Source organism: Arvicola amphibius, chromosome 10 (genome assembly GCF_903992535.2).
Source record: "Arvicola amphibius chromosome 10, mArvAmp1.2, whole genome shotgun sequence".
Taxonomy (NCBI): Eukaryota; Metazoa; Chordata; class Mammalia; order Rodentia; family Cricetidae; genus Arvicola; species Arvicola amphibius.
In genome coordinates this window covers 5782604-5843551 of record NC_052056.1, presented here as the reverse complement: position 1 = coordinate 5843551, position 60948 = coordinate 5782604, and the positions used below count along the sequence as shown (strand labels likewise).

Genomic DNA, 60948 nt, shown 5'->3' with positions numbered 1-60948 from the left:
CCAAGTCTATGGAGTAGTTTTTGAGAAGAATTGGTGGTTTTCCTTTTAGACATTAACTTGTTTCTCTTTATGGGGAGGTTTTCTGATGGATAATCCTGGGAGATTCAAAATTCCTTAACTCTTCTTTATTTTACATCCTCAGTTTTCTTTCCCCACCTTCAGTCCAAAACCCCTTCCCACAATATTGAGGCCCAAGCACTGGCATGACTGAGAAAAGCTCACTGGGCAGATGCAACTTCTTAGCGACTTCCGGGAAGTGAGAGACATAAGCTTCCCCTGGTAAGAGCTCTTTCCCCTGGTAAGAGCTCAGCCTGGTTCCCTTGGCTCCCGTCCTTAGGCTTCCAGAACCCGTGGGAATGGGAAGGCAGCAGGCCCACCTCCTTGATTCTTCCTTCGGGTTTATACCTTTCTGTTTTGTTTTGTTTTTGCTTTTTAGAGACAGAGTTTCTTTGTGAAACAGTCCTGAATGTTCTGGAACTCACTCTGTAGACCAGGCTGGCCTCGAACTTACAGAGATCCGCCTGCCTCTGGCTCCCGAGTGCTGCGTGCCTCCACCGCCCGCTCTAGGGTTTATTCCTTTGCCTGAGAATCAGAGGTACAGGTGGGTCTGTTCCACTCAGTACCAGGTGAGTTTAAGTCTCCTCCAGGGCGAGGTAAGGGGGTAAGGATAGGTAAGGTGAGAATTAGGTGCTGACGTATGTGATTGTGATTTAAAGGGCACTGAAACTTGAAGCTGTTCCAGAAAACGCCAAAGTGGTCAGGAAACTCAGTCTTTTCATTAAAATCCACAAAAGCCACAGGAAAGGCTATCATTGGCTAGGTTCCCAGGTCACCCGTACACGCTGGGAGGTGGGGAAGACAAACCCCGCCCAAGCCCTGGGAGGGTAGAGTTGCCTCTGAGGACTACTGGTCAACTTCCAAGACAATAGAGAACCAGTCCATTTCTTCTAAGGGTTCAAGAGGCAAGTTGCGTTCTTTAGCCTTACATCCTGGCCTGCGCATCAGGATCGGGGTCTGGGTGCGAATCTAGCAGAAGCACGAAAGCTGGAGGAAGAGACCAAAGATCTTAAGTCAGGGGATAGGGACATAGCTCCTGGGGCCGGTTGGATTTCGCATCAAGCGAAACCTTCGCCTCCAGAACCGGGGGGTGGAGTGTCCTCTCGGAGGGGGCTTGGCAGCCCCTGTCATTCGTCCCTGAGAAGTGTCGAGGAAGGGTGTTTCACCATGGCTGAGGCCACGGAGCCCAAGGAGGTCGCTCTTGGTTCCCAGGGGCAACCTGAAGCTGCGAGGATTGAGGGTCTAGGAGAACCTGGGACTGCAGACCTGGAGGGGCGGGAAGCGAGCAAGGGAACTGCAGAGGAGCCCAGGGAGCAGGGAGCGGGCGCCGAAGGGACTGCCTCGGGGAAGGAAGCAGGAGGCTGTGGGCCGGACGGAGGGATCGGGGGAGCGCAGGCGCAGGACCCGCAGACTGGCCCCTGGACAGAGACTCCAGGCGCGACCGGAGAGCAGGGTGAAGCTGAGGCTGCAGAACGAGACCCAGAGGGCGCCGGGGTCCTGCAGGGAGCGGAGGAGGAGCCGGTCGCCCAGCAGGTGCGAGTGCCGAGCCCTGGGCTCGGCGAGCAGGGCGAGGCCCGGGAAATCCCTGGGGCCGATCGCCAGCAGCTTGAGGACCCTACGACCTCAGAGGCGTGGAAGGAGGTAGAGTCCAGTCTGGAAGAGCAGGGAGGCAGTGCACCAGGGTCGCAGATCAAAACAGAAGTCCAGGGACCTGCAGGGGACAGCATGGACACAGATGCACCAGTAGGAGAGGCACAGGAGTCAGGGGGTGAGCCCCAGGGTGGAGGAGAAAGCAGCTCAGAGCCCCAGGATGAGGCGACTGAGGTCGCAGCCGCAAAAGTCGAAGAGCACGACCCCAGGGAGCTGGCGGGAACTCCCACCGCAGATCCCGCGGGGGAAGCGGGAGCCCCGGGGAAAGACGGGTCGGAAGAAGCAGCTCCAGAGGAGGCCAGGGTAGACTCTGGAGAGAATGGGAAGCAGGGTGGGCTCCAGGAGGAGACTGGGGAGGAAGAAGCTAGGCCAGAACCAGGGTTGGAGGGACGCTATGAGGAGGGCATCCGGGAGAAGCTCCCCGACGGCAGCCCTGATGAGGAGGAGGCCAAATCCACCGGGCACGACCAGTCCCAGGCGGAGCTCAGCAACCACCTCGCTGAGGAGCCCAGCGCTCAGGGCGGAGAAGAATTGGAACAAGTGAATGGCGGCAGGCAGAACGGCCCAGCGTCCGAGGTGGGGGAGCCTGGACAGGAGCATGACATCACTCTCTTTGTCAAGGTAAATCCCGGGCATCCCCAGGCCTAGGACTACCCTGTCTTTCTAATTTAGACCGGTGCAGAGCCAAAACTGCACAGGCGCTTCCATCACCAGCCAGAAGGGACAGCTAAGATTTTGGAAAAGTTAGGGCTGTGGATGCAGTTCAGTGGTAAGCCTGAGCGTCTGCCTAGCGTGTGTGAGGTGCCAAGTTTTAACACCGTAAAAAAGTCTGCAGCACGAACCTGCAGTGTAAGGTTTGGGAGTCAGGTGTTCGAGGGTAGAAATGTTTGGAAGTTCAGTCTGGTGGTGTTCCTAGTCCCTTGTCCTGGACATCCTAACTGGCCCTTCTAGTCCCAAGGTTATTAAAGAATTAAGAGGAAAACAAAAAGTGACCCACCTTATTGTTCTTCAAAAGATTTCTGCCAAAGGAGCCTTTAGTCCTTGAAGTGGAAAAAAATGTGAACAGGTAGGTCCAACTCCAGACTTAACTCCCAGAGGCCCAGGGTTGCCCAACATTTTCAGCTGCAAAAAACATGCTTCGTTTTGGCAGAGCAGATATGTGCGTTCAGGGGGTCAGTGGAAAGTCCCTTATGCTGTCCGGTTTATTGAACATTTTAAGATTTGCTTTGGAAGAATTAAAGATGCTGGAGATGACACCATGGTCTGTGTAGTGCGCTCTCTCTTTGTTCAGGAAGAAAACCATGATTTCATTTTTGATGGAGCCTGTAGACACATGAGGAGGAAGTTTTGAGTGTAAACAGGCATTTTTTTTTAACAAGGTTTCAAAAAAATGGGCAAAGTTCAGCAGTGGCTCACACCAAAAGCTTTGTTTAAAAAAAAAAAAAATCCCAAAGTTCTTCCTGGGACCTTTGGTCAGACCCCAGGACGCGAGAGATAATAGGACGAAGAATGCGGTCCGTGTAGAACTCTAATCCTCCAGAAAATCTTTCAAGCTTATGGAACCCCACTCAGGTCTAAACCTCCTTGACTGAGACTTTAATAAGTAAAAAGGAAAATGTTCCCAGGAGATCAACATCAGGATTTAGCCAAGCGTCTGGGTGGCTAGGATCTGCCTGCGGTTTCTAAATGGTGAGATGGTTCTCACACTCCGCACTATCTTAAAGACCCTAGGAGACCGAGACGCATGATGGAGTCCAACTACATGCTGCAGGGACCAACCGCAGGAGTGGGGTGACTGCAGTCTGCTGGGGAGGGGGGCTGTGTGATTCCAGCCAACCTGCTCGGGTTGCAGTTAGGAAGTGAACTGCAGCTCCGACTGCTTCCTCTGCTTCGCTGCCTGACCCTCTTTAATCTGTTCATTTTAGAGTTTCAAGTAAATCCAACACAAGCCCTTCGTGCCCAGTTTCTGCCCTCCTTGCTCTCCGGCCTTCCGTTAGCACTGTGTGTGGGGGTCCCAGGTCACCAATGGCACCGCAGTGCTGGACCCCAGGGGAGAACCATATTCCTGGTCCTCTCGGCCTTGAACGTTTGCACGTATTTCACCCTCTGCCCCAGTGGGGTCTCCCCCAAGAGTGCCCTGACCTTGCCTCCACTTAGCTGTCAGCTGCATGCAGGAGACCCACTGCAGTCTTGATGTCCCTTTCCCTGGACAGATTAAATGCATCATTAATTACATCTCTAGTGCAGACTGCAGGTATGGAATCGAGGAACTGGCCAAATCTCACCTCTGTTACTTTCTTGATGCTAGTTGTTTAATTTAGCAATAGTACGGTACCTAGCCTCGGAGGGAATTAAGAAGTCTCAGGAAGAGATCGTGTAAAGCCTTGGAGTTGTGTAAGGCTCTGCATTAGCATGGTGTCAGTGCGCATGCGCACTGCTGCCCTTTTTCTCTCTCTCCCCTCCAGCTTTCTTTGATAAGGTGCTTTCCGCTCCTGCCTTTTTTTTTTTTTTTTTTTTTTTTTTACGGGAGACTCCCTCTAGGTACTGAATTTTTATTTGCTAGAGATTAGAATGTTATGAAAACTCAAACAATGTATCTTTGTAGATATTGTGGTTGGTATAGGCAAAGGATTGGGTAGCACTGAGGGAGCTGGTCCATGGTCGGTGTACATAGGATGTGGGTTGGCTGAGGGAGCTTGCCCGTAGTTGGTGTTCGTAGGATATGGGTTGCCCTGAGGGAACTTGCTCATGGTCTGTGTACGTAGGATATGGGTTGGACGATGGAGCTCATCCATGCTTGGTGTACATAGGATATGGGTTGGCTGACTCCAAACTCCCTGTTTGTCTTTACTCTTCTTTAAGAAAACGAACAGGCTTCCGAACAGTGAGGTTGGGTAGCTTCTGAGGGTCACTTGAGATCCGCCTCACGTTGATAAGGCCTCTTGGTTTCTGCTGATCCTTCCAATCGTTCTCCCTGAGGAACAAAGAAGGAACAAAGAAACCCAAAGCAGCAACAACAAAACCCTTTGTGTCACAACGTCTTCTAGATTTGTCACATTGTATTGGAAACCCTGCCTTTAGGTCAGAATTACAACTTGTTACCAATTCAGGCTTGTCTAGTTCTTGCCGGGCCTCCTGCATGTGGACTCCACAGTCCATAGTGGCAGGCTGACCGCTTTGTCCCTTCCTTAAGGCCTGTGCTAGTGGTGCTTTTTCTGGGGCTGACCCGCTGCTGAGTTCCCAGAGATGTTCTTTGAGGTCTGGCTTTAGGTGCCAGTGGAATTCTTCCCTGCACTGCACTTTGTCTGCATCCTGTCCATGACTTTTCCCCTTTTAGTGTTTTTCTTATTTTTCAAATATACTAGCTATAACATTTTATATGTTATTATACATAAATTTACTTAAATATAATTTATTATACTATGTACTAGATGGTATCCTAATGACCCGGACTACTAAACACAACTTTAAGTGGGCTTATAATTTTGGTCATCTGATAGATTGTATTGCTCATGTTATGAGAGTTATCATGTTAATAACTTGTCATTTATTTTATTCTATTAATATACAATGATGTATTCTTGTAAAGGAGCTATGGCCATGTGCAGGATGTCAAGGAAGACTCCCTTGAGTTTTTGCTTGTCAAATAAATGGATAATCATTAATTGCTAATCGTTTTTTCTTGCCTTAAAGAAGAGTTAACTAGGTTACCAAATTATAGGGTGATTCCCCAAAATTATTTAGTAAGAGAGATATTTTTCGTCGTCACTCAGGACTAGGAAAGAACTTCATAACAGCACATGCTGGGGCTGGGGGTGGGGGTGGGGCAGTGATCAACAAACTGCATAACCACAGTGGTTTAATCCTCAGGGAAGTCTGGTTCACAACATTGTTTCCTCAAATCCAGCCTGTGTTCTCTGAAGCCGTGTTAGGGCTGGGGGAGTCTGAGATATGGCTTTCCTGGCAAATTCTACATGACTTAAAAATCTTCCATATGATCAGTGAATGACCCTGAACTAGAGTCTAAGCATTCCCAAGTTGTATTTTCTTCAATCACATTTAACTAGAACATGCAGGTGTAACAGAACCTGTGGACTTGCCTGGACCATCAGATGTGGACTTCAAAAACAAACAAAAAACAAAACAAAAAACCCAAAGAAACTGAAATCTCATGAAAGTAAAGTAAAACTCAAGGAAGATGTGGCTCTTGGCTATGTCATCAGAAGTGCCAAAAATAAATAAACTAGTTAAGAGACTGTCAAGCACTTTAACACTACACAGCTGGACGGGATTATACCAGGACCTGCTGCTTAGAGACTACTGGTCGACCAGTAGGCTACCGCTCCCTGTGAACATTCCGGAGAGAACATGTTGAGACCTGTCCTGTGGACCTTGGTCTCTAGGGAACCGCCAGGGGAGGTTATTTTCCTTCACAGTGTGAGTACTATGTGTTTGGAAAGGAAAGGAGCAACAAAGCACCCCTACAACTCTGGTCTTTTCACTCTGTGTTTTCTGAGTGTCTTCTAAAACTGCTTTGAGAAGGACGTACATGAAATGAGCAATGTTGCTTAGCGGAGTGATATGGAGGATGAGAAATTCTGCTTCCCTCCTCCAACAGGACACAGTAAACATCCACATGCTGCGGTGGGTGGGGTGGGGGGGATGGGTGACCACGCCCCCACTAATCTGAATGAGATAGGGCCTACTTGATTTGACCCTCCAGCTTGGCCCTGACACTGGCTCATGCTCCTCCTTCAGTGCCTGCTTTCTGTGATGATAGGTGGGCACCCAGACTGATGGTTTCAAGGTGACTAAGGTTTTCAAGGTGAGAGAAGCAAGTTCTATATACAATCCTAGGTCCCCTCGACCACTGCCCAGCATGTCCTTTGGAAGAGGAATAGGCTGTATTCCCTCTGAGGACATCTTGGTTGTAGGGCTAGGGATGCCGCATTATCCCACAGCATCGAGCAATTGCATCTACCCAGCAAAGCTTTTCTTCCAGTAGAGCTAACCCGGGTGACTGATGTTGGGAAGGGCACCAGGAACTGTGTGCTCAGCAGCAGTTATAGGGGGCTGAAACAGCTTCTTTTTTCTTATACATGCAACAGGATGCAGCAGTTGGTAGTGTTAACAAGAGCAGGGTTAACAAGAGCAGGATCTGACAATCTGGGTGCCTTCTCCCTTTGTCACGGAAAGATGACCCCTTCCACCTGCATCAGACCTTCACTGGAGAGTTCTGACACAGGCCAGCAGGCCTCTCCTCAGGCCCACTCCTTACTCCTTTTACAGGGAAGTGTGTTTGCCCTCTGTCCCTTTGGCTAGAGCTGCCTGACGACCCCTACCCATCCAGACCTTTCCAAGACACCTCCAGTGAGGAGACAAGTTGGTCCAGTGTCTGTACATCTGAAACCCAAGATGAGCTAGTCACTTCTACGTTGTTGAAGATATCAAAAGAAAGAAGAATATTTTAGGGCTATGAAAAGTAGATGAATTAAGAATTCATCAGCTCCCATAGAGGTTTTCAGAGCCAGCCATGATTATCCCCAAATGACCTGTTTATGACCGCTCCTACTCAGTGACACCAGAACTGAGTCGTTGTGATGAACACTGTTGAACTCAAAGCCTAAAATAGTTACTGCTGGATCCTCTAAGAAAAAGTTTGCTGGCCCCTAAGGATACCAACTCTGGGCTGGTGCCTGAGGTAGATACGTCGCCACGTCCACAAAGCTGCGGTTGGTTTAGATGCAGAAAAGGGAGCAGACTGTGGAGAATAAAGGACCCTCAGGTTCTACTAGAGTAGCAGGAATTATTTATGACAGTAAGCATCTCACATAGTGCTAGAAATGCATTTTCTGCACAAAGTTTAGAGTTTTGACTTCAGTAAGGTCAAAATAAAACACAGATTAAGTGTGTTCATCCACAAACCGGAGCAGGGGGTGTATGTAGTCCATGCAGCACTTCCGTGAAACAGATTCTGCTTTTTTTTTTTTAAAGACAAAAGATAAAAATTAGCATAAGGGGGAAAAGGAACATAAAATCTATAATACAATGAAAAACAAGTCTTCTTCCATCTCTGAGTAAGAGCTTTCCAGCTTGTCTCCCTAGAGATAACTATTAAAGGTCTTTTCAGAGACATCTGCTGTGCATACCAAACTCGTATGCAAATCCCCTCAGACTTGCTCTTAAGTGCTTTGGAGAATTATGCCAATCCTTGATTTCCAAATACTTTTTGTTCAGAGTCACTTGGGCACAGGAATTTTGAAGCTGCTTGGGTGGGATGTAGTCAGGATACTGGCTGGGGTGAAGGACTGACAGAGGCGGAGAAGCTCCTTCCAAGATGGCAGACTCACTTGCTTCTTTGTAGGAGGTTCAACTCCTCATCACGTGGTACATTGTTGTGCAGTGTTTGTGGCTGTCTCTAGAACAGGAATCCACGGAAAATCAAAGAAAAGGCTGTAATACCTTTTATGGTTTCATTTCAAAAGTTACACAGTACTGTGGGCTGAGGACATAGCTCAGTTAGCGGAATATCTGCCTGGCACGCTCAAAGTCCTGGGTTTGATCTCTACCACCGCATAAATTGAGCCTGGGAGGTGGAGGCAGAGAATAGAAGTTCAAGCTCATCCTCCACTATATACCAAATTTGAGTTCTGCTGGCTACATACAAGACTCTGTCTCAAAAAAAGAAGAGTGACTTGTAAGTTATTTTACTCATCAGACTGGAGTTACCAAGTCCACTCTTCCAAGAGAGCAGCTCCAGGTACCACCTTTTCAAGGGAAATTCAAAGTCTTTGTGGATATATATTACAAACTCAATTCTAGTTGTATTGTCTTTTATGAAACATATCGCTTTATTTCAGTTTGTTAGCGGGTTCTTAGAAATCATCCTTTATGCTTGTTAAAAGTACCCTAGTGTTGTCATGATAGATGTACTCTGATCAATCCTTCATGCATATGCAGGTGTTTCCCTTTTGTGATACACTAACCAGCACTGTACTGAAATCCTTCCAGTCAGGTAGCAACACCTGGAAGTTAAGTTTTTAGGAATGGCATTGCCAGGAGAAAAGGGATGCATGTGTAGCCTGTGCTACCCTTTACTGATTTTCCTCCTCCAAGATGAGCTATGTAAGTTCCTCTGATGTAGGTCCTGCTGGCACTCTGCTTTTCCCATGGCCTTCCCCACTCAGGTCCTGAGTTATCAAACACGTCGACTCCAGAAGATAGAAATTATGGTGCCATTTAATTCAGGTTTCTGTTTATGATGCAGCCGGTGAGGCTGCTTTCCTGTGTCTGAATCTCCTGCCTCCCGCTTCCTGGGGCTGATTGTGTAGGTCCTTTGTCCGATTTCAAACGGGCATTGGTCTGATTCTTCCTGATTTTTGACCTAAAGGAATCAGATGTTTGTCTGTCTTCACATGTGCTCTGCTTCCTTTCATGGGATGTATTGGCTGTGGATTGGAGTGACCTGTTCTCTGGCCATGGCTTACCATTGGTGCTTGGGAATCAATGTAGGCTACTCTGGCCTGGACGTCTCTTATTTTATTTGCTGCCATGTTTAAGTGCTCCCTGGTGTGTTATACTCTGTAACTTCTTAAATGCCTAGGGGTTCCCTCTTTCACCCTCCATGTCTCATTTTGGTTTTAATCAGCAGGAACGTTTGGCAAGCAGAGGGGTGAGGGTTTTGGACGGGCACCTGGAGCCAACCTGTTGCGTGCTTGTTTGTGTTTTGTTCTCTCTTTTTGGATGTGGGATGCAGCAGCCCAGCAGGGAGAAATTCACTGTATATCTTTACCCGGTATTCTCAGCCTCGTTCCCTGCAGGACCCCTATTGCTTCTCAAGTCATAGTAGGATGAAGGGATGAGACAAGGGATCAGAGCAGGGCAACTGTTGCTCCCATCCCCGAGGTTGAGGCACACACAGTGTTCCGATGTGGCACTGGAGCAATGGCCAAGGTACTGGGTGCATCACCGCCATCGTGTGCGTTGGAACAAAGGCATTCTTGGTCTGGATATGCAGAAAATTAACACTTTTTCTGATGCCTTTGGTGTCAGGACCTTGGAGGCCAGTTCAGAAAAAGCTGGGAAGATGCAATCTTTCCCCCACCTTTGCTTTCTTTGTTTGAGCTCCAAGCCGAAAGCCTTCTACCCTGCTCCCATGGACAATCAGGCTGCACGAAGTTTTAGGTTGCACTCAATGGCTTCTCGGCATCATTGAATTCTCCAAACAGAATTCAATACTTAAGAAAGCTCAAAGGTGGCAGCGATCGGATATGACGGGCCGGCCTCCGTTCACTGACATTTTAACCGATGTATTATGACTCTGAGTTGTAAGTGGCAGCCCTGATGGAAGAGTCACTGCAGAGGCTGGGGTTGCTAAGGTGAGGACGTTGTTCGTAGCTCTTCCTGTCACTAAGTGTAAGAGCACAGCTCCACGGCTCCCGGGCGTCACCGAAGCTTTCTAGTGTGTTCAAGTTAGTCAAGGGCTGAGTGGATGGATTCTCATAGTGTGGTGGGTTAGATACGACTCTGTACCGGGTGTTTAGGCCACCACGCAGCTCCCAAGTCATGCCACAGAGACTCATCAGCTTTGAACGCCCGGCCTAGCTTAGGCTCCTTTCTGGCTAGCTAGCTCTTTTAACTTAGACTAACCTTTTTCTCTTTATCTACTTTTTGCCTCAGGGATTCTTACCTTTATTTCCTTCAGTATATCTTACGTTCATTGTTTCTCCTGTCTGTCTCTCTGTCTGATGGCTGCCTGGCTTCTGGCCCCAGGCATCTCCCCTGTTCCTTCCTTTCTTCTTTTCTTGTTCTTTTTCTACTGGAGCCTAGATTTCTTCTCCTACTGTTTCTTTCTGCCTGCCAGTCCCCCCTACCCTTTCTCTGCCTAGCTATTGACCATTCAGCTTTTTATTAGACCAATCTGGTGCCTTAGGCAGGCAAGGTGGAACAAAAGCAACACATATTTACATAATTAGACAAAGGCAGCATAAACAAATGTAACACATCTTTACCACAACATGACTCTGTATTCTGTAACATGCTGGCCACTGAGAAATAGGATTTGGTTTTCCTCCCTCTGAATCTGATTTGACTTTTTTTGACCCCCATGCAGACTGGTAGACTATGACATCTATATTCTGTTGTTGGTGCTGTTGTTGGCGATCCAGGTCAGGTCTGGGTGCTTCAGGTTTTTTATTTTTTAAAATTCTTTTATTATTATTATTATTATTTGCTTCTTATTCAAGGAATTGAAACAAATGCTCTAACAGATTGCAAAAAGTAGCCATGAAGTGTCACTACAGTGAACCACATGAACAGGAGGACTCAAGGGCCATGATTAATGTTGGGGTTTTCTTTTCTGAGGTTCAGAAAGAGCCAGAGTTTGGCTTCTAAGAGCTGTATCATAGGTGGTTCTCTGTTTTGATAGATGGTCTTAGGTTATGCAGACCTTTGCTCACAACACCTGTCCCTTCCCAGAGGAGTCTGATTTCAGTACTATGCAATCCAGTTATGCATAAGCACAAGATAAATAAGCATGGGGCAGATAGGATATTCTCCTAAAAGCTCACTCAGGTGACACAGTTTGTCTCATATACACACCCCGGAACCAGTCTAGGCTGGACTGGCCCATTGCCTGTAGTTCCCATGTTTGTTTTAGGGTGCTTTGAGTAGAAATGGGGCATTATCATGGAGCTGTCAAGGAGAACAACTGAGTACTGACCAGCATATCAGTGCCATGTGGGGTGTAAACATTGTTTGGACGGCTGTGTCTAAACATCCCGGCAAGACTTTCGAGGCGGCTCAGAGGGCAAAAAGCACTTACTGTGCAGGTTGGAAGGCTGAGCTGGATGCCTGGGACCCACAAGGTAGCAGGAGAGAACCAGCTCCCGTGGAACTGTCTCCAGACTTCCAGTGCATACTGAGGCACGTGTGCAGCTGAACACGTAGGCCCACGTACTGTTTCTAAAAACATCACAAGAGCTAACAAAGCCATCACTTGAGATTCCCAACTCTGGGACAGTCAGTCATGCGGCAGCTGGTGATGGGTATGTGTAAGCTCATATCTTTTCTAGGCTGGTCAAATAGGAGCAGATAAGAAGGAAGGGCCCAGATGGGAGGAATGGAAGGGGCCAGGGCAGTAGCAGGCAGTGTGCAGAGGAGGTGGCTCCCGTCACTCTCAGTCTTTCTGTTCCGTTTCTGCATTTCCCCCCTCCCAGTCAGTCTGGGGACTGAAATAGGCTGTCACTCAAGAGCCTAGCACGCAGGGTGTGTATCAGTGGGCTGCGTTAGCAAGCAGGCTTTCAGGACAAGGTGTTCCTTTGTTGTCATAATTCCTTGTGAGAATTTTACAAGGAAATAAGCTTTTCATCTCCATGTAAAAGCTCCGACTGGTATTTGGCCATATTATTAACTCAGGATTAAAAATAGCCCTGCATTTTCTGAGCTTTATTCACACAAGGAAAAAAAAATGTCAAGGGACATTTTATTTGTTCGCTTACTTTTCATGACTTGATTTTACTGCTGTGACAAGGGGCACCGGCATCACTAAGCGTTTGAAAGCCGAAAGCTATGTGGTTAGGCAATTAAGCTATGTGGGTCAACTCCTTGGACTCTCTAATAATAAATTAATCATTGCAACAGTTGACAAGAATAAATACTATACACAGTTTAGACTACATTTAGGACGAGGGGGCTGTTTGAAAAGTAACTTCTGAGTTTTGTAGTCTTGAAATCTAAAGTGTATTTAGTAGTGGGTTGGAGCGCTGTTGAGCAGAAGCAGTTCTGAGTTAAACGGGGAGGCGGGCTTTCGTCCTAAAGGAGCAGAATTCCCGAGTAACCCGCAGGCTAGCAGTGAGGGGACAAAGCACTGGCTCCCCTCCCTACTGGGACCGGCTCACTATGCAGGCTTTCATTTGAGAGGGGAAAAAAAGCCCACTACATTTTAATTTTTGCTAAAATTAACCTTGCTTCACTTTGGACAGTTTCCCCTTTATGGTCCTAAGAGAAGTGTGATTTCTGATATATTTGTGTGGTAGCACTGTCAAGCAGGACAGTGAAAGATACCGAGGGTGTGGGGGTGGCCACTTGAGGCCAGTGTGGCCTTTATCCTCCTCGGGTGCCAGCTGCCTGCCCAACTAGCTATTAGCTTCTTACTCTGCAAGGAACCTCATCTCTGCCTCTGGGTTTGGTTGCTTGTTGCTGTACCAGCTAGGACAGACAAGGGACAAGAGGGACACAGAGCCAGCCGGGTGGTTTCTGTTGCTGTTTGTGAGGGTCCCATTGCCTCTCTAAAGAAGCTGGAGACTTTCCAAGGTGTCTTTCCGCATCATGCCTGTCCTCTCTTCTCCACTTCAGGGTGGTCTGCTCGGGTTCCCCACAGCGGCTCCACCCTGTTTCTCACTGCAGAGAGTGCAATGGGAACTTCAGCAGAGGGAACGGGGAGGGAGAACAGAGGCCTTGGTGGTGGGTCTCTCAACAGCAATGCCTTGGAAGAACTTGCCTCTAGTCTGCCTGGGAGACTCACAAATAGGAATTCCAGAACACGAGGGGAGGAATCAGATTCTGAGGTCTTCCATGCCAGCATCTCCCCAGAGCCCGGTATTTATTTCATGGTCTCGGCAAAGGTGTTCTTGTCTCCTCCAGCAATGGTGGGCTTAGTTGGTGAATATGACGAATATGAGGAATATGAGGAATATGAATATTCTAGTTGGGGTCCCATGGTTTTAACTCACACCGTCTGTTACTGTCTTAAGTGTTTGTATGTGCGTTGGCGGTCTCGGGCTCTGTCCCCTCCATGATCAATTTTGGGTTTGTTTGAACACTGACACAGAAGTTGTTTCTTCGGACATTGTCACAGAAGATGATTCTCTACGGCACTGTCTCCATGAAAAAGTCAGTCCGTGGATTCTGCTCATTCCACTCCTATTGAATTATACCCTCTGTGATGCACGCGTCCTTCTAAGAGGCATCCCCCTGTTTCCATCGGAGAGCCCAGAGCTTCAGGACTCTAAGCCTGTGGCACACCTTACCCTGGGTGACTAGCTTTTGGGTTTGTTAAATTTTGATAAAGCTCTTGCTGCCTGCACTAACAGTGTCTGAATAGGCAGATGAAAAGAATGATAAACTTTCCTGTTATTTAGATGGTTTATTCATAAGGACAAGTTCACAGAGTGTGTGCTTGGCTGTGTTTCTCGAACATTCTCCACTGTGGGTGGGAGCTCCGGGTGTCCTCAAGGGGACCAGAAACCCTGTCAGAAAGAGTATCAAACACTGTGTGGGATCTCCGGGTGTCCTCAAGGGGACCAGAGACCCTGTCAGGCAGAGTCTCAAACACTGTGTGGGATCTACAGGTGTCCTCAAGGGGACCAGAGACCCTGTCAGGAAGAGAGGAAAGCATGTCAACGTCCAGAAGCTGATGCTCATCTGGAGGGCTTGCCCTCTCCTCTGGGGCTGTTGTCATTGTCTCCTTGACCTTGAAGATCTGTTGCTGCATTAAATGTGAGGGCAGAGTGTCTGCCAGAGCCCGTGGAGGCTGGGACAGACACTGAATACCTAGAAGCTGCAGTTACAGACATGTGGGAGCCACCATGTCGATGCTGGGAATGAACTCTGGTCCTCCCAGAGAGCAGCAGGTGCTCCTAACCACTGAGCCATCCCTTCACTCCCTAAAACTTTATTTTTAAAATATTGTGTGTTTTTAAAACAATGTAGGCCCAGGGAAAGTTTACCCCTCACTCTTGTCCCTGAAGCTCCTTGTTTGTCCCTCCCTCCCTCCCTCCCTCCCTCCCTCCCTCCCTCCCTCCCTCCCTCCTTTCTTTCTTTCTTTCTTTCTTTCTTTCTTTCTTTCTTTCTTTCGACAGAGTTTCTCTGTGAAACAGCCCTAGCTATCCTGGAACTAGCCTGTAGACCGGGCTGGCCTCAAACTCACAGAGATCCGCCTGCCTCTGCCTCCCGAGTGCTGGGATTGAAGGTGTGCACCACCACCTTTCAGTGTTCCCTTGTTTCTCCTGCCTCTACCTTCTTTTCTCTGTAGGGAGAGAACAGAGCTGGGAGCAGGGCGTGGGTTTGCTGACTGTCCCTGTCGTTTTCAGTCTCACGCATCTCCAGTCGGCAGAGAGCCACTTTTGAAAAAAAAAAAAGCTCCCATATATTGTATCCTGACCAAAGTTTCCCCCCCTTCTCCACTCCAAGTCCCTCACTGAACCTCCTCTCCCCCAGATTCACTGCTCCTCCATTTCTCTTCAGAAAAGAGCAGGTCTCCCAGGGGTATCAACCAAACATGGCATATGTTCCAATAAGTCTAGGCATGTGCCCTCATATCAAGGCTGGGCGAGGCAACCCACTAGGAGGAAAAGGGTCCCAAAAGCAGCCGAAAGAGTCACAGATGTCCCCACTCTCACTGTTAAGGGTCCCTCAAGGACACAAAGCTCCACAACCATAACACATATGCAAAGGACCCAGGTCAGACCATGCAGGCTGTCTCTTCAGTCTCTGCGAGCCCCTACGAGCCCTGGCTAGCTGATTCTGTGGGGGCCATGTTCTTGTCATGTCCTTGACCCCTCTGGGTCCCACAACCTTCCTCCTCCTCTTCCGAGGATTCCCCGAGCTCTGTCTAATGTTGGGCTGTGGGTCTCTGCATCTGTTTCCATAAGTTGCTGGATGTAGCCTCTCTGATGACCATTATGCTAGGCCCTGGACAGCCCCATTCTTACAGAGATGGTTCTAGTCCTGAACCCAGCTCCACGAATGTGTTTTGAGGGGCACTACCCTCAAACCAGCACAGACTGGGTATGAGCATGTCCTGTGGTGTGCCTGTGGTGTGCCCGTGGTGTGCCCGTGGTGGCTGGGGCCTCCTCTGGAGACTGGGACTGCTGGAGATTTTCTCCTCTGTATTTGCTTCCTTAGGTTCGGTAGAGGCTTTCAGATAGTAGTCCGTGTCTGTGCCTGCCTTGTCCTTGCAGGCCTTGCCATTTCAGATTCCCCTTTCCCACAGCACGAACGCATTCTCTTCCCCACAGCCTGCTGCACAAACACATCCTGCAGCTTTGTGAGCCACCCCAGTGCAGCCAGCGCAGGTTCAGGGAACATTATGGCGGTGAGACAAATTCAACTTCCTAGTCCTCTTATAAGAGACGCTTACACTAGATGGTGGTGGCGCACACCTTTAATCCCAGTACTTGCGAGGCAGAGGCAGGTGGATCTCTGTGAGTGTGAGACCAGCCTGTCTACAGAGTGAGTTCCAGGACAACCAGGGCAGTTACACATAAAAACCCTGTCTCGAAAAAAACAAAAACGGAACCAAAATAAAACAAAAACCAGAAGACTCCTAACATTGTTTCCCAGGCCTGTATCTTGTTGGAACATGAGAGCTTTTGAAGGCCCCAGTAGGAACATCTCCAGGGGTGTCCAACCTTCTGACATTGTAATGTGATGCTGACATTCGCCAGCCTGTTGGACTACCCTGACACTCCTGGGGACTGAAAGCCATGGCTGGATATATATTTTTCCAAACAAAAGATACTTCAGGGGGTTGAGGTTGGTGTGAGCTTGGTCCTTCTTTGGCCCGATTCTCAGCCTCTGTGGGTAGGAGCACAGCACTGACCCACCCACCTGTGCAGCAGCCTCTCGAGTCCACCATCTGACCATGTTAGGTTGCCACCACATCACATTTCCCTCTAGAATAAACTCCATGTCTCCCCTCTGTGGGCATTTGCTGGTTCCGTATCCCAAAATATTTGCAAGTTCTGTGCATGAAGTGAGATTTTCCCACTTTCTCTAAATTCCAGTTTCCTGAGACTTTTAAAAATAAACATAAATGGAAATAATGGGGATTTTTGATAAATGAACTCACCTAGGTTGTAACCAGGGCACGAAACAGATGGTTTGGAAAATGGCAGCCCTCTCCTTGCATGGTGTCAGTGAGTCTATTTGTATGTGGAAATCAAGGTAGCTCTGCCTGACGCTGGGCAGCTATGATCACAGTGTAGTGTGCAATGAGTTAGGGGCATGAATCTCTGGATGCCTAGCATTCCACCTGCTTTGAAAAGGTGAGTCTGCGTGTATCGTGTTCCTTGCCTGGGTTTGGGTTTCAGGCAACCATGTCAAGCTGATCCCAGGTTGGGGAACCCTGAGACAGGGTCAACTCCTCTTCTCCTCTATTCCCAAGGATGAAAGTGGGGACAGAGGGTCTGCCAAAGAAAGCAGGTGACACCGGGAAGATTTCCTTGTAGCCTGGGCCGTGTGTTGGCCTTGGCCAGCTGGTTGTGTTTCTCCTTGTTGAGCAAGCAGCTGATCCCACTGGGCCTTGGGCCAGAGCCCTTCTCCTTGTGTTGGTCAAGCCAGGCCAAAGTTGGAAATGGGGGAGGATAAAGCTTCCAGATAATTCAGTATTGTCTGAAGTATCCTGAAATGCTCCATTTGAACTGTCAACGCCTACAGAGTGGTGCTACGTTGGCTGACAAAGAACTTTGAAGTTTTGTATATATTCATCATCCTAAACCAGAGCCCTTGAATGTAAAGATTTAACTAGCACAAGATGTCGAGTGACATCTGACTGCTCGAAGTAGAAGAGTTCTCCTTTGGGACAGAGTTCTAACAACATTTGGTGATTTCCCCGGCCCCATTTCTAGGTACCACACTTCTTTTGTAAACGTCACAACTAATTTTCTGCCTTGAAAGCTTGCCATCACCTTCCGGTATGTTCTACATGACATGACCTCATGCATGGCTGGTTAACCTCTGCCTCTTCTCACCAGCAGCACCACAGCCTGGTTTGTTCCCTAAGCTGGTGAAACCTGGGTGTCTGAAACACGAAGCTGGCGATAAACTGGACTACAGAGCCCCGCCTCCCTCTGATGTCACCAGGCTGGGGTCCCACCGTGCACCCTGCTGTCATCTCTCTTTATAATCATTTTGTTAGAACGGCTCATTTATTTTTAGGTTTTTGCTTTGTTTTTATTCTCGTCAAAGTTCCTCATTAAGGAAGACAACTTCAGGATAAACTAATTACCCAACTGACTTGACATCGCTCTTGTTCTACTCACGAAAACGAAGGAAACTCGTCAAGGACCACGCCGCTTGTGTGCCCCATTAAGTACTTCAATCCCAGGAGCGAATGATCAAATGACCTCCATGCTGCTGGGCCGTGCTGATGAGATTATTTTGTGGTTGCCCTTCAGAGTGTCGGTGACCAGCTGTCGTTACTACACGGTCTCAAAATGGCGCCGTACGGTTTGGACAGAAACTTCCAAGTGTGCCTCTAGAAAACGGAATCACAGTGTTTCCCCACTCCCACCTGTGATGAGGGGTTGCCTGTGGGAAGGTGTGGAAGGGTCCCCCACATGGACTTGTTTGCTGTGTGTATCAGAAGCTCCCCAAGACCGTCCTCTCCCAGGGACACTAGACCCTTCCGTCAGCTGTCCCTAAGGAAAACCACCCCTCTGGACCATCCTCTGTCTTTCTGCAGAGTTCGCTAAGATTCAGGCTTGCAAACCATGGGAACATGTTTTAGGTAGATTCTTCTGAATCTCACAAATGTTATCATGCAGATGATCATTGCCTCTCACACAAACTGTTAACCACAGAGCATTGGTTTCTAACGTCTTTTCAAGCCGAAAAGAAATCATTCCTAAACCCACACAGCCCAATCCCTGTCCCATGTCACTTCCCTTCAGAATCCTTCAGAGACTTCTGATTTACTGAGGAACGGAAGTTACTGTAGAAACGCCAGCTACCAGAGGGAAAGAACTCCATACATTGGCCACTGAAATCAACCAGAGTTCCTTTGAGGCCTTTCCCCGTCTGTTAACAAGAAGCTGGGGGACTTTCATCTCCATAGTACTTAAAACATCACATAGGAAGAGAGAGAGAGGGGGGGGGGTACCCCCATCCCACCCCACCACCGCCGGAAGCTCTTCTTGTCTGAAGGACTTGTGAATGAGGAAGGTGCATCTGGAGACGCTCCGGGTTTCCGTCACAGGGTACGCCCTGCCCGGCATATGGCGTGTACCCCTGTGCTGCTCACTTGGCTCCACCCTGCCCTGTCTCCGCTCTCCAGTTTCAACAAGAGCTGAGAAACGATGAACAAATCAGGAATTGGTATTTTTCTAACACATCTGCTGGTCTCAAAGTCAGCATGTGTTTTTAATAGCATGCTGTAAGGGCCCAGATGTGTCTGGGATGGGGTGTCAGCAGCGTGGAGGACAGAAAGACAGATGTCCTCCTGAGGCTCTCGGCACAATATGGAAGGGTTGGGTAGGGAGACATTTTGTTCTAGTTTTCCTAGACTTTCTGGATTTATTTATTAGTCTCCTTTTCCCTATGTGTCTGTGGTATAGACACGTGCATGTCTGTGGTGTGTGCGCTTGCCTATGGTGCCATGTGTGGTATGTGCTCTTGCCCATGGTTCCATGTGAGGGTTGTGTTCTTGCCCATGGTTTCATGTGAGGGCATGTGCCCTTGCCCTTGGTGCCATGTATGGTGTGTGCACTTGCCCATAGTGTCACATGTGATGTGTGCCCCTGCCCATGGTGCCACGTGAGGGTGTGTGACTTCACCCATGGTGCCATGTGTGGTGTGTGCCCTTGCCCATAGTGTCACGTGAGGGTGTGTGACTTTGCCCATGGTGCCATGTGTGGTGTGCCCTTGCCCATAGTGCCACGTGAGGGTGTGTGACTTCACCCAGGGTGCCATGTGTGGTGTGTGCCCTTGCCCATGGTGCCATGTGAGAGTGTGTGACTTCACCCATGGTGCCATGTGTGGTGTGTGCCCTTGTCCGAAGTGCCACGTGAGGGTGTGTGACTTCGCCCATGGTGCCATGTGTGGTGTGTGCCCTTGCCCATAGTGTCACATGAGGGTGTGTGACTTCGCCCATGGTGCTGTGTGGGAGTTGGAGGCAGTCATCAGCGGTGTCCCTCATGGCTTTCCACCTTATGTTCTGAGAAGTGTATGTGCTCACTGAGCTTAGAGCTCACCGACTTGACTGGCCATCGAGCCCCAAGGACCCTCTCACGTCTGCCCCAGCACTGGGGTTTATATGTGTGAATAGAGTTCCCGATTGTCATGTGTGTGCTGGGGACCTGAACTCAGGTCTCCATGCTCACAAAGCAAACACTTTATGGACTGATCCGTTTCCCCAGCCATAAACTTTTTGTTTAACCCTGAAACCCTATGTAGAAGGATATTCCCCCCAAGTTCTGGGGACGTCTGGGTGATAGAGCTGCCTAAACGGGTTAAATCCTAGCTATGTTTTCAGTCCCGACTATCTCCCGAGGACTGTGCTGAGTCAAGAGATACGCGTGAAAATATATCTTCTCACCACTAGGGGTCACCAATGCCCTCCCGAAGCTGTCCCTGTGGCTAGGTCTCAGAGCGCAGACTGAATCCAGCTAGGAAATCTTCATCTGCTTCCAGGGAAGATGTTGACAGCAAAAGAGCCGTGGGAGTTCTGGAGTTCATACAGAAGATCTGGTCTCTCAGCTTGGGACAAAGGAAGCTTGCTGACCTTCCTTGGCGCCGGTGGCCGCTACACAAATCCCTGAAGTGCCTCCATGAAGGATGTTTCTAGAAACAGGCTAAGCACCCGCCATGTCATAGGTTGTCCCTCTTTCTGACTTACTTGTGGCTCACCTGCCAACTGTCTCTGGCAAAGGTTTGGATTTCTGATTGGAAGTCCAGCAGTAGACGCTTTCTGATTCCCTTGTCACAGAGTCACAGAGACTAGTAAGTGTAAGCAGGCCTGGCTTGCTATCTTATAGCTTTGCTGGTCCTAGCACTACGATATCTGGCTGGCAATCTTCTCTTAGACTCCAGAGAAATGGCTACATTATTTCTTCTCCTGCTGCTGGAGGCCACCTGCTCTCCTGGCCTCCTGGCCCTCTCCTTCAACAGTTTAGAGAAAATAATTTCATCTCTGACTGGCCTTCCCTGGTGGAAACGGTCCTCACAGCAGCTAGAGGAAGGCTGTGCTTTCAAGAATCCACAGGATTAGACTGGACCATCTTAATCCTCCAGGATAACACCTGTGGCTCAAAATTCCCCATGCAGGTAGCATCCACACATAGTAAGGCAACGTGTTCAGAGGTGCTGTATTAAGACACTGGCGTCTTTAAATGGTCATCCCCACCGTCTGTTTTTACTAGTAAATTGTCTTTGAGTTTGTTTCCCCTCGTTTCTGTCATTGTCAATCAATGGTAGAGAGAACAGGGGTCAAAGCCAGTTGGGGAGTATTTCCCAAACGTCTGGAACTGAGGACAGCAAGGGATGCTTTCTCGGCTATGAAACGGGAAGGACACTCTGAAAGGTTTGTGTTAAGGAATGGCTCCTCCTGCTTCTACTGAAAATTCTCTATGGCTAGTGTGGGCAATGGTTTTACCTGCCTTTTAAAAAAATTCAGATCCAAACTTCTTGGCTGGTGACATGAAGCCTGCAGCACGCACGGGGCTGTGGTAGCCTGGAACAGAGCAGACTCCACAAGCGTCCTTAGGAGACCTTGCCCTGCCTGCCCTGTTGTAAACAGAGAGGAGACAAAGGCCAGCGCTCACAGCTGCTCACAGCTTTCCTTGCTTGTGATGCCAGCCCTGCAGGGTCAGTTCCCACACCCAGAGGGTGAAGCCTCCATGTTAATCAAGGAGGTCTCCTTGTGCTCCCAGTGTGGGGGTGGGGTTCCAAAGTCAAACTTCATCGCCTTCTTTTGGCTTGTGAAAGTCTCCTGGTGAGGGCAAAGGATACATAAGAGATACATCATTTAGGAGCCATAAGGCGCCCACCAGGACAGCCAGGCATCTCTCTCCTGCTGTTTCAGCACACCGGGTGGTATAGCCAGGGCCCCGACCCAGTGCCATCTCCCTCTCCAGCCAGTTTTCGCTGTACATCTCATCTGCTTCCGATATGTAGTCTCTTCTTGTTGCTGGGCTTCTTACGAGTCACCTGCAGCCCTTGTATAACAGGGATGAAGAAAGCGATCCGGAAAGCAGCGCACATCTCTGGAAGGGCTCTGATGAAGGCAGAGGAAGGGGCAGGTATCTTCCCCTTTGCTTAGCATGAGATGAACTGGATACACACTAACTAGGTCCTGTTGCGTGGCCCTGGGCAGGTTCCTCTTTCTGTATCTTAACGTTCTCGCCTGTAAATGGGGATGGTAAAAGTACATCTATCCACCAAAGTCCTTGTGGTGGTTAGGGTCACTACAAGGACTGATTGTAGTGATGTAAGCAGTATATTTCAAGCAGCGAACGGGACAGAATAAATGCTGCGTATGTCTAAGTCACTCTCGGGGTCACGGTCATTGCCATCATCGCCCCTGTAGATATTTCACAGCGTGACTGTTTAGTTCTAATTCCATCCGTAAAAGAAGGGGTGGTGTGGGCTTCTCAGAGCCATGGGTCTGTTGTTTTCAGGAGATGATCTAGCTCTAGACATCTCTGGAATGGAGGTGGGAGCTATAGCCTAAGCTAAGCTGTGTGGCTGATACAGGTGATTTGAGCACCGGCTTCCTCAGAGGAGACACCCACCAGCACCGCCTGTTTCTCACCTCTTGTCAACCGTGTAGGGGATTCCTGCAAGTTTTTCCTGCTCAGTCTGGACACAGATTCTGGTTTTAATTCAGGGAGCCCCTGAAGGATCGAAGAGAAATGGAGGCCTTTGTTGAGAGAGACTCTGGGTTTTGAGAGCAAGAAGGGCCTTGTTCCAAGCCCGCTTGTGCCGTGTCTTTTGACCAGGTGTTTCTGTACTGTTCTGAGGTGGGCTGTGCGGGGGTGTTGGCTGCCTGATGCCTTGTCTCCTGTCCAGCTCAACAGAAGACAGGCCCAGAGCGGGGTGGGGATGCCTGGAGAGCTGACTATGGGTTAGCTCTATGCATGCCTGGGCTGTTTTCCAGGCTGTTTGTCAAGGTCCTACCTCCTTCCTGTATCCTCCGTGGGAACTGATGGGTCCTCGCTGGGGTCTGGGCCACCTCTTCAGCATTGTTGGCTGTGGAATCTGGTGTGTCCTCCCGTGTGGATGTTCTGTGGGGGTGTGTGGAGGCCGGCTTCTGGGTGACCTAGGAGGACTTTAGAACACCTTCCCCTCCTCAAAAACGAGCATCTGTCCAGGTGGTAGGGCAAAGAGCTGTCCCAACTTGCCTGGAGCTTACAGAGATGAGAGACTAGTGATAAACCCAGGGTGCTCCCGGGCAAACCGGGTGAGCTGACCCCTGCTTGGGGTGCCCTGGTACTAACCCAAGTCGCTGAGCATGGTGTCACATCTTCCCTTGGGCTCGTCAACCCGGCCATGGTCCAGGTGTGCACAGCTCTGCATGTGTCCTCACTGGACCCTGTATCAGAAGGTCAGGGTGGCTCTCTGACTCGTGTACCAACCTGGAGTCCCATCTCTCTGCTTCCTGACTGAGGATTTACTTATTTTTTTTTCTTTTGAGGACATTTGAATTTTCCTTTAGAGCAGGTCTGGGGTGGGTGACTTGTTGAGAGAGAGAAAAAAATCCGTTTCCCTAAGGAGGACGTGGGCTGGCATGAAAATCACGCTAATTGAGGCTTGTTACAAAGTACCCTAAATTCCATAATTGTCTGTTCTGGGCCTAGGTTTTGGAGAGAGCAGCAATGCTGCTGCTGATAATGACAATAATAGCTCCCTTTACTGGGCCCCCAAGATGCTTAACATATCAGTGATTTTATCCCTGCCTCCTGTGTGTGTGTGTGTGTGTGTGTGAGCACATGTGAACGCGTGTACGCACACGTGTAGAAGCCAGAGCTACCTCAGCTGGTACCGCAGGTGCTGCCCACCTTGTTTGTTCAGGATCTCTCATTGGTCTGGAACTTTCCAAGCAGGCGGTCTGGCCTGCCGGGGAGTCCCAAGGACCTTTTTGTCTGCACTTCGCAGCCCTGGGATTACAAGCATGTGCCATCATGCCTTGCTTATAGAATATGTGGGGCCTAGAGGATCAAACTCCGGTCTCTGTGCTTCCAAAGCAAACCCTTTACATCCTGACCTGTGAGCCCAGACCAAATCTTTGTTTTTAAGAGGCCAAAATGAGGCTCAAGGAGAGCAAACGGCTTGACTGTGGCTGCGCAGTTGTTCAGAAGTTGGGCTAACGTCTTTTGCTCCCCCTGCTCCTTTACCTCTTCCTGTTCCTTTTGATCATGTTTCAGAGAACCTTGGCATTGTGTAGGCATGGAAATGTCAGGCTAGGGAGATAGATGGCTCAGCGGGTAAATGCTTGCTCTGCAACCACGAGGGCCTGAGTTCGGATCCCAGCACCCATGTAAAAACCTGGGTACCATCTGGAACTTCAGCACTGTGGATGGAGACAGTCAGATCCCAGGGGCTCAGTGAGACACCTTGTCTGTCTCAAGAAACTAATGTGGGAAAGCCACTGAGGAGGACATCCAGTGTCAACTCCTGACTAGTGCACGCACACACACACACACACACACACACAGAGAGAGAGAGAGAGAGAGAGAGAGAGAGAGAGAGAGAGAGAGAGAGAGAGAGAGAGAGAGAGAGAACTAGCAAATTAGGATCAGGATGAGTATTGTCATTTTTTTTTTAGAATCATAGAACAGTCAAGATGTCTCGGATTCCAACACTGCAGCATAGGCCCTCACCATTGCATCAGGAGCCTGGGGCTGAGGAGACTGGGGAAGACGCTTTTGACCGCCACTCAGATCTCTTGCTGCCTTCCTCTTCCACCTCCTAGTCTCTTTCCTGTGGTAGATGACTCAGTGTGTCTCATTTCTTTGCAGTGAACTTGTATGGGTTTTACATAAGCCCAGAAATTTATAGCTATTGACACAGCAGGAGCAGGGGGCTCCCCTGGGGTGCTCCCAGGGTGCACTGGGCCAATGACGTCACTGCAGGTAGTCTTGTCTAGTCACTGTTGAGGGCTCCTCTTTGCTGGCAACTGCTAACACGTGTGAGGACGACTGGCACAAGGGACAGGAGGGTTCCTGGCTCCAGGTGCTCCCCTAGGCTTAGAGAGACCTCAGCCCTCCCTGAGAGGCTCAGCGGGACAGTCCCCATGTGTCCTGAAGGGTGCCTACCCAGGATGGAACCATTTGATTGCTTTTAATGTTCTGCAGAGTAGAGACACAGTGGGATTCAGATAGGATTCGTGCTCGTGTGCTCCGTCTCTTTTGACCTCATGAGTGATGCTGTCCCCTGTGTTCTGATGTAGAAAGAAGGCCCTGAGCTGGGGCGATGCTATCCCCCATATTCTGATGTAATCAGAAGGCCCTGAGCTGGGGCGATGCTATCCCCCATATTCTGATGTAATCAGAAGGCCCTGAGCTGAGGTGATGCTGTCCCCCATGTAGTAAGAATGCTCTCAGTAGGAGCCATGCTAATCCCCACTATTTGATATAGTAAGAGGCCCTTGGCAGGGGTGATGCTGTCCCCCATGATTTGATGTAGGAAGAGGCCCTCAGCTGGGTTTGGGGCCGTCAACACTGGACTGCTCAGCCTCCAGGTCTATGAGAAATGAATTTTTTTTGACATTTTTCATTACCCAACTTTCGGGATTCCATGACAACAACAGAAACCCAACAATGGCAGCCAGTTCTAGCTGGTTTTCTTCCTCAGTACCCTCTGAGATGGCTCTGATCTCCCAAATCAAACTTACCTCTGATTGTTACCAGTTCTGAGCACCCACTGTCTCTATTTAGCCTAAAGCCCCCCTTGTACACTGGGCACAACAGCCATCCCTTCTTACTGTTGCTCTTTAGAGCCCTGCAGAGGGCCCCTAATTCCTCTCCGATCCCCTCACCTCACTCCGAGCCCCTCACTAACCCATGTCAGCACCAGGAGACTTCACGCACCCTGTGTGCATGTGTCTCCTCTCTCCTCATGCTGCATCCGGGCGTCAGAAAAAGAACAATGGAGACATCACCTCATTGTTTCCTCATCTCTCCTCAATACCCCAAATTGTTTTTCACTGTATTTCATAGGAGTAGAAAAAAATGTGCTTATATTAAAGGACTTGCTTGGCATTTAGACTCACGTAGAAATGTCTAGAAATGAGGTAGAACCAAATAGTTGAGAACGTCAACTGCGGGTATATGATCTTCCGTGTGTGAAGCAGGGAGAGGGTGCTGTGCTGGGGAGCCACCAAGATTGCTTGAGGGTTGTCACCCGTGAGCGCAGCATCGGGAAGTCCACTAGGTCCTCTGAAAGCAGTGGCTGCTGTCCACACGGTGGAAAGTGGCAGTGTGGTTTCCAGGGCAGTGGTTCTCCACCTGTGGGGTTCGCATAGCAGATGGCTTGCATAATGCATATTGCATTATGATTCATAACAATAGCAAAATCACAGTTATGAAGTAGCAGCGAAGCAGCTTATGGTTGGCGTCAGCACAGCATGAGGAGCTGTAGTACAGGGTGGCAGCGTTAGGAAGGCTGAGGTCCTCTCCTCTGGGGTGTCAGAGGTCGTTCGCTTAGAAGAGAAAAGCTTAGCGGTTAGCAAGCAATTCTTTCCACAAGTTCTGGGTGAAGAGAGAGTGACGGGATTAGTGGGGCAGGCTCTGGTGTTTGGAGAGTCTGGGGCAGAGAGGATCTGCCTCCTGCTGCATTGCTGGCTAGCGCCAGCCCACACCTTGGATTCCCCTGAGTAGGCACAGCAGTCATTGCAGCCCCAGGGCCAGGGCAGATGCCATTTGCAAAGGCAGCTTCTGAGAACAGGTCAGAGGTGTGCCTGCTCTGCTCCGACCTGCCATCTAAGATGCCCCCAAAGTGTCCCCCAAAAGGCAAACATGAGGCTGCTCTGGCTTTTCGCAGTGTCTGAGTCTTTGCTGAAAACGAAAAAAAAAAAAAAAAAAAAAAAAACCCACTCCAATTTCTCAAGCTGCTTAATTTGATTTAATCAGAAATGTGGACCTACAAAAACGTCCCCTGCAGGCTGAGAACCCTGCTGAGAAATCTCAGCCCAGAGTGCAATTAGCCAGAGAGAATTACCAACATTGGGAAATAAAACTCCGTGTGATAGAGCCTCCCAATTATGGGACAGTGTCAGTTATTCACTTGAATATATATGTATTTATCCCATCATCTTGTCGGGCTAATGATACAAGCGGGGCGATCCACTCCCATTATTGCCCAATAATGGACCACGGAGATGGCGCATCTTTGCCTTTATTTTTGCTGGCACCTCCTAGCGCCGAAGCGCATTAAAGTAATAAAATTAAGCAAGGCGTCCCTGTCCCTCCCACCATGTTCCCGTAACCCCCTCATTTGCAGCAGACTGAGCTAGAAAGAAAGTTTTAGAGCAATTTAAGATGAGGCAATGCTGGGTATATAAATGCTGTTTTATTGGCAGTTGGGGCAGCTAGCTAAGATGCCTGGCAGCCTTCGGTTTATGGGCTCTTCTGGGTTGGGATAACTCAGTGTCAAGGCCACAGGGAGGGAGCATGGGGAGTTAAACATGTCTTCTTTGCACCATGAGCTTTGTGGCTGTGAGGACCACTCGCTCGCCTTCAGACTGGGTGTTTCAGCAGCTGCAAATCTGAGATGGAGCCTACTAAGTTTGAGGGGGTTTAAGAGTTTGTTGGTTTTTTTTTTGTGTGTGTGTGTGTACATACATGTGTAAGTACACACATGTGTGAACACTCATGGAAACCAAAGTTTACTGTTGGTGTCCTTTTTGGTTGCTGTCCACCTTGGTTTTTCCAAGCAGGAGCTCCCGTTGTCCCTGGAGCTGGCGATGGGCCCCGGGTGCATCTTTCTGTCTCCACCGCCTTGGAGCATGGCCACTATGGCTTCCTTTTACATGGGTTCTGGGGGCCACACTCATGCATGTATAGCAAGCGTTTAGCAACTGAACTATGCTTTTATGCTTTTAGAAATGTCCTGTTCCTGGACCCCTGTTCCCACCAGAGGCAGCAGCAGCTAGGGCTGAGGAAAAGGCGAGGACCGTGCCGAGGGCAAACACGAGTGTGACTTGGGAACACCAGAAAGACAGCAGGGCAGGCCCACCTGTGTAACCCAGTTCTCCAGGTGTTGCCGCGGGAGACGGTGAGGGGCAGCGAGGCTTCACAGACAGGACACATTGTCACGTGAACTTCAGACACACTACAGAACGGGGGTCCAGGACTCAGCCTGGCTTTGCCCCAGTCACAGTGAGCTGTGACCAGGCCTGAGGGGCAAGAGGAGAACCGTCACCCCACTCCATGGAACCTCTAGACGTTATTGTGCTCAGTGGAGCTATTATAAAAATGGGAGGCTTAAAAGTGGGCAAGCAAGTCAGGGCTGGTCAGACTGCACATCCCTGCGCTTGCTCTCCTCTCCCTCGTCCTCCTCTGCTGGTCTAACTGTGCCCAAACCTGCAGCAGGTAAGAGAGTGGAGGGCAGCTTTCCAGGCACCGGGGCTGGGAAGTCTCTGCAGCTCATCCGTGTGTGGGAGAGCAGGGCAGCAGGAGGTGGGGTCCCTGCAGGTGTGTCCTCAGGGAGGTGGGGTCCCTGCAGGTGTGTCCTCAGGGAGGTGGGGTCCCTGCAGGTGTGTCCTCAGGGGGCTGAGGTAGCGCAGTCTTCCAGGGTCACATGATGGGGATGGTAAAGAATACAGTCGCCCTTGTCAGCCACTGGACCATCAAAACGATGTTACCGACTCTCCTGGGGGAGTTTCCAGATCCTTGCCTTCTAGGCAGAAAACCAATGTCAGCTGCAGGAAGGGAGGCCTGGGCTTGGGGGCAGGTATAGAACCCAGACATGGAGCGCAGGGGACTCAGATGCAGCAGTCTGAGGCAGCTTGAGTGGCTGGAGCTTTCAGAAGCTGAACTGCCATTCATTTCTCCTCCTGTGGGAATATCCATTCATGGGTGTTAGCTCACTATTTATTTTTTTCGAGACTGGGTTTCTTTGTGTAGTCCTGGCTGACCTGGAACTCTTTGTAGACCAGGCTGGCCTTGAACTCAGCTCCACCTGTCTCTGCCTCCCAAGAGCTGGGATTAAAGATGTTTGCCACTATGCCCAGCTTGTCCGCTCCCTATTTTACCATTGATAACCCCTCCAGGTGACTTGCTTCCAGAGTACTCTTTGCTTTTACTTTTTTGAGCCATTTTTTTCTTCTTTTCTTCCCGGTACAAACAAGCAGCGGGCTTTCTGCCCCATGCCTTCTGTGTACACAGCAGTCCTTCCTTCTCAGTTTTGTTAGGACACTATAGTTGGCAGTAATAGACCTCATGCATGGAATGTGGTCATGTTTTTGTCATTAAAGAGTAAGTGCATGGTCATGAATTCTAGCAAGGCACATCAGTCTATCTTCTGTTGCTATACACAAATACCTGAGCTTGAAGACAGCATAAAAATTTAGCTCACAGTGCCAGAGACTCGCAAGCATGATGTTGGCTTCTGCCCAGCTTTGGTAGAGTCTGACAGTGGGCAGCATTGCAGGGCAGGGCTACAGAAGTGATTGTGTAGTAAGAAAGGAAGTCAAGGGTAGGTGCGGCGGTGCACACCTATAATCCTAGCCCTGGAGGGTGGAGGTTGCAGGAGCAAGGGTTCAAGGTCATCTTCAGCTGTGGATGAATCTGTGACCAGCCTGAGTGACATGAGGTTCTGTCTCAAAACAAGCAAATAAGAAACGGCCAAACACAAGAAGCTTGTATGGGCTGGCATCGATCTTTTTTGTTTTTTTAAATAACTTCTTATTCTCATGAGAATCACTCCTAGAGACCAGTCTGAATACATTCCCAGAGCAAAGTCCTCCACCATGACTTTGTTACCATCTACTAGGTCCCAGATTTTTTGTACAATTTTTTTTAAAATAAGATGTATTTATTTTTATTTTATGTGTGTACCTGTCTGCATGTATATGGACTATGTGCATGCAGTGCCCATAAGGGCCAGTAGAGGGAGTCTGATCACCTGGAACTGGAGTTACAGATGGTTGTGAGCTGCCGTGTGGGTGCTGGGAACTGAACCCAGGTCCTCTGTAAGAGTAGCCAGTGCTCTTAACCACTGAGCTATCTCTCTAGCCCCAACCCCCATTTTGTTTCCATTTAGTGTGTGTGTATGTGTTTGTATGTATACGTGTGTGTGTGCACATCCCCCTGTACCACACCTGTTTCTAACCTCTCATAGACCCTGAGTTAAATGGCCTCAGAAGGCTATGTATAGTAACATGACCATTGATGAAAATCTGTAATAACTTGTGTCCTCTGTGACTGCTGACATCTTTCACTGTGAGGCTTGGTCAAATAAAGATCTCTTTTTTTTTCCTACTCTTAGGCTGGTTATGATGGCGAGAGCATTGGAAACTGCCCATTTTCTCAGCGCCTCTTCATGATCCTCTGGCTAAAGGGTGTGATATTCAATGTGACAACAGTGGACTTGAAAAGGTGAGACGGGCTTCTGTGTTGTTGAAATAGTTGGTCCTAATTCCCTGTATGCAGCAACATACCCTTTCATGCATACAAGCACACACACACACACATACACACACACACACTCATGCACTCATACATATAACACACACATACACACACATACACATGCACACTCGTGCACACACACACGCACGCGTATGCACACACACACATGCACATACACACACACTCATGCACATGTACATGTATGCTGCTAGGAACCATTGGCATATAATGCCAGGTTTATCCTTAGTCGTAAGTCTGGAATGAAGATTGAGTGCTAGCCAAGTGGTAGGGTTTGCATAGAACTCAGGGGCTGCAGGAAGGAGTAGGGGTTGGGGGCCAGGGAGAGCTTGCTTTCCCTGTTGCCCAGAAGCTGTGTGACTCCCAGGAGCCTGCCTAAGCACTGTTCCTGGTTGACAGAACTGGAGAGTTAACGTTCCCACCTCTGCAGTCAGAAAGGGGGTTCCAGAGGGGCGAGTCCCCCCATCATTCGTTAGTTCCTTCTAGGCTCTGATTTCCAGGAAGCCACCTTATTAATTCAGGGACCACTTTGAAATTCTCAACGGTTGTGTCTCTTTCCTTTTTATTATTTTTATTGAACTATACATCTTCCCCCACTCCTCTTTTTTCCTCTGGGTTGTGTCTCTTAAATGGTGAGGGTATGACTAAGCCTTGGCCACGACTCCGAATGCCCAAGACCATCCATGTAGACTGCTCTTCCCTCCTACCTAGGAAGCCTGCAGACCTTCAGAACCTGGCTCCCGGGACGAACCCTCCTTTCATGACTTTTGATGGTGAAGTCAAGACGGATGTGAATAAGATTGAGGAGTTCTTAGAGGAGAAGTTAGTTCCCCCAAGGTAGGCCTCCTAGAACGGATACTCACAGCTTTGTTGGTGCTTTTCTCTGTGGTCATGCACAGTACGCCAGAGGGAGCAGCCAGATTAGCTACCTTGAGTCAAGATGGACTCTGCTTCTTGTCTGGTTTCATTCCTGTTGCTGTGAAGAAAACATCCTGACGAAAACAACTTGGGGGGGGGGGGAAAGGCCTATTTTCCCACAGCTCCAAATTGTCGTCCATGTTTGCAGGGTAGGATGTAAGCCAGCCACATGGCATTCACAACCAAGAGCAGAGAGAAATGCATGCTGGTACCTGATACTTGCTAGTATTATCCATGCCCTACATAGCTCAGGACCTCCTACCTAGGGAATGGTGCCTCCCACAGTGGACTGGATCTTCTTGTATCAATTAGCAGCCAAGTCATACCCACAGGCCAATCTGATCTAGACAGTCCCTCAGCTGAGGCTGTTCTCACAGGTGAGTCTAGATTGTGGCAAGCTGACACTTAGAGCCAGCCATCACAGCTTCCCTTTTTGTGCCCCTGGCTTGGCAGTCAGGACAGTATGGCAGCAGTCAGGGAGGAGGTGCTATTGCTGTGTGGGATAACTGTACCTTGTGTCTGCTACACAAGAGTGTGGACCCTTCAGAAACCTTCCAGTGGAACACCTTTCTTAGAACAGGGAGGGAATCAGGTCAGGAACAGCTGGTTGACCCCTGTGTCCTAGAATTCATCTTGCCAGGGCTTGATACAACATAGTTCTCCCAAATCATGTTTTTTACTCAACTTTGAGATTCATTGTTCACTAAACCAGTCCAGGGGAGCTTGTCATTTTAGTATCTGCGCAGAGAAAGACATTTTCCTCCACTGCGTTCTCCTAACCAGCCTTTGTCTGTCTGTGACCCTCCAACTCTTCAAGGCACCCTAAGCTGGGAACCCAACATCCTGAATCCAACTCAGCAGGAAATGACGTTTTTGCCAAATTCTCAGCATTTATTAAAAACACCAAAAAGGATGCAAACGAGAGTAAGTATCCCTGTTCTGGGCTCCGTCCACACGGTCTTCCACAGGGCTGCCGGAGAGACCGACCCTACAGGGCTCTGTCCACACGGTCTTCCACGGGGCTGCCGGACAGACCCTACAGGGCTCTGTCCACACGGTCTTCCACGGGGCTGCAGGACAGACCCTAGGCATCCGGCTCATTTCACAGAGTACAGACGGAAGTCTGGAAGTAAAGAAATGCCCCCACCTTTAACTCTGCGTAAAACTTTGAAGAGACCGTTACTAAAGGTTGGGAATCCAAAATATAACACTATTGGGGGAAACATTTCAATGTCTGGCTGTTCCCACCTGCAATGTGGCAGCTGTGCCTCTGTCACTCTCTGCCTCATCATAGGCTTCTCGTAAATATTTAGAGGAGTAGCCGAGTTTGGTTCAGAGGGATGGCTCAGCAGTTAGGAGCACACACTGCTCTTGCGGAAGACTGGAGCTTAGTTCCTAGCCCCTATACTAGGTGGCTCACAATGACCTGTAACGCCAGATCCAGGGCACCTGAAACCCTCTTCCGGCCTCTGAGAGCACCCATACACATGGTACAAACAGAGATACAAATAAATACAAAATGAAATTAAAATATCCTTTTAAAACACCAGACGAGTCCTAGAGGCAGCCCAGGTGTGGAGATGGAACAGGGAGACCGAGTTCTGTTGCATCTGTGTCCTTCTGGTTTTCCTGCTGCTCAGAAAGTGCACCCAGCTCTCTGCTAAGGCAGACAGAGCTCACGCAGCCGCTTGCGTGGCCCGTCCGTCTCAGGCATCGCCTGCCTTTGTGTCTCAGTTTATGAAAAGAATCTGCTACGGGCCCTGAAGAAGCTAGACAGCTACTTAAACAGCCCGCTGCCGGATGAAATAGACGCCAACAGCACAGAGGATGTCACTGTTTCCCGAAGGAAGTTTCTGGATGGGGACGAGCTCACGTTGGCCGACTGTAACCTCCTACCCAAGCTCCACATCATTAAGGTTTGTCTCTCCTCCTGACACCTGGGCTGAGTGCATGAAGGGGGCTTTGTGGGCCTTTGTTCTGACTTGGCTGGGGCCAGACACCAAAACAGGCCTGGAACCCGGACGTGAACTGAAAACTAGCCGTTTCGGTTCAAGGCGGCTGAGCTGCAGTGTTTAAGACACGCGGAGCCATGAACTCCAGGTATTCTCATGGCAGACCGTGAAGGTGCTCCCTGACCCACGTCCTTGCTGATGTTCTAGGCATAAGGAAGAGGAAACAGCTGAAGGACACTCAGGGCCTCCTTGCCTTTACCATATGAAGTTTGGGGATGATGCGTTGTTGACAGCTGCAGGAATAAACCGTGTTCTGGGGGTGTCCTGCCAGTTATTATTAGCCTTCCACGGATAAGAGCAGCCAATAGCTGCTGGACTTGGCCTCTTCTGTAGCCGGTACCCTGTCTTCTTAGGCAGGTAGGAAAGTCATTGGTCATATACAACTAGAATTGTTTGAGGTTGTTTTCTTAATTTTTAAAATTTTAATTTTTTTCATTTCAGTTCTGATTGGTCACCTGACCTAGTAAATCAGAACTTGTAGTGGCAACCGTGGGGATTCCCAGACTTCTGAGTCTCTTCTCTCTCATCCCCTCTCCGTCACGTACAGGTGTCAGTGGCTATCACCATGGCCTTCACTGCTACGTGTGTGACCCTCAGGGGTCCAGAGAAGACGCCTGTGCCTTGCACTGGGAGATCTTGATTATTATGAAATTCTCGCTAGGTCCAGAGCCGTAGCAGGAGGGGTGGGCACTGGGGACGCAGGGAATACAAGTCAACCATGTTCCAAGTTCGTGTGTGATTGGTTGCAGATATCGCCCGTCCGGTTCCACGGTGGCTGCCTGTCAGTCATGGCCACTGCACGTCATAACCTCGCCTTTCTCTTCCTGAGCTCCTTCTCCCTGCAGTCTCTCCCAGCCTTAGCTTTTCCTCCTCTCTCCCATGTTGGGCTTCAGGGAGGTCTACTTGAGATGGACATTAGCAATCCTTTCAGTGAATGTCTTCGTTAATAGCCTCGTTAAGGTCCCAACATCCAAAGTCTAGCAAAAGCTTCTCAACTCTCCAAAACCTAAACCTGGTAGTCATTTTCCAATGAGATATGCCACTGTGCTTTGATTTTTTTTATAGCATTCATTTGCTGTGAATGATATAGTATCACAGGTAAGTGCGGGATGAAGAAGGAATTATCCTTACTCTGACAAAATGCTTGAGAAAATTGACTTAAGAGCAGAGAGGTTTCTTTAGGCCTGTGATCTCAGAGGGATAGTCGCCATCAGCTGGCTCTCTTGATGTCAGGCCTGTGGTGAACAATGTGGTGCAGGGAAGCAGCTCACTCTGTGGAGGCCAGAGAACCCAAGAGGGAGGACCAGAGAACCCAAGAGGGAGGACCAGAGAACCCAAGAGGGAGGACCAGAGAACCCAAGAGGGAGGACCAGAGAACCCAAGAGGGAAGACCAGAGAACCCAAGAGGGAGGACCAGAGAGCCTAAGATGGGGGGGGGGGACTTGGAGAGCACAAAATCAGTGACCTAGGCTCCTCTTCCTATTACCTAACCCGCCATAATTAACCAGTTGGTGATGCTATCACCACCAGTTGGGGACCAAGCCTTCGTTATAAAAATGTTGAATATCTAAACCACAATAAAGAACATGAGAAATATCAGAGCCACACAGCACTAATCCAATGTGATTTACTCCTATAAAAAAGAGGAAGGTGGAGAGATGACGGTGGCTGTGGTTAGAAGCACTTGCTGCTCTTGCTGAGGACCAGAGTTTGGTTCCCAGCACTCACGTTAGACAGCCCACAGCCACCTGTAACCCCAGCTCCAGGGCATCCAGCACCTTCCTCTGGCCTCTTCAGCACTCACATTTAGACACACACATATGTAAACTGTGGAGAGGGTGAGCTGCAGGGCTGGGAGTGGGGGTGCTAACACAAGACCGGGGAACAAGCCTTCAAAGCCATTTAGCACTTACGATGCTCAGCTACTTAATGATCTTCCAGGACAGAGTACTTCTGAAGGAAATGAGAGTCAGACCAAGGGAATTATGGTAAAACACGAGAGTGGAGAGATTTATAATTTATTTTCCTTCCTGAAACCCACTGAAAATGATATTAAAAATAGAACTGGTTCATCTTCTACAAGACTACAGAAGAATGACAACCACAAATGAAAAAAAAGTTTAGAGACAGGGCTCTTATATATGCATTTTTCCCTTTACACCGCAAGAAAATTGTCCTTGATCTTCAAATTTGAGTTTATTATTGTTTTTTCTTTGAGACAGAGTTTCTCTGTGTTGCTCTGGCTGTCCTGTAGACCAGGCTGGCCTTAGACTCACAGAGATCCACCTGCGTCTGCCTCCTGAGTGCTGGGATTAAAGGTGTGGCCACCACCCAGCCAGAGTTCTTTGAAGTAAATACTCTGGTCCTGAAACATCAGAGATCTTTGCCTACAGGGTGGGCACGTACTGGCAGTGAGGGAAAGAGTATAGAGAACGCTTTTGGGTTAAATCCAAGAGACAGCCTTGGAGGATTCTGCAGAGATGATGTCTTTTCAGCCCGTGCCCAGGCCCTTCCCCACTGGGGCATCCTGGAGGGAGATGGGACAGGAGGAGAGAAAGGACTGGCATGTTTTGTGGCTGCTGAACAGAGAGGAAAAGAGCGCCCTTATTCTAATGTAAACGTTCACTCTGATGCTAACTCTCCCTTCAGCCCTAACTCTAGCTCTAACATGTCCCTGAGGCAGAATAAGGTCAGTATTTCCCAAGCGATGCTTGATGGTGAACACTGAGCTTGCTCTCACTCTCTCTTATTCTCCCACATACTCTTTAAGCAAATGGTAGCTCCAGTGTGTCAGCCTCAGAAAATCATGACCAGAAACAAGACAGACTCTGCATGGGGCCACTGTAGAGCTAGCGGTGATGGAAGTGGAGAAGATGATGAGGCTGGACCTGAAAAAAGTCACCTCAAATCAAATGGACAGGTCCCAGATGTTTATGGGAGAAGATGGAGAAAAGGAAGGAGAGAGAGAAAGAGGGAGGGAAATGACAAGAAAAAAGAGGGGGGAAGAAGAGGAAAGGAAAGGAAAAGAGAGGAGGGGAGGGGAGGGGAGAGGAGAGGAGAGGGAGGGAGAGGAAAGGAGAGGACAGATGGGAGAAGAGAGGAGAGGAGAGGGAGGAAGAGGAGGGGAGAAGAGAGGAAAGAAAGGGAGAGGAGGGGAAGGGAGAGGAGAGGGAGAGGAGGGGAGGGGAGAGGAGGAGAGAGGAGGGGAGGGGAGGGGAGAGGAGAGGAGAGAAGAGGAGAGGAGGGGAGGGGAGGGGAGAGGAGGGGAGAGGGAGAGAGAGGAAAGGAGAGGAGGGGAGGGGAGAGGAGAGGAGAGGGAGGGAGAGGAAAGGAGAGGAAGGGAGGGGAGGGGAAAGGAGAGGAGAGGGAGGGAGAGGAAAGGAGAGGACAGATGGGAGAAGAGAGGAGAGGAGAAGGAGGGAGAGGAGGGGAGGAGAGAGGAAAGAAAGGGAGAGAAGGGGAAGGGAGAGAAGAGAGAGGGAGAGGAGAGGAGAGGAGAGGAGAGGAGAGGGAGGGAGAGGAGGGGAGGGGAGGGGAAGGGAGAGGAGAAGAGAGGAGAGGAGAGGAGAGGAGAGGAGAAGAGAGGAGAGGAGAGGAGAGGAGAAGAGAGGAGAGGAGAGGAGAGGAGAGGAGGTCCAAGCAGGTCATGACTTTAATAAGGGAGACAGCCTCTGCTTTCTCTGAAGCCTGTACTAAGGGTTTGTGCTGAGGCTGAAACCCAGGGACTTGCATCACTGAGGCAGCTGCTCTACCTGAGCCGCATCCCCAGCCCTTGGTATGTGAGACATGGTCTCACCATGTAGTTTGGTTTCCTCAGCCCTAACGTTGCTTTCGAGCTCATGCTATGTTTAGGAAAGACATTCCCAGAACCATCAGGCAGAGATACGTTTGGCACTTGCCTAGCTTCTGTAGGAGAAAGGACGCCGTTGAGACCTGCACCATCCCTGTCCCTTTCCCAGTGCTGCCACAAAGCATTTGCCGCAGGGACATGCAGAAAAGCCTGTTGCCTCACAGCATTTGAAGTTCAGGAGCATGGGTCAGTGCTGGTCGGCACCTGATGGGATCCCAGTGTAAGTGTGTGTGGGAGGTGGCCACAGCTGAGACAGGAAGTGATCATGCCTGAGACAGGAAGTAACCATATGGTGAGACAGGAAATGACCGTACCTGAGTATGTGAGACAAGAAGTGACCATATGGTGAGACAGGAAGTGACCATTTTCTGAGACAGGAAGTGACCATATGGTGAGACAGAAAGCATCTAGACTTGCTCATGTAGAGTAGACTTCCCCACAGAATTAACCAGAGTCCTATGAGAACTACTTCAGTCTTTCCTGAAGGCATTTCCCCAATGGTGTCCTCTAAAGTCCTGCTTCTTGAAGGTTCCATCACATATTGTCCCACTGAGACCCAAGTTCCAACATGTGGCCCTTTAAAGATTGCAGTCAAAGCACAGCAGACAGCCAGACAATCACACTAGATACTAGATGACACAGATCAACAGTAGAAGCATCTACAGCGGGGAAGAGATTCACAATGGCCTCAAGTGTCTTCATGGCATCAAAAGTTAGAAAACAGTGGCATCACCTCTGGAGAGGAAAGGGAGGCTGTCTGGTGGATTATGAAAGAGCTTTATATCCCAGTTATTATCCACCCAGACACTGGCCTTAGCAAAATAAGCACTCCTGAGCAGTGAAATTGCTCTGTGATGAAATACTCAAATGGTCATGAGAATAAGAATCCGAGACAGATAAGGTGTGTGTTGGAGAAGGCTCTTAAGAAAGTGGGAAGCTGTCTTGCCCCAACTTAGAGCACAGATATTCCCAGAGGACACTGGGTGGCTCACGGACTATCACAGAAGAGTGAGAGAGACTCGGGCTTGGAGAGACCTAACAACAACACAGACCAACACACAAGGCTTTGCCTTCGCTTCCTGGGTTTCCCTGTTTTTATTTGTTTGGTAAACATAGGCCTCAAAGGCTTAGAGAGAGAGAGAGAGAGGTAATCATATTTTAATTAAAAGTAAAATAAATTTATAAAAAGAATTTTGCAGCTGGAAATTCAATAGAAGGGGACGAGTTCTTCCCATAAGTCTCTTCACTTGGAGTTGCAGCCCTTTCATGGGGGAACACAAGCTGATGCTTGCACAGAGACCGATCAGCAACTTCAGGGCAGAGCAAAGCCAGGATGTGGGAAACCTGGATGTTGTCACAGGCACAGGTGGAGGAGGGGGTAAAGGAGAAGAGCCGGAAAGAAGTGGAGAGGCAAACGCTCCTCCTTTGTCAACACCAGGAGCCAAATTTGATAGATACTATTGGGGGATCCAGACAGAATTACCCACGGCCTCGGAGTTGCCAAAAGGGAATGCGTGTGTGAACAAGCACACACACACAGGAAGCAGAGTATCGCAGGGCATGTGGGCGGGGAGGTGGCTCAGTCGGTGAAAAACTTGCTGTTCAAATGTGACAACCTGAGTTTGATTCCCTAGAACACATGTAAAACAAGACAATGCTAGGCATCGCGGTGTCTGCTTACAATCCCAGCGTGGGAAAATAGAGGCAAGAGGATCGTGGGGTCGCTGGCTAGACAGTCACATCTTCAAGTTCCAGGCTCAACAAGAGATCTCGTCTTATAAATGAGGTAGAGGAAGGGGGATTGGGGTGATGGCTCAGCAGTTAAGACCCTTGTGCTCCTGGCAGAGGCCTTGAGTGTGATTCCCGCACCTGGCAACCACGTGTGACTCCAGCAGCAGGGGCTGGAATACCCTCTTCTGGCACCTAGAGGCATCTGCACATACATGCGCACACATACATTAGAAATATGTCTTTAATACAATAAGGTGGGGCAGGAGGAATGGATCACAGGTTAGGTGCACTGGCTGATCTCCCAGAGGGTTTGAGTTCAGCACCCACGTCAGGCCGCTCACAGCTGCCTGTAACTCTAGGTCCATGGGATCCAACACTCTTTTATGCCTGTCACAGGCATCTGGACTCACATGCACAGCCTCCACATAGATGCATGCATGCATGCATGCATACATACATACACACATACATTTATACGTACATATAATTTTTAAAAGTAAATCTAAAATAAGTTTAAAATGTAGTTAAATTTTAAAACTTGCATGCTTTCATATGTAGGTACATAGTCACATGGAGATGTACACACAGAAAGAGAAATGATAAAAGCAATAGTCCATGTGTGAGAGGCAGGCATTTAGCAAATAAATATTCTTGATATTATAATATTAAAATATCAGGGCCTGATGGTGCTGGCCTGTCCTACCAGCTGCCTCTGAGCCTGCTGGGAGCAGATGACCAGCTCAACCCTGTTGGGTTACAGAGTGGTGTCGAGGCCTGCCTGGATGAGTTAATAAGGCCCGTCCCCAAACAAAGAGAGCCGGGCTCAGTGGTGGAGCCCTTGCTTAGCTTGCCTGAGACTCTCGGGTAAGACTTTTCAGCAAGGTCAGAAGCGAAGCAGGTGTCAACCACAGACATGAGCATCCTTGCCGTGAGCATCCTTAAGTCTGCATGCAGGTGAAGAATGCCACGCCATGCCAGAGGCGTTCTAGAGGTTCCTTGGTCCTAATTTGCTGCCACACTGCACCAATGGCTGCTGGCTTCACAGTCTGATAAGTGAATGCTAAGATCTGATTTGTGCTGAGTCTCCAGTGATGTTCATTCCAGCATCCCGGGAACAGTGGAGAGGGAGGTGACACAGCAGAAATGGCCATTGTAGCTCTGGATCCCTGAGCGATGCAACCGTGCTTCTCCCTCCCCCAAGCATGTATGTCCCAGTCCTAATCACTACTACCCCAGGATGGGGCTCATGTGACATGTGGGTCTTTGCAGTTGCGATGAGTTAAGTTGAAGGTACAGTAGAGAAGGCTGGACTTGACTCCAATATGACTTGATGCTGTCCTTGCTAACCGGGATTTAAGACAGGACACCCAAGCACCATAAGATGACATGCAAAGACTTAACTGCCCTTCCACAGACAAGAGCTGCCATTCTTTGCTTCTGCTTCTGCTAAATGGACCTGCCACAGATTCTAACTCAGAACCTTCAGTGGAAGCATAGCCACGATGACATCTTGACTTTAGATTTCTGGCTTTTGCTCATTCTCAGGTTTTCCAGTACAGGACACTAGCAAAGTCACACATCCCTCCCTCACCACTGGACATTGTCCTCAGCGCTGCCCCCATCTGGCCCTCTCCTGACCAGGAAAGCATCTCACACTGCTGAGTTTCTTAGAGCATCCACTCACTGGTTATTCCTTTTGCTTTCAATGTCTCCATGGTGATGAGGTCATGCCATTGTGTTCATGAATAAGTCCTTTGCACATTGGTAGGCTCATAGTCGAGCAATCTGCTTAGGGCAGAACGACAGCCTTCTGCAGAAATACCTTACACAGATGTTAGGGATTGCTGGAGGCGACAGCAAGCAACTAGGAGGGAACACAGTTGATTCAAGGATCCTGATGTGGTCCAAGATGAAGATCTGTCATGCGCCTTCAGGCACCACGTGACACAGTAGTGGATACCCTACCATGGCCTTGCCGCAGGCACAGTGAGAAAGCCACTGGCACGTGGCACACACACACGCACCGTGGATCCCAAGGATCATTTCTGTTTTCTTGGTGGGCAGGACTTCAGGATCTTAGACTAGTTATCATTATTATTATTATCATTATCATTATTTTACTTTGACAAAATACCTGGCAAAAGAAGCTTCAAGGAGAAAGGTTTATTTTGGCTTATAGTGTGATGGGGGTGATGCCATCCCAGCAGGGAGGTAATGCCATCCCAGCAGGGAGGTAATACCATCATAGCAGGGAGGTAAAGCCATCCCAGCAGGGAGGTAATGCCATCACAGCAGGGAGGTAGTGCCATCCCGGCAGGGAGGTAATGCCATCCGGGCAGGGAGGGCATGGAGGTGGGAAGGGTGAGGCCACTGGCCACACTGCATCCACAGTTGGGGCACAGAGTGAGTGGCGCTCAGAGTGAGTGGCACTCAGCTCCCTGTGCCTTATAATTCAATCCAGGGTCCCAGCCCATGGAATCTTGTCTTCTACAGTTTGGGTGGATCTTTCTACCTCAATTGACTCAATCTAGAAAGTCCCTCACAGACACGATCAGAAGCTTGTCTCCTGAGTCTAGATCCTGTCATAGAGTGATTGCATTTGAGTCCTGCACCTCTGTCACCTTGCCTGTTCCCAAGGTGCCCTAGCGATGTTTAAGTGCCACCACGGGCAGCCTAAATGGTCATAGGATGACATCAGGAGCCAGGCTGTGCACCTTCAAGGGATGAATTGTCTGACCTGACCTAGGGAGTTACTTTTCCCCTCTACTCATTATTTCCTCTTGATTTTCAGATTGTGGCCAAGAAATACAGAGATTTTGAGTTTCCTTCCGAAATGACTGGCATTTGGAGGTACTTAAACAACGCCTACGCCCGGGATGAGTTCACTAACACGTGTCCGGCAGACCAGGAGATTGAGCACGCGTATTCAGATGCAGCCAGAAGGATGAAATGATGTTGGGTTGCTTCCTGTCTTTTTCTCAGATGAGTGAGCGAGGCTTCCGGGAGAACCTTCTCTGCATCTTCCCAGAAACAGCTTTTGCAAAATGCCACTGCAGGATGCTGGGCCTTGCCGTTTGTCTGCTCATTCCTCCACCTCAGCTATGCTACCTTATGCCTTTGAGATTCAGTTCTCTTGTAATCCAAGTTTAGGGCGATCTGTTTTGTGCTCTTTTTCAAAGCACAGTGGCATTGACTTCGGCCTCCTCCATTTTAAAGAAGTTAGTCTTTCCTTCATAGTTATGATAATCACATAGATAGCTTGGTTTTCTCTTCTTACATATTTGCTTAAAATGAGAGGGTGTTTTATATTTATAATACTTTAGAACCGTGTTAAAGGATATGAAGAAGAAAGTAAAAATCACCCAAAACTTATGCTATATAACTTCTGATAACAAATTGGTGAATATTTCTAGAATTTTCAGTCTTTCATGTATGCCTGTGTGTGTGCACGCACACACATATGCATACACATCACATATAATTTCATGCATACGTGGTGTGGCATCTGTAGGAGGCTGATGAGGGGTACCTCTTGGTGCCTTGGTGATCATCACAGGAGACTTAAAACAAAGAAATCTTCCCTGCCAAGCCACACAAGGACTGCAGGTCCACATCAGAGCCAGGGACAGCAGGAACTAGGGTGATGGGACCAGGGTGTCCTCTCTTGCCCTGAGGATTCTGTGGCCTCTGAGTCCAGGAGAGGTGTGGGGGAGAGGGTGCCCCGTGCCCCTTGTTCTAGCTTCCTTCCTGGTTCCTTCTCTCCTCTCTTCTCCAGAGAGACTGTGTCTTCACAGGAGCTCTTCCGGTCAGCAGCAGCTTGAAGAATCTTCCTGTCTGATGTCACATGTGAGCCTATGGTTTTTGCTCATGGCAGTTCTTCAGTGAGGAGGATGTGGTTGAGGCTAGCTCATCCATGACTACTTTCTGTCTCACTCTGAAGCCGAGTAGGAAAACTAAATTCCAGAATAAAACCCAGAAAGTCCACCTCTTGAGCAATTTTGGAAAACGGGCCTTTAGCGAGGAGCGGAGGAGTGTTTGGTCCACTGTGGCATTCCCCCGTCATCCCTGTGGCCACCTTACCTCACAGCGAGGCCCGCGGGCAGGCTGCTTGGCTCCAGCCCAGGCGGGGATGTGAGGTCGCTTAGATACTCTGCAAGACCTCTCAGGTTTGTCCCTCCACAGTCACAGGTCCTACAGAAAGCGTCTCTTGTAGCCTTGGCTGAGAAATACGGTGGGCGCTGGAATCCTCGTACATAGTCTGCTCAATGGACAATTCGTTTGGATGTCTTAACGCAGTAAGATCCAGGACCGGGTGGAGAATGTCTTGTAAGGACACAAAGTCGAATATGGAGGCTGCTTCATTTCCCTGTTTCTTAGACGCTCTGGCTTCAGCCCAGCAGTTGGTTTGTCACCGGAAGGAGTCATGTCTAGCCCTTGTCACTGCTGCCCACATTATCTCATGCCTCTTTAGGAGTCAGTTTCTAGATCCTGCTTTTACAAAGTGGCGTTCATATTTGGTTAATGGGTAGAAGAAGTTAGGGTGTTAGTCCTGTTAATTTTGTTCTGTTAGATATTAGGGTGATCACCAACTGTGTGCCTTACAAATTAAACATTTTCAATCAACATTATTGTTTTTCTTTATTGTTTTTTTTTTACAAGTTCTTTTCATGTGTGTGTGGGTGATGTGCCTACATGTGTGTGGGTGCCCATGCACACGCAGTGAATGTATGGGAGGCCCGAAGACAATGTCAAGAATCTTCCCACCTTATTCTTTTGAGGCAGGGTCTCTCATTCTAACCCAATTCTGTCTCACTAGACAGCTTGCTTTAGGGATTCATCTCCACCTCTGAGGGTAGAATTACAAGGTGTGTCACCATGTCTACCTGACATATGTGACCTCTTCGTCCAGGTGACCGAAACAGATGTCTGAAGGTCATTCCATTTATACAGGTTGCTATAGGAGGGTGACTCCTTGGGGCAGTCATCCCCAGTCCTGGTCCTTGTTGCAGCCTTAATACCACCCTGCTCTGCCTTGAGCTGCACCCCTGCTCCATGCTCAGCCCACCTCCAGCTCCACCCCCAGTCCTATCCCAGCCCCACCTCCAGCTCCACCCCAGGCCCACCCAAGGCGCCCCCCCTCCAGCCCCACCCCATACCCCCGAGGCCCACCCTCAGTCCTACCCTATACCTTCCCATTTCACCCCCAGTCCCACCCCAGCCCCACTTCCAGCATCACCCAAACCCCACCCCCAGCTCCAACCCCCCCCAGTCCCACCCCATACCCTCCCACTCCCAGTTCCACCCAGCCCCTCCCCCATTCCACCTCCAGCCCCACCCCGAAACCCCAGCTCCAGCTCCAGCTCAGTCCAGTCCCACCTCCACGTGGACCTTTTGAGCTCATCTCTGTAGGTGCAGGCTTGTGCACCATTTGGGTGCCAGAAGTAAGAGAGCACTAATAAAATAGTCCCACAACAGCTCAGAATTTAAAGGTTCTTTATTTAGTGGGAGCTCACAGATCACAGTCCTCTGTATGAGCAGGCAACAGGAACCCAATCCCGCAGTCAGGGGAGAGAGGAGAGAGAGAGTGCGTGTGTGTGTGTGTGGGGGGGTGAGAGTGTACATTTTTAGTACCCAAGGCCACGCCCAAATTGGTCTACCATCTAAAAGGCCATTGGCTGAAGGAGGTTCCCCAGTTCCAGTTCCACGCCAGCCCCACCCCAGCCCTACCCAGCCCCACCCTCAGTGGTGAAATTACAGAGAGACTGATTGTCTATAGCTTTTGGGATGATACAGCTCCATTCTCACTTTTAGTTGTTGAGAGCTGAGAATTAGAAAACAATTTTAATATTTTTACTAAAGCCAACTTCCCTCTGACTACAGACCCTCAACAACACTTTGGGGAAAAGCCCCACATGGTTACCCTTTCTAGATCCTCCCAGCCAATGGAGATGAAAGAGCAGTCAGCCTGCAAGGCCTCTGCTCCTTACACGTAGACCACTGCACACATGTGCACTCACACACACATGCAAATGGAGATGGGAGAGCGGTCAGCCGGTAAGGCCTCCGCTCCATACATGTAGACCTACTGCATACATGTGCACTTACACACGTGCAAATGGAGATGGGAGAGCGGTCAGCCGGCAAGGCCTCCACTCCATACATGTAGACCTACTGCATACATGTGCACTTACACACGTGCAAATGGAGATGGGAGAGCGGTCAGCCTGCAAGGGCTCCACTTTCTACATGCAGACACATTGCATACATGTGCACTCACACACATGTATATTGCATGTTCACCATACCATCACAAACACATGCACATGTGTACTTACCACCCTCACACATACCCATACACATTTGCATGCACATACAGGTGCACAGCAGTTTCAGTTTCTGATTAATCTGTTACCATGGTCTGGGTGTGGTCTTTTTATTGTGCTGCAGGGATAGTTGTGATCCCTGGCTACCGGGACAGGCTTATCTGGGACTTGCAGGTCCAGTCTGTCTTCCTTTGTCCTCTGTGTCCTCAGGAGGCCACCAGTGCTGCTGTAGCCTGGCTTGGGCAATGTCACTGTGGTCACTGCCGAGGGTTCAGCTGGAGTTTTGACAACTGATGTTCTGAATGAGGCTGTATAGTCAGGGAGAGTCCAAAGCTGCCATTATCTGGCCGAAACTATTACAGGTAACTTGGTCGTGGTCCAAGGACATTATATTCAGAAGTGGTAGGCTGCACACGCAGATGGCGTGAGGAGCCATCTATTCAGAGAGTAAGGTTCGGGTCAGAACACTAATCGGGTCTTATCTCACACACTGTTCATTTCATTGATAACCACCCATCCCCTGTCCTAGATCACCTTTGGATTCCGGCTCTTCGGTGGATTTAACTACCCTCTTGAAAAGAAACCGTTTTCTCTCTGAGGGTGCTTTCTGCTCTCACCTCATCCTCAACCCTTCCTACAACAGCTTCCCATAATACTCTTGGTGATGGGACAAGGACTGGCCTAGGATTGCCCACAGTCCATCAGATCAGCTTGCTCCGTTACCCTGACAGAGTGTCTTTCCAACTGGTTGCTGCTCATGAATCTGGGTTAGACGTCTTTCTGGAACTTTGAGTTTCTCTGTACCAACACCTACCAAGGCTCTTCCAATCTTCTGATGCCTACAGGCTTCAGAGTAATCTTGTGATAATCCCAGCACCCAGAAGTGAGTTAGTCCATTCTGAGAAGGAGCCTTGGTTTGAGAACAGGAAATGTCTTCCAATGACGTTAGGGTTTTCACTAGCTTATTTGATTTCCCCATTCGGGGATTAAGCACTAAGAAGCTGAGCGTGTTTCCAGCCCCTTTCCCAAGAAGGGCTTTTGAGGCCGTACTGAGGAAACAAAAAAACAAACAAAAGCCAAATCCTGGGCAGACGTAAGGCCCTAAATCAGAGCTGGGTGTGGTGGCTTACCTGGAGCCCCAGCGCTTGGGCAGCCAGGGCAGAATGATTCCATGGGCTTTGAATCTAGCCTGGCCTGCAGGCTCAGGCTTTGCCCCCAAAAGAAAGGAAAGTTCTCTATAATCTACAACATACCTGGATGTATAATTAATTTTTAAAATATACTATTCTGATTGTCTATTGCCGTACAACGTGAGTTGTTTAAAAGGGTTGAGCATGAATTCTCAGGTTTACAAAAAAAATTGGGTCCTTTGTCACATAGGTGGGGAGCATTTAGACTCTGAATTCTTGGCTCCCGACAGCACAGGGATGTTGTATGGGATGGTGGCCCCCTGAGCCTCAGCTACCCTCTTTGGTCTCTGGGCTGACTGGCTGTGGAGAGCTGGCCTAAGGCTTTGTCAAGAGGTTTCACAGGAGACCGACAGCTTGATTGGGAAGCCATCTTGTTCGGCTTAGACACACTATTTTCAGTTGTCTGACATTTGTAAGAAAAGGTGATCAAGAATAGTCTCCCTAAAGCCGGAGTCCTAGATCTACGCAAGCCAGTCCTTCCTTCTCACCAGTAGGTGGCACTTCCTCCCACCCCAAAGCCTGCTCCATCCTCCACTAGGCTGGACTGGAAGTACTGGCTGACCATTCCAGCCTGATGTGGACATAGATTTGAGACTTCATCCAAACACAGTCCGGGCCTCCGGGTGTCTTCCTAGGGGACTAACCTGTCAAAAGGTGGCCTTGCAGGGCCAGAGAACAAAGTGTGGATTCACCCTGTTGGACCCAAGTATCGGGTTGTTTTCTCTGGTGGACTGAAGAATGACTGTGGGAGGGGGCATCTGGCTCAGTCCCATGATTTTCTACCTTGTCACGGCAGTGTCAGGGACAAGAAGCCTGTGCTGACGCCTGACACCAACACAAGAGGGATGGTCTATGATGAAATCAAACGTATAGATGGCTGATTGTCTGGCAGGAGATTCAGGGGCATTTTCATCAATCTTAGTGACACAGAGACCCAGCTCGGGACTCATGGGCACCCCACTGGCAGAAGGGGCCTCATTACCCCACATGTGATGTCTCTCATGGTCCAACGGATGTCCCAAGAGTGTCTGCCTCCTTACTCCACCCCACCCCACTCTCTTTCCCCGCATGAGGCAATGTAACTGGGAGCTGGGCTCATCATCAGCCATTGGCTAGGTGTCCCCTAAGGTTATCTCTCATTCAACTCTGATGTGTGAGTCCTGGATTATAGCATCATATGGTGTAGTGGTGAAGAGTGGGGGACCTGCAGGTGACACAGATGGCTGTGGTTAGCTCTGGGTACATGCATACTCATGCACACACACACAGACACACACACATGCAGGCACGCATCCTTATGTAGTATGCTATAAAGCGTTCTCTCAAAATTTGAAGTGATTTAGAACAGCAGAATGTGATCTTATTTCAAAAGAGGATCTTTGTAGATGAAATTATTTAAATTCCCATGAGGTCCTATTGGTGAAGCTGGTGCCTAAATCCAGCGTCACTGATGCTTTCGTAAGAAGAGACACTACACAGACACACACAGGGAAGGGACCATGCGCAGGTGGGGTGAGAAGCTGGAGGGACACAGTAGAAAGGCTGGGAACTCTGAGGAAGGCTGCCCCACCAGCAGCTGGAAGAGGCTAGGAAACATCCTTCCCCAGAACGCTCCCCAGGAGCTCAGCTCTGCTGATACAGGAATTCAAAGTCCAGCCTCCGGGCCAGTGAGAAGGTCACACATTTCGGATGACTGAAGCACCACCCACTGACTCCAGGACAAGCTCCAAGTGGAGTTGGGCTTGGGTGCCTGTGGGAAAGAGCTGTGCTAGTTCCTCTTATTGCTGTAGCAGTCCTCAGGACAACCGGAGGAGGAAGGGTTTGTCAGGGGCTTGATCTCAGCAGTGCTGCAGTCGCTCACCTTGGCCGGAAAACCTGGGGCCCGGAGGTACCCCGGGCTGCAACAGTGGAAACAAGGCAGTGGGTTACCTTGCTGCGGTTGTTAGGAAACAGCTCCGACGAGAAGTGGAGCCGGCCTGAAACACTCAGGTGCCACTCGGGGGCTCTACATCTGCCTTTCAATCCTCGTGCCTGAGAGGATGCAGAACAGTGCTAGCAACTGAGGACCAACTGTCCAAACACATGAGTCTGTGGGGGAGGGGGACACCTGACGTCTGGTATAGCCACAGCTGGCCCCTCCTGAGCCCCACTTTCCCTCTCCCGCCAAATGTAGGGGTTGCATGGCGTTGCCTCTTGTGCTTCTCAAGCTCTTCGGCGCTCAGCCCTGACTCAGACTGATGGGCTCAGCCCCAGGGATAATATTTGAGAACAGTGCCCAAGCACAGAAATGCATACTGTCTCTGTTAGTCACTGCCTCATTGCTGTGACAAATATTTGACAGAAGTCACTGAGGGGCAAGGGTTTACTTTGGCTCCCAGCCTGAATGCACAGGGAAGTCATGGAGACAGATACACGGCAGCTGGCCCTGCCGCCTCTGGAGTCAGGACACAATGCAGGAGCTGCTTGCTGGCACTCAGTGTTTTAGTGAGTTCAGGACCCCAGCCCACCGGACGGTGACCCTCACATTCAGAGCAGGTCGAAACGTCCTCACAGGTGTGCTTCCATGACAAGCTGACAAATGATTATGTCCATCAGAGCTTTCACACCAGGGCAGGTGCTTGGCTTGGCTATTGCTCAATCCCCTGCTATAGGAAGTCTTGGTAGACATTTTGCTTTCTGAAGGGGCCACTCCTCACATTTAGGGCATGTGTGACATCCGTAACTACAGGAGTGGTGTCCACTCACCTCATCGCTTCTGAGGAGATCAGCAGCGATCACCCTCAGCGAGGACAATGGGCCCTTTCCACAGAACACCTCCCTGACCATCACAGTTTTCAGTGGCGTGAGCTGTAAAAGCGGCCCCCATAGGGGGTGGCACTGTTAGGAGGTGTGGCCTTATTGGAGTAGGGTGGCTTTGTTGGGGGAAGCATGTCACTAGGGGTGGGCTTTGAGGTCTCAGAAGCTCCAGCCCAGGCTCAGTGGCTCACAGTCACAGGAAGACCTGCTGTCTGTGGAGACCTCTCAGCTCCGTCTCCAGCACCATGTCTGCCTGCACACCACCATGCTTCCCGCCATGATAGTAATGGACTGAACCTCTGAAACTGTAAGCCAAGCACAGTGAAATGTTTTCTTTTATAAGAGTTGCTGTGGTCATGGCGTCTCTTCTCAGCAATGGAACCCTAACTAAACATCCCTCCATTTACACCTCAGCTCACTTCACTTCACCAAGGAATGAATCACACACACGCTTTGAAAAGAAGCATGGCCAGAAAACACAGTCATGGAGAAATGCTGGCATGTTGTCCCTCTGTGGTACCTAAGGTGAAGTATTTGTTTTTGATGGTGATCATGGTGTGAGTGTGTACGGGTGTGAGTGCGTGTGTGTGCATGTGCGTGTGCGTGTGTGTGTGTGTGTTGCATACAGAGGCCAGAGGAGAGCATCAGGGACTCTCCTCTTATTGATCTTTGACTTATCATTTAAGAGGAGATCTCATTGAACTGAAAGCGTGTTTTGTGAAGTGCTGAGCTATGCCTGCCTCTGCCCTCTCCTCCCCGCCGCAATGCTGGGTTTACATCTACAGGCAGCCATGCCTGGTAGGTACTGGGGATTCAAACTCGGGTCCTGGTGCTGCTTAGCAAGGACTCTTGTCCAGGGAGCCTTCTAGAAGTAGCTGTCTTCCACACCATGTAACAAAGACCACATGTTTACCGGCTTTGCATACACAGCAACTGGCCACAGACCTAAACCCTTGAAGCTGAAATCTTTCCTGTTAAGCTGCGTGTTTTCCCCCAAGTGTTTTGTCACAGTGACAAGCTTGACTAATCTACCAGAATTTGTTGTGTTCCATACCTGGCTGTCTTGTCCAGGGTCACAGAGGCCCAAAGGAAGGTATTGGCTGAGGCTGGATTCCTATACATGGTTTGAGGTTAGCTCCTGGTGTCTAAATGGTTTCACCTCTTTGCACACTTTCATCTCTGACATATAGTCTGTCCCTTCAAGGGCTCATCTGATTGGTCAGTCAAACCAGGGGACCCTCCTTCGCAAACAGTCCTGAGTAGGGACTCCATTGATTAGGGACTTTCATTGTGTATCCCACCCCCTTCCCCTTTGTCCTGTCACATGACCTGATCACAGGAAGGATACTATGTGTATTCACAGGTTCTACCCAGCCTCCAGAGTAGGGGCATTTTACCAGCCAGGGCCTGGGATACCAGGAGCCATCTTTTGTGACGATCACGCTAGAGGAAGTTTCCACCAGCAACACACAACCCCTGTTGAGGTCAGCAGAGGTTGCATTGCCAAACCTCTTCGGTGTTCCCAAGCCAAGCCATGGCATCAGATGTCTGCTGCCTATCTTCCTGGCGCACATACTCCAGACTTTCTCACTGTTTATCCTTGGGCTCAAACACCGTGGGGCAGGAAGGGCTGACATTCCCTGAAGTTCACTCGACCTGCTTCCCAGCTTCCGCTGACAAAGCAAGGTTGTTGACCTCTGCATCTTGGCACTAAGTGTACTTATTTGCTCAGTTTTTTTTCTGCCAAAGGGTGGGGAGAGAGGGTGGAGCTGAAGGAAGGATATTTTGCAGTTGGTCAATAAAGGGCTTTGTTATGACTTCACTCCATGTTGAACAGGTGGCCAAGTATCTCAGTACAAGGTAGATGTGATTCTCTTTAGTCCTCCCTGAATTCAGTCAAAAGCAGTTGTATAAATTAACAACACCACCAACAACAGCCAAGCCAAGGCTGCTGTTCCTTTAGTAAAGAAAGGCTCTTCTAACAGAGCATGGTGGATACCGCACACGAACATTGGGACACAAAGTTTTCTGTGTAATCTCTTGGGTTTCAGTTACCGAGATGGTCAGCTGTGATCATCAGCTTGTCACAGTCTAGAACCACAGGGAAGAGAGTCTCTAAGGCGCCTATCGAAACTAGGTTGACCCGTGGACATACATGTGACCTGTAGACACACATGTCTATAGAGCATTGCGTTGGTTGTATGAAGACCCAGCCTAAAAGTGGGCAGCACCATTCTGTGGGTTTGGGTCCTGAATTGTCTAAGAGCAGAGAAAGTGAGCTGAGAAGATAGCGTGCACGTGCCCATCCCTGTCTGCTCTATGTTGTGTGACTGGCGCTTCAAGTTCCTGCCTTGACTTACCCACAATGATGGATTGGAACTGTGAGCTGAATAAGTCCCCTCTCCATAAAAGTTGCTTCTGCCAGGGTGTGTTGTCATAGCAACAGCAAAGCAGAGCACTTCCAAATTTGGTAGTTTATATTATGTGTGGTTTTAATTGTTGGATTATGCATGCAGATGGGTCACGTGATGCAGATCAAGGGATGAAAGTCGTAAGGGCAATAAAATGTGTTCTCTTGGTTTTAGAACGTGGAGAAGTCGGAGGCCTTCAGCACTGAAGCCAAAGGGAAGGAAAATTCTATGTCCAAATGTGAGTGCTAAGGTGGTGACCAAGCTCCGGTGGATAGGAGAGCCAAGCGAGGCCTGCATATGCCGTGGTAACCAGGGCAGATGTGACGCTGACAGAAACCTAGTCCTCAGATACCAGGGCTCTTGGTACAGAGTGAAGGACTCAGAGAGTGTCATCTCTGAGTGCCCTATCTCTGTGACACATAATTGTCCCTGCAGCCTGAGCGGCTATGTCATGACTTCCCAGCTTTCGAAAGAGGTCCCTTCCAAGGAAATGACAAGTATTATTGGGAAAGACTGGAGGATGGCTGTCCTTCTTTCGTTGATTTGCCTTCCCTGGGAAATTGCATTCTAGTGAGAGATATCATTATTTGTTTAATGAAATTAATATTTTAAATGGTATTGTCTACTCTTCTGATTCTTGGGTTTTTATATCCTGGGAACACAATGAAGTCTCAGTGTTCCAGGCAGGTTGGTTTTGTTCTCAGACTTGATTTCCTTTAGTCATGTTGGTCGAGACAGCAGTCTCCTTGGCAAGAAATGAACGCATAGTCTTAACCACAGTGTCTTCCCAGATGACATGCTTGATGCTTTCATCAGGGAGCACATCTGGGGACTCTGGGATTCCCTGTTAACATGGTCGTTATAAAGACACATACTCCCCTCTTGTCCTGACGGCCAGACACAAAGACATGCTCCCATGAGTTTAGGAGTTAGCTTGGCCTCACAAGAACTCTCTAGAAAGCAGCAGTGGCTTGCTGTGAACCGACTGCGTTGGAGGAGGTGTGACATTTACCCCCAGGACATCTTGATAAAGAAGCAGTTCATCTCTCAGAGACATCTTGGGGTTGCCCTGTCTGGTAGGGCCGATTAGACTATACTGGTGGACCTAGGAGCAGCAATCGCCCTTCTGAGAAAGAGATTGTTTCTTCCTGGCATTTCAGAGATGTCTGAAGATCCATTCCCCTTTTCTAAGAGAAGTCACTCACAGGTAAAACCTGAAACGCTTACTGCAAGGGCCACCACCTTGATGCCATTGCAGAGCCTTTAATGTCCCATTACTGTGATTCTCTGTGCTTTCTGATAGCCAAGGGCTTGGTGTTACCGTAGCGATTCTCTACTGTGGGAAATGTAGCCCTTACTGTCTGGGAGGCAAAAGGTGTTCCCCGGGGACTCAAAGGCGGCTGACCAGTCTCAGTGTCTTCCAAACGAACAACTACTAAGTCATTTAATTCTTACCTAAAACGCAGAACATTATTACTAGTTAATGCCTGAAGCTAAGTTTTGTGGAACTGTGCATCACAGACAAGATCAGGGGAATGACAGTTCCCAGCAACCCAGCCCTGTCTCCCTATTCCATCCTGAGACCTTCTGTGGTCCTTTTGTGCAAGCACATGTGTGTACGGCAAGATCACCGACATCAAACAGACGTGGGTTCAGACCCACTCTTCATGAGAGGAGAGGAGGAGAAGGAAGTTGATGCAGATGAGAATCGGGGAGGGGGGGGTTAGCACAGCTAGGAACAGTGCGATTACTCAACACTTAGATTTTTAATCAAGGGATCTTGGTAACGAACAATATATCCTTTGTTGGGCACAAAAAGAAAAATGCGAACCAGAAGCCAGTAGAGATTTAGTAAACAGAGCAATCTATAGGGCCCCGAAGGGGCATGTGTGCACAATGGCTGCTTTAAACTCTGCTAGAGACAGGCTTTGGTTCAACGGTCAATGCCAGTCCCCTTTGGCGGTGTCTCGCACTGACCCAGGAGCACAGCGCAGAACATTTTGGATTAACTTGGATGATTAATGCTCACAAACAGTAGGGCTACAGTGTTTATTGTGTTCACTGAGCTTTAAGATAATAAAAAGGCTTATTTGGGACAAAATCCTCCTCCTTTGGAGCCCCTTAGAGTTGTCTATGAGTGTCTTCAGGTAAGGAACCTCAGTGTGGTCACCACAGGCTCTGGAACTCCCAGACAGCTGTCCACGTTCCTTTAAGGACAGCCACCTCTAGACGCTTCATTTCCCACCATCACTCCTTCTCTCTGGGATCCAGACAGTTAATTATGACTCAAGATGACTGGGCAAGGAGCTGCGTAGCCTTGGGCAAGTTATTTAATTTTGTTGAATTTCAATTTGCTCCTCTGTAAAAGACCTTTTCCACTCAGCTCTTGGAACTTTGATAAGAATGCTCATGAAAAATGCAAGAAAACACACAAAACTGGTAAAAGCAGTCACCAGGCTTTCTCCCTGGGTACTGGGATAGGTTTTTTTGTATATAGTGTTTTTTTTTTTCATCAGATACAATGGATAGACACCAAACACAGAGGGGGGATATGGATTTGAACAACTCTGGAAATGTGAAGAAATAGGCCACAGGAGGCTGACCGGAGCCTCGTAGGCAGAGAGCTGGGCAGAAAGTTAGGTCACTGCTGGTTGGACTTAGGACAAGCTGCCTCTCCCTTCAAAGTCACACATCTGTCCACTTTGACTTTGCAAGAACACATGGGAGTGAAATAATTTTGGCTGTCAACAAAGCAGTATTGTGCAGAGCTACATGACTCCAACATAATTTTAGCATTAACTGCCTAGTTCTGCCCCAGATGCCCTTTGTCCCTCCCCTAAAGAAGCCCCTGTGATCCTTGGGAAGAGGCCCATCTGAGTCCAGATCATCTCAGAAGCCATTAGTAAGCGCAGGGTACTCACATTCAGTCTGACTCATCTCCCCTAGCCGAGAAGACACGTGACGAACCGAGCAAGACACAAGCCATATTTCTCTTGTCCCTGTCTGAGCTGTGTTCTGTCTTATCTTCTAGATAGGGAGCCACCATTAAAGGTGACCCACAAATCTGAAGAGAAATCCATCTCTTGAAAGCAGGCTCCAAAGAGGAAGGGCCGAGGAGATGCCCATTATGTTGATGGTCGTCCCTCAACCACTAGCCCAAATTTCTTCAATTGAGAAACTTTTAAAAGTCCTAGAGAAGAGGAACGTCTAAGAGGCTGGGTGACCCCATCCTGCTCTGCAGCTGGCCACTCACAGCTGAGGGCTGTGCTCCGCCCCTCCACCCGTGGAGGATGCTTCTTACAAAACACTGTGTTTTAGGTTCCTTGATCATCAGTGTCCCTAGAAGTTCTAGGCTTGGTCTCAGAGGCTGGCGGAGTTGGAGGGCACGCCTGGGGATGCAACCTGGAAATCTGACTCGGCAGCAGACTGACAAATGAGCTTCTAGGGAGCACACGAGTGCCAGTCCCAGTAATGCCGAGGTCCCACTTCTTAACAATACGTAATTGTACCTATTTTATGGGCACAGTGTGAAGTTTTGATACATGGTTATATTATATAATAATCAAACTAGGGTCTTTCACTTACTCACCACACAGTTATTATTTCTTTCGGATGAAATCATCTCTCCCAGGTGTTTGGCGCGTTTGATGTGATGGTGGTACACAGGCACCTGCGCTGGGCGCGTTTGATGTGATGGTGGTACACAGGCACCTGCGCTGGGCGCGTTTGATGTGATGGTGGTACACAGGCACCTGCGCTGGGCGCGTTTGATGTGATGGTGGTACACAGGCACCTGCACTGGGCGCGTTTGATGTGATGGTGGTACACAGGCACCTGCGCTGGGCGCGTTTGATGTGATGGTGGTACACAGGCACCTGCGCTGGGTGCCAAAGCCCGAGTGCATCGCCCATCCTTTCCTAGCATTGGCTTCCCATCCTCCCCCTCCCCGTCCTCGGCCTCTGCTAGCTACCATTCTAGCCCCATCCTCCATGACACCATGGTCCTCAGATCCCTCCCCTGAAGGAGATCATAAGGTATCATTTGTTTCCCTGTGCCTGGCTCGACCTTGCTTCATCATCTCCTAAAGATCACACGGGGAACACGGAGGTGACATTCCATTATTTACTCTTTCCTTTGAGACTAAAAAACCAACCTTAGTAAATCTTCCCACTTGCAGGTACCTGGGAGCTGATACTACCTTGGGTACCACGGTTGGAGGTCTTTTTATCAAGGGACCACCCCCTGCTTTGTGACTCTAAGGGACAGTAGACACCTCCTCTCTTGGGGAGCCAAGGAGCACCTGTGGAGAAAGCCTGCCATGGCCACGGCCATCAACAGCTCCTTGGCTCGCCAGCAGTGGGACCACACTGACATTTTTTGGAAATGTCCATTACCAAGGTGCACTGCAAGTTAGCCAAGCTAGAAACTGCCATGCTTACTTATTTCAGCTTCCCGGAGAATTCGTCTGTCTGCTCACGTTGGGGAAGCTTTGTCGAGTGCTTGGGGTCGGGGGGGGGTGTCACTTTCACCTTTCACAGAAGAACTGGATGTCGGGCAGTGACTTCCTCACAGTGGCTTCCTTTTCTCACTCGCACACTCGTTCCTGAACACCCACCCTCATGTTAGACACATTTTGGCATGGGAAGACCCGCTAGGTTTCGACTTTCCCTCCAGGAGATATCAGAGAATCATGACATAGGAGCGGAAGTTCCTATATTGAGGTGAAAGTCAGTGTGTGATTGGCTCATTGAATGGGCAGGAAGGCTGGCACGTGTTTGAGGACCTGGTGGCACGTGGAGATAAGGTTTAGAATGCCATTAGGAGAGCAGAGTTAGCAGGTCAACGGTAGACCAATACTAGAAAGTTCTTGAAAGAGTCAGGAGACAGGTTAGGTAAGAGCAGTCTCTTAGGAGACCTATGAGAAGCCTGGAGATTCAATTGCCCCAAGAGTAGGGGCCTCAGAGAGGGAAAGGAATGGATGGTTGTCCCCAGATCACCGCTCAGTTATTGACTCTGAAAGCCTCTATCTGATGTGGGGGGAAGAAAAATTTCCAGGCTATGCTACGGTACAAGCCTCAAGCGATTTGGCATGACTCAGGCTGCTCAGGGGACAGCCTGACATGTCATTCCAGCAGCCGGCTATGACCAAGCTGTTCTCTTAAAGGAAAAGCTTTGTGCTGATGCCAAACTTGGAAGAGAGACCAGCCAACAGCACGTGGCAGCAGAAGGGTGAGTCACATGACCTCACCCAGGCCTCTGCTCAGCACGAGGAGCTTGGATAGGCAGCTTCATCCTGCAGCACATGGTTCTCCTTGACCCTCAACTGCGCAGGCGCCTGGACACTAAGGCATAGATTGGAAATGAGGTGGCAATGGGTCCATGAAGCACGTCTGAATTATTAAGGAAAATCACTTCTCTGGTTGTGCAGCCTTAGGGCATTTTTATTGTGTTTGAATGTCTGAAACAGAATGAAGGATGACCTGTGTGAGAAACCTCGTTATTGACCAGACACACCATTTCCAACCGTGCTGTACAACAGAGAACGTCCTGCCATACAGCAGGGGCTATATTTGAAAGCTGCACAGGCTAGCACACACTGAGGACAGTCTCAGGCACTGTGCTGTGGCTTCAAACTTGTTATCTCTGTCTCTCTCATAGGCGCCTACAGGGGACGCTTATTATTGCTTCCGTCTTATAGGTGCGCTGACTGAACCATGCAGGTGACGCGTGACATCTTCCAAGTCACACAAGAAAAGGTGAAAGTGAAACCAGATAGTGTGTGTGCATGTGTGTGTGTTTGTGTGTGTGTGTGTGTGCACACATGACGAGCACACAGACACAGACATACACACATGGGTTGGGGGAGAAGAAGCACAGACATACAGACTCATAGAAAGATGGACACAAGCAAACAATACATACATGAAATTACAAACACACACACAGAGAGAGAGAGAGAGAGCGCGCACAAGAGAGAAAGAGAGAGGGAGGAAGGGTGGGAGGGAGAGATCCTGATGGAAAATGGAATGCACCTTAAGCTAGCTCGATGAGTTACTGTGGGCTGAGAAACTTCTAGAAAAATTTGTTTCCTCGTGTAGAACAGGAAGGAACACCTTCTTCACAGAACAGTGGTGAGGGATAAACGAGCTGATTTGCTGAGACGGTTTGCTGTGCTTCCTCTCTGCTCCTTTAACATATCAGTGCTTCTGTGAGTCTCTGGGTTCACTTCCATCCTCAGAACTTCCGGTGCGATTCATTTTTCTGACTCATGATTCTGCCCCAAGCCCATCGATCGGCTTCATTATCGATCGGCTTCATTACTAATCGTCATCCGCCTTGCTAGGTGACCTGGCTAACTAGTCGAAGACCCTCCAGTTTGCACAAAGCAGTATGGAAAGGCAGCTTGCTGGCAGCCTGGGACCACTCAGCCACTCTGACTGACAGATGCTGGCAACCCTAAAATAAAGACGCCCTGTTTTGGGCTTATGCGTGGTTGCCCAGGCACTATTCAACTTGGTGGAAGTCACATTTTCCCTTGCTTCCCACAGCCCTGGTAACAGAGGTTTAGGGCTCCTGATAACACAGATCTTTCTTCAGCATCGGGTACCTCAGGAACTTGCAGGCCGAATGAGCACCTTTGCCTGGGACTCCACTGGCTGCCACCTCTCACTCTGTGGCTTCTGCCTTAAGTGATTAGGTAAAACTGGAAGCGTGACTTTCAAGGCCCACAGAGAAGCTTCACGCTGAGTTAATATTCTCCCCCTGCCTAGAACTTTCTAGAATGAGCAGAACAAAGAACCCCTCTCCCAGTGACTCCTGCCTGAATCTGGAGCTTCTCCCAGAGGGCAGAATCTTTGAAGGAACCGGGAGGGTTGGTGCATTCTGAAGCGTGGACGACTATTTCCATCTCACACAAACTTTACCACCAGTCACCTTCAGGTCATTCAAGACACATGTGACCATGGCAACCTGCCAGGACTAGATGCCCAAGAAGTCTGAAGGAGACTCCCCACCTTGTGCTGCCCAAGAAGTCTGAAGGAGACTCCCCACCTTGGGCTATCCTTCTCCGTGTCCCCATCCTCCCAGATCTTGGCAAGCACTCACTTGTCTCTCCAGACCTGTCTGTCCTGGACATTTCTCTATGAGACTAGTGTGTTCGTTCGTGTGGATTCCCCACCATCCAAAGCAGTGCCAAATATAAAAGTCTGAGTGCTTCCCTTTCTTCTAGCCCATCCTCCAACAGTGCAACTCCCCCTCCTGCCCACAGATACCGTCTTTGTTTGTTGAACCTTCTAGAATTCATACATCCCTGTATGAGGGCACCTGACATCTATCTTATCTCCTATTTCACGACCAGTGACATTCCACACACAATATAAGGTTCCTTGTTTTCAGTCCCTTACCAAAACATCCTGGAGCTCTGCTCGCATCAGCACCAGGCCACTTCCTCATTCCTTCTCATAGCTGTACTGTAGTTTGTTGTCCGGCTGCCTCATGCCTTGTTTAACTAAGCTTTTCTTTTCTTTTTCTTATTTTTTTTTGTTTTGTTTTTTGAGACAGTTTCTCTGTGGCTTTGGAGCCTGTCCTGGAACTAGCTTTTGTAGACCAGGCTGGCCTCGAACTCACTGAGATCTGTCTGCCTCTGCCTCCCGAGTGCTGGGATTAAAGGCGTGCGCCACCTAACTAAGCTTTTCTTGATGGACATCTGGGTTTATTTCCAGCTTCTAGCCCTTGCCAGTGAAGCCGTGAGGACTCATCTTGTGACCACGTCTCTTTAAGAATGTCTGGTAGCACAGACCCCCAGAAAGTGGTGGAAAGGGTCAAAGGGGATATGTATTGGTTTTTGTGACCCTCCATGTCTACTTTTGCCAGCCTCACTGAAGGCCAGCAGTCAGCATCTTGTTGACATTCGTTTCTCCTCTAGGTGGACAAGGATCTCCTCTGGGCAAAGCCTCACCCCAGCCTTCGGCATCTTCATTTACCGTTCTCAGAATAGATTCTTCCTTGCCCCATCTGTGCACAGCCCTGGTAAGGGCTGGGTCCTGGTTAGTTTCTGTGGCTGTGATAAGCACCAAGCAACAGCAGCCTGTCTAGGAGAGGGATTTTTTTCTTACAACTCTCAGATCACAGCACATCATGAAGGGAAGCCAGGGGCAGGAACTCAAGGCAGGAACCCGAAGGCAGGAACCGAAGCAGAGGCTATGGAGGGGCGATGCTGACTGGCTTGCTCCTCATGGCTTGCTCTGCCTGCTTTCTTGTATACCTCAGAACCATCTACCCAGGGGTGGTAAGAGCCCTCAGTGTCCTGGGCTACCCCCACATCAATCACTAATGAAGAGAATGCCCTATAGACTTTCCTACAGGCCAATCTGATGAAGGGATTTTCCCAACTGAGGTTTATCTTCCCAGACAACATGTGTCAAGTAACCAAAGAACCAACCAGGACAGGTTGTGAGGCTCGACCTGCTAATCCCTACTCTGTTGTCGGAACTATCTGACCCTTGGTGCTGTTCCCTCCGAGTACCATGCCTGGGTTCTAGTAGTTGATTTTAAATTACTATGGAAACCGGGATTGAAAAGTGTGTGGGGTGCAGGGCAGAGCACGGACTTAAAAATCTCATTGCACTTGTTCATCAATGTGAGGGCTGTCTCTGCACCCCAAGTTTATTTCTCGTTGATGGTATGGTATCAGCTGGAAAGTTCCACACTCTTGCCTTTTGAATGTTGCCTTTAAAACCTCAAAGGTATTTGGGAAAATGAAAAGCCATTTCAGTCTCTGAAGACTTTTATTTCACCTTAGCTGAGCATCCGCTGATCTACTTACGCCCTCCACAAATACACCTCAGTTTCTCCCATTGGATAGTACTGCTTTGGTGTGAACATCGCTTCCTCTGCTGGGGTGGAGGAAGAGGCAGATTTTACCTCCCACCCACCTCTCACCTCTCTAAATGTATAGAGCTCCTTCTGTGCACACACACACACACACACACACACACACACACGCACGCACGCACACACGCGCGCACGCACGCACACACACACGCGCGCACGCACGCACACACACACACACACACACCACCCCAGCACAGTTTGTTAAGAGCTTGGAGAGCAAACTGACATTGTACAGGAAATGAATGGTATTCAGCTCTGCAGGAGGGATGGTTGCCTGTGTGTGTGACACCCAGCTATCATTTCAAATTCAGGAAAATAGGTTTAGCTCTCAGACACGGTGTGACACCAGAAAAAGAGGCTGTCCTCTCTATTTTCCAGCAGCAGCAGCAGATTGGAGCCCACACTGCTTCCCAGCATGGGAAGGAAGTTTGAGGGGCTTTCTGGATGGTTCTGGATCAAGAATAGGTGTGAAGCCGGTCGGTGGTGGCACACGCCTTTAATCCCAGCACTCTGAAGGCAGAGGCAGGCGGATCTCTGTGAGTTCAAGGTCAGCCTGGTCTACAAGAGCTAGTTCCAGGACAGGCTCCAAAACTGCAGAGAAACCCTGTCACAAAAAACCGAGAGAGAGAGAGAGAGAGAGAGAGAGAGAGAGAGAGAGAGAGAGAGAGAGAGAAAGAAAGAGAGAGAGAGAGTAGGCGGGAGGCTTCACACAAGTGGCTGGGTGGTGGAGGTTTTCTGCATCGGCTGCTAA

General features: G+C 49.3%; 1 protein-coding gene across 1 annotated transcript; it reads left to right on the top strand.

The window, feature by feature from the left end:
• Positions 1-1224: 1224 nt before the first annotated feature.
• On the top strand, positions 1225-41538 carry Clic6 (chloride intracellular channel 6). The gene is made up of 6 exons (XM_038346195.1): positions 1225-2328; positions 29914-30023; positions 30786-30911; positions 31810-31916; positions 32727-32908; positions 41377-41538. Exons 1-6 carry the CDS (start codon positions 1225-1227, stop codon positions 41536-41538), a joined length of 1791 nt encoding a protein of 596 aa, XP_038202123.1.
• Positions 41539-60948: the final 19410 nt, after the last annotated feature.

Bases quoted from the DNA above. Each gene is read 5' to 3' on its own strand.
- Clic6 (XM_038346195.1), top strand. From the start codon at position 1,225: ATGGCTGAGGCCACGGAGCCCAAGGAGGTCGCTCTTGGTTCCCAGGGG. The intron at 30,024-30,785 runs GTGAGACGGGCT...CCTCCTACCTAG, and splicing joins ACAACAGTGGACTTGAAAAG to GAAGCCTGCAGACCTTCAGA. The intron at 31,917-32,726 runs GTAAGTATCCCT...TTTGTGTCTCAG, and splicing joins CAAAAAGGATGCAAACGAGA to TTTATGAAAAGAATCTGCTA.